Raw genomic sequence first — 60948 nt, forward strand, 5'->3', positions numbered from 1 at the left:
AAATAATCAATAAATAGAGCAGTATGGTTTCTTATCTTGGCAACGATGATGCTGCTGAACCATGTAAACTGACTTTGCTCTCTCTCCCTCAGGGCACAGATCCCTTCTGGCTGCAGGGAAGGAGTGATGCCGGCTCTCCACAGTGCTGGGGGACACAGACAGCCCCTTCCCCCATCCCAAGGTTTCTGCTTCAGCAACCCATAAACCCCCTAAGTAGTCCCTGGGTGAGAAAGTGCTCAATATCCTACCCCAGCTGGGATCACCTTCACCCCCCAGGACAACATCTCCCATGTTCGGATTCACAGAATCTCACAGTCCTAGAATGGTTCAGGTTGGAGGGGACCTCAAAGATCCAACCCCTTGCCATGAGGAGGATCCTTGGGAATTTGGTCTTCCTGTGGCTGAACTGCTGGAAGGGTCTCTGGGAGGAGATCATATCCTGTTCAACCAGTCCACTCTTGCAGCAAAAGGGGTTTTTCCTCCAGCCTGTGTTATTTCTGAGAGAGGATGCAGCTCCAGTGCTGATGGAGTCTCCTGCTGCCAGCAGTGGTCAGGGGCAGCATCGCTCCTTCTCTCCCCTCAGGGCCTAAAGCCAGGCAGGAAGGGCTGGAGCCTGCAGCAGCAGCAGCACCAGCACTGCCAAACAGCACATTTTCAGTGTAGTGAAATGAAGAATGATTCTTCAAGAAACCAAGCATGAAACTCGATTTTTTCCAAGGAAACCATTGAAAGAATCAGCATCTTCCCATGGACTGGTTTTGGCTGCATTAGATCACCGTTTTCCTGGCCATAAAGAGGAGCCCACGCAGAGCCGGAGCTGGCTCTGTCCCTTCAATAAACATCAGCTTCTCTGTGTGTTTCCAGCCTGGCATGTGCAGTGAATACTCCGAGAAAAGCTCATGCCATGCTGATTTCATTCAGTGATAGGGAAAAAAAAACAGAAGCTCTGCAGTCAACATGAAATAAAGATTAATGGCTTTTCAGCTTGATTTCCTCTGTGTGAAACAACCCCCCGTATTGTGATTTGGCTATTTAATGTTTGCTCAGTGTTAGGTGTTAATAGCAACTTCTCCACATGCACAGGTCACTTGCTCACATATTTTGGAGTTTCCCTCATCTCAGCCTTGCGCTGCTCTTGCTTTGCTTAACCACAGAGGAGATCGTAGAATCACAGAGTGGGTTGGGCTGGAAGGGACCTTAAAGGTCATCTATCTGACCTTCATGCCATTAAAATTTCCAGAGATAATCACCTGCCTCCAGGCACCCAGCGTAAAGGGGCAGAGAACTAACCCAGCCCCTGGTGGCAGTGTTTTACCCTTCTCCCCGCATTTCGGAGGTGATGGGGAGGTGGCAATGGAAAGCCAACCAGGGCTCTCCCTGTGGTTTGCTTTGGCATCTGCACTGGGGTTTAATTCGCTTGTGCTTCGCTGGAAAGCTGCTTCATCTTCTGGTGAGTGTCAGTGATTCCACCAAGCCCTTCTGCCTGGGGCTATCCACAAGGTGTAGGATGAGCTCAAGCCCAGGCTGGATGGGGCTCTGAGTACTCTGGTTAGTGGAAGGTGTCTCTGCCCATGGCAGGGCGTTGAAACTGGATGATCTTTAAGGTCCTTTCCAACCCCAACCATTCAGTGATTCCATGATTCTGTGATTCTGTGAGCTGTTGGCTCTGACCTGCCCCATGCATCGTGAAATGGTGGCCATCAGCTTCACATCCCAGCTCCTGGTCAGCATGGATGAAGGAGCTCAGCTGGGTGTGACCACGGCAGGAAGGATCCCACTGAATCCATCACATGGATAAGGGAAATTTAATTACATCCGTAAGACTTCCATCAATGCTGAGCAGCAGCAGGCTGGGTCTCAGGGGAGATTTTTCATTGCATTGAAATCTGACTTTATTAATTACCAGTCTCTGATCTCATTTGAGGGTTAAGTTTATGAAACTGAATCCTTATTTCCCTGATTTCCTTATTCAGCTGGTTTATCACGTCTTGTACAGGGGATGGTTTGGAACTTAGAAACTCCCAAGGTGTTCTACACTTGTGGCACGAGCTGTGCAGAAGCATCGAGGCACGGGGAGGTGGTGGAGATGTGCAGAAATCCTGGTGAAAGACAGGGAAAGAAAACACATCTCAGGAAAACTGAAAATGGGGACGGTTGCCTGCTGTCAAAGGTCTTGCTCCCAAACTATAGTTTATTTGACCCCCCAAAGGGAACTCCCCCTTCCCACATTGGTGGCAGCACCTGGAGTCCCCATCCCACCCAGCCAGGGAACACTGTGGTGGGGGGCTTTAGCAGAGTGACCATCAGCCTTTGGTGCACCCCAGGCTGTTCACTTCCTCATGGGGAAAGCTTCCCATCCTCTGTTTATCCAGGAAGCACCAGACTTGGCTGTAGGCACTGAAGAGAGTGCCTGGTTTTTATCTACACATCAAATCTACTTTTTTTAAGGGAGAAAATAGCCACTGAACAGCTCTTGAAGCTTGGGACTAGTGTCTAATTCCACTCGAAGAGCTGTGTTAGATAACTGCAATATTTTTCTGAGAGAACAATCGAGGCTTGTAATTAAAAGCCATTCAGGCAGCTTTGATCCTTCCCTCTGCATCTTCACTTACCAAACACAAATGCCAACAAGGACTCATGGCAATATTTACTGACACTACTCTTGGCCTTTGCCTTTAAATTAACTCCTCTTCCTTGCTTGCAGTCAAAAGAAGGAGGAGGGAGGGAAATGTGGCAATGTGGCGTGTGGGCTTTCAACAAGGGATTCTTTAGAAAGATTTTTTTTTGAGAGTGCCTGATATCATAGAACCATAGAATCATTACGTTTAGAGAAGCTCAACCAGTCCAAGTATCAACTCAGCCACACCACCACATTAACCGCTAAACCATGTTTTATTTTTGTCTTTTTCTCACGTAAAGATGCTTCTGAGAGGCGGGCCATTAACTCTCAGTGGGGTATTATTTCTCACCCAAAAATCGTGATCAGCCTTAAGGGAGGCAGTGTGAGACTGCCTAAAACCCAGGGGATTAGCGCTCCCCGGGAGAACAAGCCGCAGCACAGCTCGGATGAGGACAATTGATCCAAACAGCCAATATTGCTGCGGCACGAAGACTTAAAAAGCAACAACTGCTTCCGATCCCCCGCCTCAGCTCAGATGCCTGCGTTGAAAGCCTGCAGTGGGAATACGAGCCCTGTATGAACCTAATTCCGGTTCTGGGACGGGAAATGACTCCCAGGGATGATGGAGCAGAGTCCTCCGCGGCCGTGTCCTCGTGGGTGTGACAGAACGAGGAAGGCGATTCCTTCCCGGAGCAGGAACCTGCTGCTGCTGCTGCAGTGGGCAGGAGCTCCTGCTGTGTCCTGGGAGCTGCGTGGCTGCACCGCACCTCTGCACTCATTACCACATCCCGGACTGTCCCAGAAGGAAATTTCCCCGGCTTTTAGGCTGAGCTGACTCCCCTGCTCAGTGCATGGCTGGCTGGGAAGGGGTTAGGACAGGAGAGAGCCCTGTGGGTCCCTAATTCAGCGTCCTGCGACCCTGCAGACCCCAGACGGGATGTTTGCTTTAGGAGGGGATTTATTCAGTGAATCGTTAATGGGGTTTATTTCCCCGCTTACAGTCTTTAAGCTGCAGCTGATGTGGGCTGGTGTGACAAGCCAACCCCAGCAGTGGGAGGAAATTCAAAGGAATGAGCTGGCGTGCGGGGTTTCCCTGGGGGAATCTTGCGCTGGGAGTGGGCAAGCATCTCCTTGGAGGTGTTTTCTGCTCTCCCGGATGGAGCCGAAGCAGCCTGGCCTCGGATGCTGTGCTCCGAGGGTCCGCCCGGGCACGGGCACCCCGCGTTTGCCGGCTCCCCGCAGGAGCAGGGTGCCAGGCTGAGCCGGCTGCGGGAGATGCAGCGATGCTGAGCCGAAAGCAGACAGTGCCGCTCCGCGCCGCCGGGCTGAACCGCACCTCCCCGCCGGGCTGAACCGCCCCGCACCTCCCCGCCGGGCTGAACCGCCCCGCCCCGCCGGGCTGAACCGCCCCGCACCTCCCCGCCGGGCTGAACCGCACCTCCCCGCCGGGCTGAACCGCCCCGCCCCGCCGGGCTGAACCGCCCCGCCCCGCCGGGCTGAACCGCACCGCCCCGCCCCGCCCCGCCGGGCTGAACCGCACCGCCCCGCACCTCCCCGCCGGGCTGAACCGCCCCGCCCCGCCCCGCCGGGCTGAACCGCACTGCCCCGCCGGGCTGAACCGCCCCGCACCGCCCCGCCGGGCTGAACCGCCCCGCACCTCCCCGCCGGGCTGAACCGCACCGCCCCGCCGGGCTGAACCGCCCCGCACCTCCCCGCCGGACTGAACCGCCCCGCCCCGCCCCGCCCCGCCGGGCTGAACCGCCCCGCCCCGCCCCGCCCCGCCGGGCTGAACCGCCCCGCCCCGCCGGACTGAACCGCACCGCCCCGCCGGGCTGAACCGCCCCGCCCCGCCGGGCTGAACCGCACCGCCCCGCCGGACTGAACCGCACCGCCCCGCCGGACTGAACCGCCCCGCCCCGCCGGGCTGAACCGCCCCGCCCCGCCCGACTGAACCGCACCGCCCCGCCGGACTGAACCGCACCGCCCCGCCGGGCTGAACCGCACCGCCCCGCCCCGCCCCGCCGGGCTGAACCGCCCCGCCCCGCCCCGCCGGGCTGAACCGCACCGCCCCGCCGGACTGAACCGCACCGCCCCGCCGGACTGAACCGCACCGCCCCGCCGGGCTGAACCGCCCCGCCCCGCCCCGCCGGGCTGAACCGCACCGCCCCGCCGGGCTGAACCGCCCCGCACCTCCCCGCCGGGCTGAACCGCCCCGCCCCGCCGGACTCGCACCGGCCTCCTCGGGGCTCCGCGGGAGCTGGAGCCCCTCCTGAGCACGGGAGGAGACCTCGGCCTATGCAAATCCGTCTCCCCTTGGAGCCTGGTACCCCACAGGAGGAGCCAGCACTCATGCGTTCCGTGTTTTACATGGAGAGAATCATGTGTGCAGCAGGATGATGCTGAGATGGGGCTGCTCGTGCTCAGAAAGGGAAGGCCCAGGGGATATAAACAATTTCTGTAAGTGTCTGTGGAGGGTTCAGAGAGGAGGGAACCAGACTCTCCTCAGTGATGTCCAGTGATAGGACAGGAGGCACAAACCGAGATGTGGAAAATTCCATTCAAGCATAGGAAAGAAACTCACTGTTAGAGTGGTGAAATACAGGAACAGGTTGTCCCCAGTAGCTGTGGCATTTCCGTCCTTGGAGACATTCAAACCCAACTGGACACGGTGCTGGGAAATTTGCCCTGGATGACCCTGCTTGAGCCATGCTGTGATTCTGTGACTGTCGTGACTTGTGATTTACAGAAAAAGCTCCAACAATGTCACTGTCAGCTCTGAAAGGGGGTGACTCACACTGAAAAGATCCTTTCCATCTAATGTAATGCAGTAGTTTAACCACCTAATAAAATCTATTGCCTTTCCTAGGGCCCCAATGCCAATGAACTGCGATGTTGCAGCTAATTAGGCAGCTTCTGTGAGAGGTGACATAATCTGAGTCAGATTTCTCATGCAGAAAGGTTTTTCCACCTGGAAAGCCCACTGCCAGCAGGTGGCAACCATGCTAAAGCCAAATTCCTGGCGAAGTTTCACCTGGAAGAATGTCTTCTTCTTCATTGTTCTCCCAAAGTTAGCACCTTTAATATGGAGAAGGCAGCACAGTGATCTTGCACCCGCACATCCGTTTTTAGTTTTCTAAAAATTAAATTGCCACCATGAGGTATTGAGGGTTTTCAGTTTTGGCATTGGGGTGCTGAGGGCACTGAATTGCCCCAAGCAGCCTCACCTGGGGTCTCCACCCACACTGTCACCCTCTAAGAGCCCATTTAAACTGAAAACTGCAACCTGGAGTCTCCACTCGCGTTGCCACCCTCTGAGAGCCCATTTAAGCTGAGAACTGCAGCCTCCTCTTCTTTAGTTTTACCTGTTCTGCACTTTGCTGGGGGAATTTCGACAGGTAAGAGCCGAGCTTGGTACCTGGGGACTGGGGAAAAGCTCGAGAGAAATATTTTAGCTCAGACAGCCTTCCCAAAACCAGTAACACATAAACATTGCAGGGCTAAAGGGTGTGAGAATGAGGTTTCCAAGCTTTCGATATGGAGTTTCTGATCTCGAGACTCTCCATTCAAGTCCTGGTTATATCCAAGTATTTCGACTATTTATCTGTGAAAGAGGGAAATTTTATCTGCAGTGCTCACTGGAGTTTTTCTTGTGGCTTACCAAACACCTCAATTTTGTTACAAACCTACTGTGATTTATTTTATAATAGGCAAAATGCAACATATATAGCAAAGAAATGGCACAAGTAGCATAAATTTTCTCTTGTGAAAGAAGGACCAGTCTCTTTTTTCCCCCAGGAGGTTTATTTCATTACTCACTCTTAAATAAATATGTATTTGACACTTAACAGGAACAATTAGTTCAAAATAATTTCTAACACAAATTCCCACAGTTGTCATAGTATTTGTATGGTGTGTTGTTAACTCTATTTTTGAGGCTCAAATCTTCCTTTTGGTCTAAATTTAACAAGTAAGAAAAGAGGAAATTTGCGGTGGGGTGGAAGATGGACATCCTTCAAAATCAAAAGAATGCAAAACACACAGGAACATACATGGACATGAAAATAGTCTCTCTCCCAAATATTCATCTTCTGTCTGTTTTATTGATATTTCATTGAAAATGCTCATTAGCTCTGCTCCATTAAACGATCCTCCCTATTAACACAGTGATGAAGAACTGAGCTTTGCACTCATCTGGAAATTGGTCTCCAGGCTGCCTGTGCTGTACAGCAGATGGCAACAAAGGACCACTCTGCGGCAGAAGTACACCCCTGCAAAGGAAATGTTCTGTCCTTAATAATTCAGAGTGTGCAATTAACAATGAGGGTATGGAAACGCAGCTCTGAGAAGCTGGTAGGAGCAAAGAGGGGAAATACGAGAGTTGCAAGTGGGCAGGACAAACCCTGTGGCTGATGAGGATTATAAACAGGCCACACATTACATGTAAACCAAAGAAAGGACATTGTACATTCATTGGCTGCCCCTCCAGTCTGCAAAGTTGCCCCTGAAAAGCCCTGGGAGGGCAGGGACCTGCCATCCCCAACCCCCTGTTCAAGAAGTTCTGCATTCCAGCAACTTCCGGAAACTTTTCCGAAAACTGTCATCCAGGAAAGCGTACAAGAAAGGATTCAAGCATGAATTGGCATAGCTTAGGCTGGTGATGAAGTAGGATATTCCAATGACCATGGAGGTCTGGGGTAGGTCAGTGGTCAAAGCCACGATGGTGGCCAAGTGGAAGGGAGTCCAACAGAAGAGGAACACGGCCAGGACTATGAAGACCATAATGGTGACTTTCTTCTTGGCTTTGTCCAGGGCTCTGGCATTGGAGTTCAAGTGCATGTTCCTCAGCTTGTAGAGCATCATGGTGTAGAGGATGCAGATGGTGGATACCGGAATGGCAAAGCCAAGGATGAGGGTGTAGATCCTGCTGGCTTTGAACCAAAACCTCTCAGGCTTGGGGAAATTGAGACCACAACTCTTGATCTCCAGGTCGTCGGTATAGACATTGGCAAAGATGATGAAAGGGAGGACTATGATGGTGACCAGCATCCAGATGCACAGGCTGACAATCCTGGCTGCTCGGTACGTGCGATGGGGCATCCTCTTGGACCTGACTGTAGCCAGTACCACCAGGTACCTGTCTATGCTCATCACTGTCAGGAAATAAATGCTGGAGAAGATGTTGTAGTGGTCTATGGACAAGATGACCTTGCAGAGGATTTCCCCAAAGGGCCAGTAGCGGAGGAGGTGCTCGGCAATATTCATGGGCAAGACAAGGGTGAACAAGTCATCGGCTATAGCGAGGTTCAGGATGAACATGTTGGTCACAGTCTTCATCTTGGGGGCCTTGAGGACCACATAGATGACAGCAGTGTTGCCTGTGAGCCCCACAGCACAGATCACAGAGTAGATCACGGGCAGGACAATGTAGAAATCAGCTGCCTGCTCTTGGAGGGTGAAGTTGAACCTCATGCTGTTTTCCAGGTAGCAGCTGTTGCCTGCATTGCTGCAGGAGCTGTTCAGATCATCCCAAAAGGAGCTGTTTCCCATGCCTGTTGATCACAGACCACCCTCAGATGCCACTGAAAGCCTTGCTAGCCCAGAAGTGAGAGCTTTTCTGTTTGGCTGGGTGTTTTTTCCCCTCCTGTGAGAAGCAGCTGTTACCTCATTTAGATGCAGCTTATTTTCAAAGGTGACTTGTGAGGCTGCATAGACCACCTAACTTACCTCTCCGCCCTGTTGGAGAAGTTAGATTTTGGAGTGATGAGGCGGGAAAAATATGTTTGGAAGACATAAGGCTCCATGAACCATGGAAACGAGAATTGTGACTCTCTAAATAAGTCAAGGAGCTCTTCTTTCCGAGAGCATTCCGGTGAGCTTTGGCTTTTCTTTGCTGGGGGAGTTGAGTGGCTCCGGTTCAGCTGTCTGCAGTGAGAGGTCTCCTGGGGCTAGCAGGAACAAGGAGGCAGAAGGGGGAGTTTCGTGCCTGGCTGGCTGTTCACAGCCTTGGAGGACCTGAGGGATGGCTGCTGTTTCACTGGCACAGTGCTTGCTTTCTGTGCCGGAGCAGAAGCGTTCCAGTGGTTAATTAGTGCCTGCCTTTGTGTCGGAGTTCAGGCTCTTCATGGACTGGGATTTCACAAACAATGAAGAAGTTTGTGACACTGCTACTCCCCACTCCCAGGGTCCCCTAGCAAAAGAAGGAGGGGGAAAGATAGTTCAGGGAGTATTTCTGAAACAAAGGGTTAAAGGGATTTATTTCGCAATCAAAGTAGGCTTTTAAGCAAGGGTGGGCTCTGAACTTATTCACTGTGAAGACTATCCCCAGTACAAACAACTGGCAGCACCCCAAACCAGGCAGAGATGGACAGACAAACCTGTAAATCTCAGAAGTTCAGGATTAATCAGGAAAGAGGGAAAAAAGTACCCTGAAAGCAAATCCACTTTAGAGCACAGCAAGAATCATCCCATCTGTAGCATTTGCCACATCCATCACTATTGCCTTTCCCATACTTCCAAGAATTCCTCCACAGGGAATGAACAAACAACTGACCCCTACCCCCACTGTGAAGATCAAAGGTTTGGCAACTGGTCCCCAGGCTCTGCAAAGAGAAGCACCTCTCTTCTCTTGCATTTTGTTGCAATAAAGTGAGTGGGACTGCTGGCGTTGGGGATGGAGGGCTGAAGTGTCCCTTACCTGGGAAGCGGCTCCGCTGCCTCCTCCAGCACCTGCTGCTTGCACTGGTGAGCCTCTTCCCTCTAATCCGAGTTGGAGGAGGGTCTCTGGGTTGCTGACGTACCGGGATTTGCAATCAGATCAACATGATGCTTCTGTGTGTGTGCGCGTTGCATGTCTGAGCAATTAGCACTTGCTCAGACCAGGGAAGGGGGGGGAAACAAAGGTTTTTCTCTCTGCAGGATTACTGAAATAGTAAATACGGTGGATGTTCTCTTCAGGAATGAGGGAGATGTCGAGGGACACAGGCAGCACCCAGGACTGGCTGAATGAGGGATGCATGAAACGGTGGGAAGCGGGGGATTAAATTGCTTCAATAGGGAATAGGGCTGGCTTTAACAAAGGGAGTGGGAGGAGGGTGAGCAACATTACAGCGCGCAAAATAAACAAATAAACAGACGTACCTTGCCAGATCTGCGCTGTTTTTGGCTGCTCTGGGGCAGTTTGGCCGGGTTTCTCCAGCTGGGTCTCTGATCCAGCTTTGGAAATTTAATGAAATCCTTCAGATGTGCATCAGGAGGTGCAGGAGTCCCGTGAAACTTGTCGGAAATGCACCCCAGGTTATAGAGCAAACCCAGCAAGAATGTAGGATCACTTTACCAGCATGTCCCTGGAAAAAGAAGAAAAAGGAAGTCAAGAATCTTTTGACTCTCCTCTAGTGTTTTAAATGTTGCCTGACCTTTGTTTCAAGACAAGGCAAGGGAGAACACAGGCATCCATGAGTGCCTTGCCTGGCTGTGTGCATTTAACCAGGAGGGCCAGCTTGTAGATCTGAGCCATGTAGCCAAGAACTCTGTTTAACTTTGCTCCTTTTTATATCCTTCTGGCAAGATCATTGTGCACCAGTAGCTGGGTGGGAGTAAAACATTTCCCTGCACTTTTTAAGGCCATGGCTATAACTGACTTTTCAGCAGACGGGATTTTTTTATGCCCAATGTACAACTCTTCCAGATATTTTCTGTATATTGGCCAAAATCTAACCAGACATTGGGCTTAAGGAAAATTAAACAGGAGTGGTATTGTCCAGTTATATTGCATAGGAATGATATGGATGACGCTTCTTCAGATGAAACACCCCTGGAGCTTTCCTCTTGCCTGTTTTGGGAAAGCTGGTGCGGTTTACAAGGAGTTGTAAACGAAGCAAGGTATTGATGGATCTGCAGAGGGGAGGCAGTTTCCAGGAACTGCTGTTGTCTTTTTCAAAGAACATGCAGGGAGGCAGAGAAATTTAGGAGAACGTGATGTTACATCTGCTGGTCTGTCACTGTTCCCTGGGACAAATGGATTTGAAAGTAATTTTCATCCACAATCCTTTGAGGCTTTCTGTTTTTCAGCATAAAGTATATCTCTGGTCTCTGGGACAGCTTGAAATCTATCCTTTCTCTTCCCAAACTATATTTTCTTGGAATTGGCATCATGCTGCTGTGGCCAGGGGTCATGTGCTCAGGTGTGTGTGTGTGTTTTAGGGACTGTGGTGAAGGGCTGGCAGCTGAGGGGGGCTGCAGTGCTGATGATGTTCCCTTGTGCTTTGCCCTCTGCCTTGTGCCTTACTCCTCATTATCCATAGTGAACATGCTCTCCGTGCCTTGGTTAGGATGTGCTTGATTAAAATAACCTGTCAGAGATGAGATGGAGATTAATTAAATCTCATTGCCTGGTGTGGGTAGAGGGGCTTTTGCTTCTTATATGCCCCAAACAAATTACTGGCACCTGCTTTCTGAGCTCCTTGCCTGGTTCTCCAATAAAACTTGTTTGCTTTGGGGAGAGCAATTGCCAACAGATCTAAATTCATGTAGGAAATTGCTTTGTAGCAGGAACCATTCTACTGACAGAGAAAATATTTCCTCTGTGAGTCTCTGGGTCCAATCAGGGCCAGAGGCTGTGCACAGAGGAAACAGATCCATGGATATTGGTGTGATGGGGAGTGCTTGGAGGGAAGACTGAGAGAATGTTTTATTCATCTTGTCTTCTCTGGCTGGGCACTCCTTGATTATAAATGTTACAGTGGCACAAAGCCCTGGAAATCAAGCACTGGTTTGAAGATGCTGCTATAAAGCACACGAGCTGTGTCTTCCCTTGGAGCTGCTTGGACCTACTCTTGTGCCAACAGCTCCATCACCAGCACAGTGCAACAGGGACAAAAGTTTTATTCCTGGCAAATCCACACCATGGAGATGGACTTTGCCTCTTGAAGCTCACATTCACACTGTGCAGCTTGGGTCAACTGTGCAAACAAAGAAAAGGCAGCGTTTTAGGGAGGGGGAAATTCCTGGCAATGCTAAATCAGTGGTGCTTTATTGCCTTCACAAAGCTGATGTGCTGCTGCCTCCAGACAAAGGCCATCCACCATTTTGGAGTTATGGACAAAATGTTTTGTTGGGCTCCTGCTGCTGTCAAGGAGTCAAGTTCATCTCAAGGACACAGATATACAATCAATACTCTGTTTACCAAAACAAAATGTTCTTGGCTGGCTGTCTTGCAGTTGCTGGTTATTAAGGTGATTTATCTGTATAAAGCGTTCAGGCTTTTCAAAAGCATTGCAGGTTAATAATACAATCAAGTAGTAGTTTGGGTTGGAAGGGACCTTTAAAGGTCATCTAATCCAACCCCCCTGCAATGAGCAGGGACATCGTCAACTAGATCAGATTGCTCAGAACGGAACCATCCAACCTGACCTTGAATGTTCCCAGGGATGGGACATCTACCACCTCTCTGGGCAACCTGTGGCAGTACCTCACCATTCTCATTGTAAAAAAACCTCTTTCTTATATCGAATTTAAATCTGTCCTTCTTTTGTTTAAAGCCATTCCCCCTTGTCCTATCACAACGGGACCTGCTAAAATATCCAGAACCGATTATGTCAAATGGACTGTAATTGCTTCTGGCAAGGCAAGTGTGCCTGGCTCCTTGTAAGGTAACATTCACTCACAAGCTGGGACACGTCCTCCTGCTTCCCCCCAAAACCTTCCCAGCCATACTGAGCCAGGCTGGCTTAGACAGGTGATGGTGCTCACCTTGTGGGACACCCCAGGGAACCAGGCAAAGGCTGCGGGTGATGATTTTTTCTGAGGGGTGAGTGTAGGGCAAATGTCTCCATCGGTAAACTGGTGAATTGTGGGCGAAGAAAGTGCCTTTGAATGGTGATAATTGTTATGGATCCCGGAGCTGGTGACACATCCTCCCCTCCTGAAAACCGCAGTGAAGGCAAAGGGGTACGGGAAGTGATTTAAGGAAAATCGGAGTAATGAGTCTATAAACGGCCTGTTTTTGTCAGGGAAAGTGCATATTGATAACTGCCCCGTCTGTCTCTGCAGGGGAGCAGCTGACACAAACGCCGTGTTAGCAATTTCCTCAGAGCAGCTGTGATGGGGAATAAAAGCTCTAGCACTGGGAGTTGGTGGCTGGCTGACGGTGTTTGCTCCCTGCAAGCCAGGAAAGAGGTTGGGAGGCTCCTGCAATGGGTCAGTCCTCATTCCCAGCACCTCTTGGAGACCCTGGCTCTTCTACCACACCTCCCCCAGCCCCATGGCACTGGCTAGGGCCACCCAGAGGTGGCACCCAGCCAGGGAGGGCGAGTGGCATTGCAAGAAGCTGCCTGGCTGCCAGCAGGAGCTGTCTGTCAGATGTGTTAATTAAGAGAGCTCTGGTAGAGTACTCGTGGCAGTGGGAGCAAGGACATGGTGCCAGTCTTGCTGCAATTAATAGATATCTGTGAGAATTTAGAGTGCAGACAGAACGCTGCTTTAAACACCCTCATTTCCTCTCCCACCCCGCTCTGGTCTGGCTTTAAGCAGCTTTGTTCCAGAGACAAATTAAAATCTCCTTCCATTCCAGGATGCTTTTATTCTCCAGCATTTTTTCCTGCTTTTCTCCAGGGCTGGAAGTGAGTGGTACTTTGGTTGGTTTGTTGCACTGAGCCAGCTCAGTCTGTTCAAAGCAGAGCCCTTTGGAAGAGGGAGGTTTCTGGAAGTGGACTCTGCCCTTTTTCCATGCTGCTTATTGCCTCTGTGTGGGGCTCAGGGCAGTGGCCTGGGGCTTCCCTTGTGTCAGTGTTGCCATGAGGAGCAGACAAAAACTGTCCCACAGCTCTGACTGTGCCAGAGAGGCTGCTGCCTCACCCTCCTTAACCCTCTGGAAGCAGGAGAAGCTGTATCAATCTATGGATCAGTCTCCTGGACTTGGAACTTTTGTGCTTCCCTATCTCAGACTTCTTCCATCAGCCCATGTGAGTGACAGCTTTTGTGTTACCTGCCTGTGGGACCTGTGCCTGTGAGGAAAAAGCACTGGATGTGATGAGACCTGGAGCTGCAGTACTCTGGGGTACAGCTAATTGCTTCCTTTTGGAGTTCTCCTGACCATGGGTTCTGTTTCCTGATGGTTGCCTTTGTCAGATGTGCACGGAGTGTGTGCAAGCACAGCTGAAGATTAAGACATAAGGAGGAATCCTAGTTTGAAAGGATGGGAGCAAAACCAAAATAGAAGGATGTTTTTTGCCCAAAGTGGGTGTGAGTCGGCAGGTAGGAATCAGCTCTTCCCTGGATCCCTGTCCTTCCTGTGCTGCTGGCAGACGAGGGTGCCCTGCAGTGCTGTGATCCATTGGCATTCCTGGCAGGAATATACATTGTTTAGTTGCTATTAAGCTGGTTGTAACACAGCTGCTAAGGGCCCTTGGTATCTGCCACATCCAAGTGAGACGAGTTGTCACTTTGACTTTTTTAATGCCATCTGAACTGTCACTTCTGAAAGGTCACCCTTTCTGTCATTGCTTGACCTGCTTGGAAAAGCTTTGGGCCTTTACAAACAATAGCACTGCAAGAGGGCTATAATGCATTCTTTGCATTCTTGGAAAAACAGCCCGGAGCCCTTGGGGGTGCTCGCCAGGGAGCAGGCCCTGTGCAATATATTCCAATATCTCTAAGCAACAGCTTAATGTGTTGCCTTGTCTGCTTAAGTAGCAGAGCTCCTCTGGCCTAAAAGCCTCATCAGCAGAGGGCTATGGAGTGCAATTTGCTGCTGAATGAATTTGCTGCTTTATTCACTCTGGTTTCCCCTCCCTCTTGTGTTATGACAGTGAAATGACTTATCTTCACCTTAATATCATGTTTTAGAGAAATGGTCTAATATTTTCTACAATGTTCATTGTAAAAAAAACCCCAAACCAACAAAACAGATTAAATCTGTCTTCTGGCACAACATTTTCCAGTGTAATTCTACAGAGGCAGCACCTTTCTCCACGCTCCTTAGGCCAGCAAACATTGTGGAGTACAAGGTTTGTGATACCATCAATTATTGTAAGGAAAGGAAAAAAGGGAAAAGCAGAAGGCCTGGTTTGAGCTTAGTGAAACTTGATTCTGGCTTTGGACTGTAATCATTTATTACAGCTCTGTTTTGCAATTAATACCAGCCTGACCTACTTAAATAGGCCCTTGTAATTCTTGTGGCCATGTATGTGCTTGTGAAAATTCAGTTCTAAGAGCATGAGCCTTGTTGGTTATGTCAGTGTGATGGTGAAAAATGTAGGTTGGATAATCGAGGTGAATTCGGTAGGGAATGGTGTGCTATAAAACTCATAAAAATAATTTTAAAAGCAAAAGATAAAAGGGAAGGGATTACTGCAAGTTGGGGTTTATGGCTGGTGCTCTCTGCTCATCCACACCCCATGGTCATGGCCATAGTGGGGATGTCTGAGAAAGTGAGGGAGGAATTGGATTCAGTGTGAGCCCCAGAAACAGCCAAAAGAGCAGCAACAGTCAGGAGCACCTGGCTCTTCTCTCTTTAAAATCTAATTTGAGCCCCAAAACAAAAGCCCCAAATTTAATTCCCTGGGGATTGAAGCTGTCAGGTCTTTGACTGGGGCTTTCACAGCATGCTGGGTAAAAAGGTCCCCATCAGACATTCTATTGGTGCAGATGTAATTATAGATAACCACACCATAAAGAAGTTCTGGATGCTTGTGGAGAAGAAGCAGAAAAAGTAGAGAAATAAAATTATACTTCTGTGTTTTCCACATGGAATAATTTCTGAGGTGCAGAACTCGCCAGGCCATGCAGGGCCTCTTGCCAAAGGAAGTGATTTCAGACAAATGCTGACTGAGTGGGAGAAGATGTTTATGTTTGAGGCCTGAGTTATCACTGAAGTTTTTCACTTCTAATACTTGGTAATATCAGTGTCATTTTATCGATAAGGAGCACACTCAGGCTCTGAGACATCTCCATCTCCACCTGCTTCACAACTCCACTTGAAGGCAGAGGAAGATTATTTCCTTGTAAATGACCTGTTTTCACCAAATTCTGCAAACTCTTACTGAGGCTCCTTGCCATGAAGTTGATTTTCTATTTTTTTTTTTTTTTTAATAATAAGGTTTGCTTTCTTCTTCCAAATGTTAAGTCAATTTTTTCCCCGCCTGGGATGTCAGGAAGTGCAGGAGCATATCCTGTGTAGAAACACTCTCCAACTCCATCAATAACCTTTTTGTGCCGCTCAGCGAGTCCTAGAAAACTGCAGAGTAGTTTTGTGTCTCTGCAGGTTACTTGGCAATCAATTCTCCATCTCTGATAAACCCTAATTTACAGGGAGGATGTGACAAACTCCTTCCTCTGCAGTCAGGAGTTGGCAGTGTCCATTCTTTTGTCCATTCTTTTATGGGTTCAGCAGAATAATATCATAGGAACAGAGGTGTTCTGCAGCACTCCTGCTTGGTTTGCTCCTCATTGTGTGGGGCAGACAGCAGCCTTCTACACCCCTACAAAGCACAGGGAATTTTCTGGACTGGGAAGAAAAGCATCCATAAGAGAGGCAGAATATGATGCTGTTGTTACCCATGGTTGGTGTTCCCACCTCTGTTTTCAGTTTTTCCCTTCCTTGCTGCCCTGGGGCACCTGGGTGTTTGTAGTGTTGTTGTCCATATTGAAACTGGTGGAAGAGTTTGTGGACTTATTTCCAGCATGAGAACAAACCCTGTTTTGACGGTTGTATAAGGGAAAAATTATTTCAGGGAGAAAGAGGTGAGAATTTTTTCATGTGGCTGCAGGGAGGGAAAGCAATTGTGGTGTGTTTGGTGGGTTGTTAACATAAAAGAAACAAAAGCAACCCAAACAGTGAGCGAGCATCACTTGAGCTGCACACGGTCAGTAAGGGCTGGATCTCTCCTGCTCCTTCTCCTGCCAGGGGCTGCTTCCCCCTGTCATTTCCCTTTTGATTGCACAGCTGTTTCTTGGAAAACAGTTGGTTTTTGCCAGCTCTCCTGAGCATTCAAGCGAGTCCAGGAGATGTGGGGATGGGCTGATAAGTGGATTTGGATGGTGTTGGCTATTAGGTGTTGCTATGTTTCCTGGTGCTCCTGTTTGTGATGGAGCTATTTTCTTGTCTCCAAAGCCATCCCAGGAATGCTGCTTTTGTGGAAGGCGGAAGAGCTCAAGAGAAAATGCGCTTGAAATTACCCGTTGTGCAGAAATGCAATCATTGCGAATTTTCTGCTAGAAACTGCTTGTGAGCAAATATGGAGCCTGAAGTAGGGATCTGCTCTTGTCCCTTACAACGTCACAAAGCTCTCTGTGCATCTCCAGAGGGTTGTCTCCCCACAGGAACATATCCCTTCAGGAATCTCCTGGCAGGCCAGCGAAGGGGATTTGTCATCACAGCTGCATGCCTGGGAAGAACATCGAGGCAAATTCTCCTTTTCTGGCCAGGAAAGCCAGGGTGTCTGCCTGCTGTATTTCACGAGTAGAAAATCAATTGCTGAGGGATTTCTGCTGGGAGATTTGTGCTTTATGAAATTCATGCTGGGGGCAGAGGAAGACTGGGGAGCTGGAAACGATAGCGCTGTCTTCCTCCCCTCTGCTGCTTTAATTGTTTGTAATGATTTAATAAGCAACACTAAACAGGGAAGCTGATTCTTCCCTGCAGCAAACACAGGCATGTGGCATTTTATTACTTTTATTAGGGCCTGTGTTTGGAATTTCTTTGCTGTATTTCCTTCTTTGCAGGCTTGGTCCAAAGCTTGGAGAAGTCTGTGTGAAAACCGGACTTTGGGCTGTCCGGATTCTGAGTGTTGAGTCAGCACCAAATCCATGCAGCTATATGGGAAGGAAATAACAAGGAGAAATTACATAATTTAAACAAGGAAATGCTCTTGGCTTTGGCCTTTTGTGTGCACAAACACACACCCAGATAGGAAGAGCATATCAGGTACCAACTCCCAGTACTTGCAGAAGAGTGAATGGAAATAACTCCCTGTTTAGGCTGGAAATTAGGAGAAAATTGGTACCCATCAGAAGGGTGTTGAAGTGGAGCAGCTGCCTAGTGGCAACAGACAGAAGGAGAAGTGAAATCCCAATTTAGAGGCTTTTAATGTGGAGCTTTTTGGATATTGGGGGCATTGGAAGTAGATCTTGCCAGTCCCATGGGCGATGCAGGCAGCTTCCCAAGGGGGCATCCCTGCCCCACGCCAGGGACCTGCTGCCCTGGTCCCACAAAGTGATTTGGGTTGTACCTGGTGGCTCAGCAGATCTTGGGGAAATGCCTCAACCTTTTTTGGATTTGAATGACATTTGAGTCAAATCAAGTTTCTCCTCTGAGGGATGGAGTCTTGGGCTCTCTTGGGTTTTACTTGAACGTTTCTTTAATCTGTCCCCCACCCCAAAAACCCCCAGCAGATCCCCTGCTCCTCCCACTCTGTGTCTCCCACAGATATGATCCTCAGAGCTTTTCCCTTGAACTAAAAGAACTGGAAATTGGTTGGGTTTTGTTGCCTCTTGGCAACAAAATTTTCCTCTATTGTGCAGCTCAGAGGGAAAGAAACTTCTCCCTCCCTTCAGTTTGCTGCAACAAAGTGTTTTGTTCCTCTTTTTGAAGAACTGGGAAGAAACACTTATGTTAAAACTGAGGGAGCCAGATTCAATTCCCTTCTCATTTTGAGCAAAACAACCAAGTTATTTATGTTAAAAGTAACTCCAGAATTTTGAAGAGATCTTTTGAGAAAATATTTCCCTTGGTGACTGATTATGAGTGGGTAGGGGAAGAAACTCTTTGCCTTGAGCCACTCAAAGCAGTAATTTCTTCCCAAAGAGTAGATATAATTATATTTTCTGGGTGCAAAAAAAGAAGTAGTAGTGGACCAAAGGAGCTCCAAGCCAATCTCCATTTGCTGTCAATGACAGAATTAAATGCGCAGGGCTCCTATCAGCTCTGCCAGACAAAATGTTCCTTTTGGGTCATTGGAGGTTTTGTCAGAAAGCTTTGTAGCATGAATAGCTCATGGACTTATCTCTGCTGGCTTCAGCCATTCCTGCTGTCCATCATATCTTGCTATTATGAGGCAGCTCTTTTCATTATGTTGTCTTTTAACTCAGATATCTGAGCCTTTTTCTACTTCTAGCCCCAGTTTTCCGCAGGACAAACATTTTCTTATCTGTGAGTGTATTCAGTTGTGGCCACACAAGTGAAGGAAAGGAGCTGGCAGGTGATAATTTATGAAACTTTCTATAATGGGAAAAACTCAGCATTCAATTTCCATCTCCTTAGAAATCTTTATTTTTATTTCTTTTCCTGTCTCTTGTGGTCTTTGTGGCTGGTCTGAGTTTAGTGTTTGGAAATGCAGTTATATGGATCCAAATTCTTTTGAGATAGAATAATTTTGTACATAAACCCAAATAAATTTAACTTTCTAATATTAGGGCAGTCTGACATCCAGTCTTGGTGACCTGGCAGTGGTTAGTGCTTGGCCAGCCGCAGAACACAGAGTTCATCTGATTTAGGTGAAATTTCAGTCATTGGAGACAAAGTAAAATTGCCTTTTATTTGCTCAGCACTAAAAATCCATCTGAAGCTGACTGCCAAGATTTGCTGGAGCTGCTGAGTGATGAGATAAACTCCTGCAATGGCACCATGAAATGGGAGACCAGGAGAGAAATATTAAAAAATGGCATTTCCAACCATTTGCAGGCCCTGATGTTCTGATGTTGGCTTGGTGCTGTCAAAGGGGCAGATTTTGATGGTTTTAGGGGCACTAACCTGGGCAGTGAAACACACCTGAGGCAGCAATTGCATCTCTGATCTCTGCAAATGCCTTTATCTCCCTTCATGCTCCTCAGCACAGCAAGGACTGAGTAAATCTTTGGGAAGGCCCAGTAGTGACAGATTTTGGAGAGATTTGAGTCAAGAGCTAGAAGCAGCAGCAGAAGGGGTTGTAACCTTCATCCTTGTGCTCTCCTGCATGCTCACACAGCCTGAACGAGGCAGGGATTCCATAAAACACCTTCTGTATCTCCTGTGGGAGAAAAACAAGTGGCAAATTCTTTAATTTCTTGGCGTTTCAGGCATGTGTCGTGCAGCTGTGCTGCACCCCCGGGCCAGGCTCTGCCTCTCTTTGCTCTGACTGGTGCTTCCAAGCTGTAAATAAAAAACCACCTCTCTGCCCAGCTTCCACTTTGCTTTAAAAATTCAGCACCACGTCAGCAGCTGAACAGGTCCCGGAGCTGGGGAGAAGGATTGGAGATGCAATTTGCATTGCAGAGTTGTTACAGGGGGAAAATATCGTGCTCCTCCTGTGCCTGGAGCTGCTAATCTTGTGTTCTGAACATTGAAAATCTCTTCAGCTTCTCTCATTATACCTAAGCTTGATTACAGCTTTGATTTCACACCTCTCTCATGCAGGCTTTTCCTCCCTCCTCAGCTGGAATTGTAAGGCCTGAGAAGAGAAATTTTGTTGCGCCTTGGGACAGTTCCCAACATCTATCCCTGCTCCTAATGCTGCTTTTAATTCTATTGGGAATCTGAGCATGAGGGGAGCTGGGGGGACTTTAGTGAGGGGGAAAATAAGGCACAGAGGCCAAAGTGTAAATGCAGAGTCCAGGTTACCACAGTCTCCAGGGTTGTGGGGATTTGGGCCACGCAAACTGATGTTTTTCTCTGTGAAAGGCTGGTTCCCTCTGTGCATCTCCTCCAGAAATTCTTGAGCACCAGGGCTGGTGCTGGAGCTGCAGCCACACAAAAAGTCCCCATGGAGCTGTGTGGGACCCAGTGGGAATCATTTGTTTGCTGCTTTTGATGAAAAGTTGTGACATGAACCTCAGTGTCAGGGAGGTGACACGTTAATGCTGCTGCTGTCAGACAGTGCCCACACACTGTGTCTGGAGACAGCTCAGGAGAAGATGGAGAAATCCAGGATTAAATCCCATGTGCTTCTGAACTCTATCAGAAACTGCTTGGAGTGAAGTCTGTGAAGTGACTTGGGAGGGCTGGACAGAAGGCACAGCTCTGAGACGTGCATGGTACATCAGTGATGTCCTAATAATGGTCTTTGCACAGGGATGAAAAAGTATCAGTTTGCATGGCCTGAATGTCTGGGTCTGGAAATTCTGCGTGTTGCACGAGCTGTGCTGAGCTCATTTGGCTCTGAAATTTCATCTCTGCACCTTAGCCAGGAACATCAGAGTCCTGAAACCATTAATAAAAATCAGTCATAACCCAGAAGCAAATCTCGGCAATACATGTCTGTGGCAGGTGAGGAGACTGAAAGCTTTCATTATGAATTGGGGATTATGAGCACTGACATTTACTGTGCTAGAAAGTCCAAGGGACAAATTTGTGCCAATTAATGTCACGCCTTTAACTACGAGGATCAATTCGTGTTATGCTTGTACCAGAGTCTGGTGACAGAGGGGGTTTCCAAAGGAAGTCTTGGTCCATGGAGGCCTGTGCCCAAAGAAAATGCAAAGAGAACTGAGGTGTGAAAAACAAAGATCCTTTTTTTGCATAAGAGCAGCAACAAAAATGAACTACAGAACATATTTACATTGTAAGAACCTTTGTAACAACAACGATCTGTAGAACGTATTTACAAGAACGTATCTATCAAAAATATGTTAAACGTATTTACAGAAGACAAAAAGAATCCCTAAAACGTATCTACAGAAGGGTGCCGTCTCTGTCCTGGATCTCCATCAGTCCTGGAAGAAAAGCAAGTGACACAGTCATTGCAGTCAGGCCCAGAGGGCTGTTGCATGTGCCCCCAGGCTGGGACACACTGGCACAGCGGGACTCTGCTGCCAGCGCTGAGCCTGGCTGGGGCTGGGGGTCAGGCCCCAGGCACTGGCATGGGGCTTGTGTGAGCCAAAGCAAGTGCAGGACAGGCTGGGGATGGTGCTTGTGCTGCCAGAATGCAGCAGACGGGGCACCGTGTCCCTCAGCGGGGCACCCAGCCCAGCCCCAGCCTGGCAGCAGGGCACCCACTCTGCCTGTGGGGAGCACATGCCTGTCCTACTGCTGGAGTCCCTCTTCAGCCCAGGACCATGTCCTCCTCCTCCTCGTCTTTTCCATCAACATCCATGGCCTCAGTGTACTCTTCCATTTCCACCTCCATCTCTTCCTCCATCTCCTCCTTCACATCCACCTCCATCTCTTCCTCCATCTCCTCCTTCACATCCACCTCCATCTCCTCCTCCATCTCCTCCTTCACATCCACCTCCATCTCTTCCTCCATCTCTTCCTTCACATCCACCTCCATCTCTTCCTCTCCAATCTCTCCTCCCTCCACTTCCATGTCCTCCTCTGTATCAGTCTTTATATCCACCTCCATCTCTTTCTCTTCATCTCTGGAAACCTGCATACGTAGCAAAACCTCTGAGTGGGATCCCTGTCCCACAGCATCCCCACAGAGGCACTTAGGTGGTGTCCATTTCCATGGAATGGCACCTTACCTTCCTCAGGACAAATGTGAGCATCTGGCAGGGATGAACGGCAAAATCCAGGCACAAGAGACCTTTGGGAACTCTTGGGAGTAGCGGAGCAGGGGCCAAGCAGGGTGACAGGTGTGTAGGCACAAGGGCGAATGGTTGTGTTGTCCTCTTTGCTGGATGCTGGGAGCTCCAGTGTGAATGCAGACCATGACATCACAATTCACAGGAGTCCAGGGTCACCGTGGAGTGGACAACGGGGATCATAGAATGATGGAATCCCTGAGTGGTCTGGCTTGGAAGGGACGCTAAAGATCATCTTGTTCCAACTTGAGCAATCTTCTACCAGAGCACGTTGCTCAGAGTCCTGTTCCCACCTGGCCTTGGATGTTCACAGCGATGGGGCATCCACATCCTCTGTGCACAGCCTGGGCCAGTGCCTCAGCACTCTCAGTGTGAAAAAGCAGCTTCCTTAGATCCAACCTAAATCAACCTCCTGCAGTTAAAAGCCATCCCCGCTTCTCCTCTTGCCACTGGCCCTATTGAACACTGTCCCCATCTTTCCTATGGCACCCTTCAAGTCCTGCATGGCCACAGCAAAGCCTCTCCAGGGCCTTCTGTTCTCCAGGCTGAACATTCTCAATCCCACATAGACAGCAGTGACTTAGATCAGCAGAAATCAAAGCTGCAAGGTAGCAAATAGCACCAGGAACTGAGAGAGGGAAGCTTTAGACCCAGCCTTGTCTCGAAATAGACAAAATTAGTAAGAGTGGAGGGGCAGATGGTGGGACACTGGCTCTGTTCTAACTGATGAATATTTTCTTTTTTTCGTCTTCTTTTCTCTCATGCTGACCCAGGTTTTGCTGTTTGAAAGGAAGCTTAGCACAGCATCCACTGTCTTCTCCATTTGTGAAACACCGAGCAGAATCTGAGCAGGCTGATGGTGCAGAGCAAAACCTGCAAATATATTGATAATCTTGAGCCTGGGGGATGCAGTTAAACCCAGTCAAAAGTAATTTCTGGAAAGTTGAACCTGGTTTACATTTTCTTGAGTTTGGCTGTTCAGCTTCACCAGTCATTTATAAAAAAGCAAACAAAAAATCAAACCAAAAAAGACAAAAACTCGAACAAACAAACCCACACAAACCAATCAAACAGATAAAAAACCCCAAATAAAACCAAAAGGAATGAGGAGTTCATAGTAGTTGTGAGGATATCACAGCAGGCGAATGGCTGCTTCCCACAGGATCACCATAAAAAGCCACATGGAACAGCTGCTCCAAAATATACACACCAGGGGAAATAGAAAAAGTGATACATGGCGGCTTTGGGGGTAGCTCCACATTAAGGTGAAGGATGAGCACTCCGTGGTACAGATCCAGCATTCCTCACACTCCAGGCCGCTCTTTGCTCCTGATGAAAGACCCTTGCAGGACTGTGGCCCTTCTCAGTGCAATGTAAATCATTGCCACAGCTCTCAGCTGAGCCACTGGCATTTCCAGAGCGAGATTCAGGCACAATCCTACTGCCTCGGAGCATCTGTGGAAGATCCTGAGCTTCTTCACCCCCAGAAACACAAAGCAGCTCAGGCTTTCCCTGAATTGGGTCTTCAGAGGAGGTTTCCAGTATCTCTGAGGTTTGTTCACCCCTCAGCACGTGTGACTTTATGTACAGTGATGCATTTGGGTTCCTTCCTCACCCCTGTGTGCCAGTGAGAAACCACCCACGTGGATGAAGGATAATGTGTACAGGAAAATTTATTCCTGGATTGTCATTTTGCTTCACTGTCACTTAGTTTAACATGGTCCTTATCTAAGAAGGACTTACAAGAAATGTGTAGGAATTTTGGCTCTGAGAGGAGCAGAAAGCACATTTTCTAAAGCAAATTCCCAGCTGATGCAGCTTCCCTGGAAAAAGTGATTCCCATTCATCTTCCTGGGAAGAATGTGAAGACCCATTCAGAGATCACAGGTCCAGCTGGCCTTTGGCTTTGTGTACCTCATTTCACACGTCCAGTTTCATTAAAAGAGGCTCAAGTTTGCCTTGCAACACAGAAGTGCTGTAGCTATTCCCAGGAGAAAAACAAGAAATGACTGTCCCATGGTGTGGTCACTAGGTTGGTACCTGGGGTAGAAATCCCACCACAGTTGTGGCTCTGTGAGCAAAGAGAGCCAGTGCTTTTTGGGGCTGTAACAGCTGAGAGTGTGGCAGAGCAGTTTTTATATTATTTTTAGAGTCCTGAAAACATTGTTCCCAAAACAATCTTTCTCTCCTGTCTTCTGTCATAAATTGTGGAACAGAGAAAATGGAAAGGAGCAGAGGTTTGTTTAAATTGGCTTTTTTTTTTAGTCTTAAAATAGCATCAGCGTGATGCATGATACTTTAGAAATTGGATTAGTGACACCTATTTCATCCCACCAGAGAGGTGGGATTTAAGACTTCCAACAATAGAAACACCAGATGTGCAAGAGCTCAGTTTTCCACCCCTCACACCCCAGTATCTTGCTGTGCTATTTTAAGCAGCCTCAGCCAGGTATATTAAAATACTGCTCCAAACAACAACAGAATGAAAATGTTCCACCAAATGGGGAAAAATAAGAAAAGTGGGCGGCAGCTCATGTTCATTTTGCAAAGTCAGATGCAAACAATGTTTGCTGGATTCCTTTCCTAGAAAAATGTAGACATTTAATAGAAATCTACCTCTGAGGATGATAAGTTTGATATGGTTTTAGATCTGGGAGGAACAAAACAGGTTCTAGAGAAGCTGTGATTGTCGCAGCCTTGGAAGTGTTCAAGGCCAGGTTGGATGGGGCTTGGAGCAAAGTGGTCTAGTGGAATATGTCCTGAGTGTGGTGAGAGTTGGAACAAGATGAGCTTTAAGGTCCCTTCCAACCCAACACATCCTGTGAGTCCATGAAAAGAAACTTTTGGTTTTCTTGAGGTGTTGCCTTGGCAAGGGGAGGTCACAAATACCTCAGGTAGTTTGAAATGCCCTGAGCAGAACCCAGCTGTGCTTTATCACAGGTGCTGAGGGATTTTCACTTGTATTTTATGGGGGATTTTCACAGGGCAGTGCAAGAGCAGCTGAATGTGTTTGACAGGCAAAGAGGACCAGTGTGGCAGCAGCTTAATTTAACAGAGCTTTTCCTTCTGTGATCCTGTATAACCTGAGGCACTCTGGGGCTCTTGAACCCGGCAGCTGGGCAAGTTAATCATTATAAAAAGTGATAAATTAACCTGCTCCACTCTCCATAGCATGGGTGTGATGAGCATTAGGTAGTTTGGGGAGCATTGCCAAGACGGGAGCTTGTTTTTTGCCAAGGAGAAGGGAGAAAATATTGCTTAGAGTAAATAAAGCAGCTCTGCTTCCCCAGCAAGAGGAAAAGAAGCAATTAAAGATGTGAGTGCTGCATGGAATCATTTGCATGAGGATACATCTTGTCTGCTATGCAGGATAGTTCCCAATAAACCATGCTTTGCCTGACCTTTATTTTTGGATTTCTACCACAGTACAAGAGACAAGATTAAAAATCCCAAAATGCTTTGTGGGCAGGGAATGAAAAGTGGGGAGGCACTTTTTTGTTTTCTTCAGGCTGCCTCTTCCTTTTGTTCCCTTCAGAGATCTCACTTCATTTCTGCTGGTTTTTGGAGCACGTGCTTAGCTCTTTCCAGATCCCCTGGGCTTGTTTTAGCTCTGGGTGTCATGGACACTCTAAATTGTGAGGTTTTTTCCCTCCATCTACCTCTGCTTCTTCAAGTGGTTTACCTTCATTTACCTGTTGGAGTGACGGATTTTTCTCACCTTTTATTACTTAGTGCTTTTTCTGTATTTCCTTCATTCTCTAAAACCAACTTTTCACTTGCCCTGTGGCTGTTAGATGCCAGTTATGGGAGCATTAATTCTTTTTCTACTGCTTGTCTGAGCTTTCACAAGGAGCTGAGAGCTCTCTTGGGTTAAACTTGACTCACTTCATCACCTTCCTTGCTGCTGCCTATGTCCTTGGACACTTAAGGGAATAAAGTCTCGGTGTGGAGATTATAGTTGTGAAATTATGGGTCTTTTTGAGAGACAAGAATGCTGTTCTCAATCTTTTCAAGGATAAACTGACCACCTTGTTTTGGGGACAAGCGGGCTCAGATCAGCACAGAGGTGCCTGTTGCAGGTACTGAGGTTTGGAGGGCTGGCAGCAGCCTCTTGGGCTGCGTTTGTGTGGTGCTGTAAGGTTTGTGTTGGGTCCCTGGAGCAGAGGAAACAGCCCCCCTGTGAGATGCACATCAGGAAATAGGTGTACAAAGGGCCTGAAATGTGACCAGCTCTGGCATAGTTTCCATAGGACAAAATACTTTTACTGGGATTTTGGACAATTTGAGGCTCCTCCTCGTATCCTTTGCCTGATGAACATTCCCCCTTTGCAAGAGAGTGGGGAATCCTGAGCTCACACCATGAAAGTCCCTGATGAATTTTTTTTTTTCTATTTTTCAATGTTTTCATCCCAGCAGGAGTCAGAGAATATATGTGACCTGCCTGTCTTTGACTTTGTGACAGGAACGATGCCATGGGGAAGCTGGAGCATCACGGCTGTCCTTAATTTTCCTTGCACAACTGAGGATGATTTAAAAACCGAGGCACAGCCAAGACCTTTCCTCCTCCTGTGCTCATCAAGCAATCACTGCCTCATCACACCTCGGCTTCGAACACCTCATTTGCATCTGGCTGACCTTGACTCTCCTCCGTGGATGGGAAGATGAAGAGGTGGGAGCGTAGAGGCCCTGTAGAGGCCTGGGATCGGGATTTTATGGGTGAGTTGTGAAATAGTGGCTGGTGCAGGCTGGTCCTGTAGAAACATCGAGAGCTGTGCCAGGGAGGATGAGAGTAAATGGATTAAACACGAGATAAAAAGGGGGAGGGCACCTGGTTAGCTATCACTGACAGAAATGTGGAAAGAAAATACATGTAAAAGATATGTCAGAGATGGTCATTAACTGCATGGCAGGTTCAGGGCTTTTTTAATAATTGGCCATGTAGTGAATACTAGAAATGATTTAAAAAGCTCTTAAGTGACCGAGGGCTTTTTGTGAATGGTTGGGGGAAACAAAGGAATACTGATTCTGGCAGAATTTTTATTCTAATTTAAGCATGATCCTTTTTCTGAGATAACAGTGGCTTTGAGTAAACGGAAATCTCTTTCCATTAGCTCTGGCAGGAGCTGGATAAAGCTCTCATTCAGGTAAACTTTAGTCCAACATATGTCTGTAGAGTAATAAATTTAATGGGAGCCATCAGCCTGATGTATGAGTAAGGATGGTGCTTAGGGCAAGAAGGAAGAGTAAATTAGGAGTGGAAAAATGATGAATTATAGGGGGGAAATTATAATTTATGCCAGTTTAGTGGAAATATTTAACTAAGCTAAGATAGAAGTCTACCTACATTGAAAGCTAAGCTTTATAACAGAATTCTACTAGAGCAAATCTAGTAGTCCTAGGCTCCAGACAGACCTTTAGATACAAGTTTACCTCTGGTTTGAGAAAGCTCAGGGCTTGAGCAGGAATTTATGGCTTTAGTCTTGACCCTTGGGCTGTAAATGTTCCTGTAAAATTAATGCCAAAGTTACAGCTTCCACAAATTTCTAAGAGCTCCAATGGAGAATGGTCCATCTGGACTTTGGGGACAGTTTCTCAGAGCAGAATATTTCAAGTGCTATTAAACTGCATTCAAACTCCCTTTTATTGGGGAGTAAATTTCACACCCCGGTCTATCAGCCTGACATGTTCTTTGAGAAGGGACAAATTTTACAAGCCACTTTAAAAATAATTTCACTGACAGCTTTGCAGCGCTGAGAACGTTAAAACACTGAAATGGCTTTTCACCCTGCAGTAGCCACTAAGTAATTATGATTGCAGGGAGACTAATGAAACCAGCTGTTAACAACCTAATGAGAATTTAAACCAGCCCTCTGCTCCACAGGCATCTCCCTTTTCTGTCCCTGATTATCCTGCACCCAGTGCTTTCCAGACAAGTTTAGTGTTGCTTGATGTTCAGGTAAGGGCTGCCTTATTTTGTAGAAGTGGTGATGCACTTCTCTGAGGTGGTGCTGCCATGCTGGGGTCACATCACAAAGTCCAATTTCTGCAGGAGCTGGGAATCATGGAGAGGTCTGATAGCACAGCATGGGGAAACTGGAGTGGAGGGATTCTGGTTTAGTGTTTCCCTCAGTGGCAGACAGCATTAGTTATCAATAAATCTTTAGTTCAAAGATAAGATGTTTTGCCTCAAATCCTAGGTTGCTTTCAATGCAGCTTTCCCTGGCAGTTAATACATTGTTTTTCTGTTGCTTTGAATAGGCTGTCATTCCAGATGACCTTTAAAGGTCCCTTCCAACCCAAACTAATTCTATAATTCTTTTGCTGCATAATGAATAGTAACATGTATTTTACCCTCATTATGCACAATATTACACAATGTCTGGCCTTTTGGGGTTCTTTCTTCTCCAAGTCCTCGTGACTACGCTCACTCCTATACACTCTTAATTATTTCTGTTGCTTATCAGTGAACATTTTCAGTTCTGCCACCCATGTTTTGAGTAGGTTTTCTGTGGCTCACTGCACCAGACATCAGGTCAGTCCAAAGAAGAGCATTAGGAAGTATCCAGCTGTATTTTCTCTTCCTCCCTCTGCTGTTTTGAGCTCTCTGGCTTTCTGAGCTCCCTCACATGTCTTGATCCTTTTCTGGATAACTAGAGGGATATCAGCATTAAATCCCGTCTCAGCTCTGAGGTCTGGCTTTTGAAGAGCCTCAGTCATCTCCTAATCATCTCATCCTGGCCTTGATGGAAATATTAGGCCTTCATGGATCATTGTTCGACTTTGTGCATTCTGGCACTGCTTTTCAATGAAAGTTTTTGAGTCTTTGAAAGGTTTCCTGGTGTGGGAATGACAATCCTCAATCCTAGCTTGGTGGGGGTTGCAGATGCCTGAGTTGTGAAACCTCCTGAAAAACATTGTTCTTTTTTCCTTGACTTTTCCTGGATCGTTTTCATCAACAGACTACGAGGTTTTGGGATGTCTTTTCAAAGGGAATTTTAATGAATCTCCTGTCTGGTATTTCAAAGGGGAACAGTGGTTTGGTTTCTTTTCACCATCACTTGCTTACAATCCAATTAGCTAACTGCCTTTAATTAACCATAATATATTCCAGGAGAGCAGAATAACAGCGGAACAAAATCAAGCAGTGACAACTCTGTGACTGAACCTGGACTTCCCCTTTCCCAGGTGCAGCCCCGTAACCCTTTGCTGTCCCCTTTGAGCTCTGCCATGCAGTGCTTTGAATTCCTGGGGAAGGAAAAGCTTCCAATCCCTCAGCTCCAGGTTCACACGTGTACAGTCACCTGTAAATCCAGAGGCCAGTGGGTATTTCTGCCTGTGGTTCGTGTGCCTGGGCTTTGCACACAGGAGCTTTGATTTTGAAAGTTTGGCCAGCCTGGCTTCTCAGGGAGGGATCTCTGTGGCTTGAGGGTCCTTGGGCTCTCTCCTCTGTAGGAGGGGCTTGTATCTGTTCTTTCCTCACCTCCTTATCTGCAGATTTCTTGGCAGAGGCTTTTGCAGACAGGACAGCATGGCAGGAATGCTGGAATGAAATAGTTATGTCCAGTGTCTGGCTTTAGGTCATTGATTCATCCCTCAGCTGCTGGGCCTTAAAATTCTTTAAACTCCCCAGCTGATCTCCTGTTACCAGTCTGGGACTGAGAAAACACTGAGCTTCTGGGCCTTTCTTGTGTTAGCAGAACAAACCATTGCACTTCTAAACTGCACATCAGCACTAACCCGAGGCTTTGCCCCACTCATTACAAACATGAGGGGATGGTTGCTTATACTGCTCATCTCTGTCCCTGAAAGAGAGGCATTCAAAGAATGGGGTGCCCCATAGGATTCTGGTTGTGAGCTTTCCTCAAAAATGTGGTTAGATGAGGTGTGTAGGACTCATTTCTTCAGAAGGGCTGGAGAAACCACTGAAGGCTCCCCCTGAAGGGCCTCCTTACCCAGCAGTCTGACACAGATTTGCTTCTGAAGAGCTTTATAATTTGTCCTTATTATGTTCTATATGTGATTTAATGAAAGGCTCTTTCTCTACTGTAATTGAGCTCTTAATCTCATCTGAAAAGCAGAGCACAATCCACTCAGAAATGGTGTTTGAGTAACAGCCTGTTTGTGTTTCCTCTGCCATGATGTTGCTCACGGAGCTGCTCGCTCTTTATTTAAGAGCAGAAAATAAACAGATTTCTTTGAGTCAAAAATACATCAGTGATGCCACACAGAGGAGGTTTGAATAGAAAACTGTCTCACTGCCCAACTGAGAAACCAAGATCTTCCCTGGTTCTGCAAAGAATATGAAGAAGTGAGTGTTCCTTACTGAGCACCTGAGGGTTCGTGCAGGTGATGCTCAGCAAATGGCACATGGAGATGGCAGCTGTCAGCTAAACAATTGGCTCTGGGCGGGTGAGAGTTGGCAGGAGATAAGAGTGGAAAGTCAAAACAACAGGATGCTGAAAAAATTGTAAGAGGAATAATGACTTCAGTGAAAATCCCTCCATCTTAGACCTCCAAAAAGCTTTTTTACAAAAATCCACAAAAATGTCCTGCTTTGATCAGTCTGATCTTCCTAAATAGCATTTTACAATCAGAATTAGGAGTCGAGAGGCACTAAAGAAGGCTTAGCACAGGGTTTTTCATTGTGACCTTAGTACATATTTTTTACTGTGCTGTAGTTTGCGGGGGGGAGCCAAGTCCCAGCTGCAGCCTGGGGAGACCCTGCTGACCTAAACATTCCCCAAACCTACTGTGGGACTGACCAAGCACCAGAATCTGTAGGGGACTGTGTAAAATACCTCACTCTAGAAAACACTTGAAGCTTGATGGTGATCCACAGTTCCCAGTTCAGACCACAGGCAATGCCAGTAGTGACCAGTTTGCTGCCTGCTCTGTGCCGAACTGGTGGTTGTGAGTGGGAGAGCTGTGGGAGGAACAGGCTGATGGCTTTTTGGGGCACACAGAACTTTCCATTTCTACTGATTTGTCCACACTAGAGAGTGGATTTTCCTAGAGAAATACCTGGAGAGTGGGGAGGATGAAGAGAAAATCATTCCCTGCCAGTGGATGCTGTGTTTGTTGCAAACACATGAGTAGCATCTTGTACGAGTCCTAGCTGTCAATCCACAGGGATTCCAGGCTGGGATCAGCTCAGCTCCATAGCTGGGGACAGGTGGGTTCAATCACATCCAGAGACTGGATGAGGAATGTGTCACGTTTTGTCTTGCCATGCACAGCAGATATCCTAATTTAAAGTGGCGCTGTCTTCCCAAATTCCTCTTCTTCCTCTGCCTCCTTCCATGTGAGAAGACCCATCCATTTTGATCCTGTCCCTTCCACCCTTCCCTGCAAAGATCTCCATTACTGGAGTAATTGGCGCTATTGGATCAGCCTTTGATGTGATGAGCAGTGGATTTTTGTAGTCAACATGCCAATTTAAAGTGCCACAAATAAAAGATCAATTCCTTCTTTCCTGGAGGAGAAATTAAGGAAAATTCTTTTCATGTTAAGGACTGAGTGTACAAAGCTAAAGAGGTAGAAGATGGGAATGAGATTGACAAATTTACTCCTCACAGGAGACAATTTAGCAAATTAGAGAGAATATGCTTTCACCTTTGAAGCAGTCAGGTACCAAAATGATGCCACTTGGAGTAGGCAGGGCTGGGATGGGAACGGCTCCCACAGATTTTGACAGATCTGTTCACATAAGAGCCCATTTTCTGGTGCCAGCCCTGGAAGCAGGGCCTGGAGACAGGGCTGGTCAAGGACAATCTCTCTGCCTGATTTTATGGCATGTTTGGCAGAGATTTCCATTCTCTTTGCATCCCTGAGCATGGTGTCCTGGATGAGACCATCCTGCCACACCCTTACTGCCTGTGTGGTGGCACTGAGGTGGCTTTGCAAGAGGCACCCGGGTCTGCGAGGGCCCTGTGCCCTTTCAGCCAGAGCTGTGACAGGTTAGAGGGAATGAATCTAGCGAGTTATTCAGCAGCATCAAAAGCCCTGGGAAAAATAATTAGTGCTGTGGCCACGTAATGTTACACATAAGGTGAAATCAGAGGGTTTCATGCTTTTTGGCAGAGGATCAGGTCCTGCTGCAGAAACTTCCATCTGGAGTGTGGCAGCCCAAGGCGTCAGGGAGAGGGACGAGGTCCCACCTGGCACAGCTTCCTGTCCAAAATCAGCCCAAAACACATTCCCTCCTAATGCAAATGACTTCTTTTTGGTGCTTTCTGCCAGAAACAGGGCAAAAGTTAGGAGGGGAAACACCAGCCCTGAAATGCTGAGGAAGAAGAGCTCTGTTCCACAGGGATGCTGTGGAGGGGGCTGGAGGCAGCGGGTGCCACCCGGCGAGTCCCTTCTGCAACTGCTAACGTGCTCCCGATTATATTTAATTAATTAGCAGCAGGGGGGGAATCTGGAATCAGAGTTGTGCCGCTGGAGTAACAGGAAACAAGATGTTCTCTTGGCGCTGGAGCTGCTCTCAGGTACTCGCGGCTGCGCTCGCCAAGGTAACGGGGCAGTGACTCAGAGGAGCAGGAGCAGCTGGCAGCACCGTGCCGGCTCAACACTCGGATTTGCTGCTCCCAAGCATGGACCTCACATCCCTGCAGCACCTTTCCAGCCAGGAATGGTGTGGAAGAGGGTGGTGAGCCCCCGGGGATGTCATGAGATGAATTTTCCGCACCAGCCGTTTCTCACTGTGTTATTTCCTCCCCTTGTGAGGTGACGTGCTGGGATCCCTTTCAGTGGGGTTTGTTATTAACTAAACATTAAGGGTTTTTTCTCCTTTTTGGCCTTGATTTTGTGACTAGGCAAGAGTGTGTTTTATCGAAAAAATGTGGTCAGTCCTGTCACTTTCTCAGGAGATGCTCAGATACCTGAAGTTAAGCAGGTTGGTATTTCCCAGGTACCTTCAGCTGTAATTACAATGTTGAATACTTTTTTCCTTTTCAGTCTCATGGGAATGATCTATTATTTGATTTCTGATATGTCCTTAGTTTGGTAAATTCCTGCTAGTCCCCTTCATGTCCCTTTGAATACTAAAAAGAGGCTAATGCTAAATACTTGAGAGAATGCAAAAAAGATTTGGGAATATTTAAAAGCCATTGTGTATTGCTACCCTCCCTCAGTTAACGTTCCTTCCTTTTTTGGGGTGATCTTCCCTTCTCCTCCCCCCCCTTTTTTTCTTTTTTTTTTGCTAACTGTGCTGCTGCTATCTCACTGGCAAACTCACAAAGGAACCCCAAGAAATCAGCCTGCCAAGCAGATAAGGAAACAGATGTTGCAGAGCACATATGTTTAATAAATACAGAGAGCTTGGAAAAAAGGATATGGAAAATGGTGGGAGGCTGGTTAGGTGAAAATGAAGGAGATTTGGAATGGGATTACAAAGAGGAAACCCTTTTCTGAAGAGAAAAGGTCTCTAAAAAATATCTTAATTAATTCAGGGCAGTAATAGAGAAGCAATAAGGACTTGCATTAGGTAAATTGGAAGCCCTTACAGTCAGTGGACTCTCTGTACAACTCCCTGCAAAGCTGTGCCTGGTGCATTTAGGCTCTGATTTTCTCATTGTTTTCTGGCCTCTGTCACATGAGGAATAACAGGGAAAAGCTCCAGTCCAGGAAAGCATTTAACAAACTGTGGTAGGTCAGACTTGCAGGGTCTAGCTGGCTGCTGATCCTTGTGGTGGCTTTGCTCCCATGTCTGAGTAATTAAGCTTCTTTCTGGCCTGTTAGAAAAGAGACATTCTTTAATTAAAATGCAGTTAACTCCAGCCTCATTAGCCCGGATCGTATTTCGCTGTTCCCTGGATGGCAGGCAGAGATGGGACTTGTACTTGTTTCATTACAAATGCAAAATGCCACCGGGTGGTCGCTCTCGGGTACAGACAGTGCCTCGCGCTCCAGCGTTTGTCCTCATGGAATGCAAAACCACTCCCCACATCCATCCTAATGACTCCATCGGCCACCCTGCCACCCCAGATGGGGCTGGGTACGAGGGGCAGGGTCTCTCTGTCCACCCTTTGCCCTGGCAGTGCTGATCCCTCGTGGTGATGCCCTGCCCTTCTCCCGGCAGTGTGGAAGGGATGCAGAGCTGGTCTCAGTGAAGCACAGGGCTTGAGGGTTCCTGTGGCATTTCATTGTGTTGATAAAAATTAATGAACCGTGTAGCTCTTGTCTCTCAGTTGCTGAACTGTGGCTGCTTTCTGAAAATGGTGAAGGATGTGGAGCTGCTGGAGCCTGTCCAGAGGAGGCCATGAAGATACTCCCAGGGCTGGAGCAGCTCTGCTCTGGAGACAGGCTGAGAGAGCTGGGACTGTTCAGCTTGGAGAAGAGAATGCTCCAGGGAGACCTTTGGGCTCCTTCCAATGCCTAAAGCTGCTCCAGGAGAGCTGAAGAGGAAGTTTGGTCAAGGGTCTGGAGTGACAGGACAAGTGGCAATGGCTTCATGCTGACAGAGGGCAGGTTTAGATGAGGTATTGGGAAGAAATTCTTCCCTGTGTGGGTGAGGAGGCCCTGGCACAGGCTGCCCAGAGCAGCTGTGGCTGCCCCATCCCTGGAGGTGTTCCAGGCCATTTTGGACAGGGCTTGGAGCAACCTGGGACAGTGGAAGGCAGGGGGGTGGAATGAAGTGGTCATTCAGTTCCTTACTAACCCAAACCATTCTAGGATTCTATGCCTGGGCTGCTGAACCCAGCCAAAATAAGAGCAACATTGCCGAGGTTAAGTGAAAAGGAGGATTAAAACCACCTGTGTTTGTACTTTAAACCCCTTCAAACATCAATTAAGATTGTTCTGATAAAGACCCGGGCAGCACTCAAACAGCTGCTGAACGCTGTTCCCCGGGTGTATCTCTGGGTGAGACCACAAAGGAGCCTTTGTTGTTCTTCAGTCGTGGCTGAAACCTAAATCTCAGCGAGTGCAACTCAGAGGGTGACGTGCTGGCATCTGGGGCCGCAGAGTGGGACTTGTTTTCAAAGAACTGGGAGATGCAGAGGAGAGGTTCCTGAATACGGTAACTCTACCTAGAGCCGGAACTGAGGCATCTGCCTAGGGATTTCATATTCACCGACTGGGAGGGAAATCTAATCAGGACTTGCTAATTTTCATGAAGTCAAACACCTGGGACTCACTTCAGACTCGCATTTTCCTGGAATAATTCAACACAAACACTGTATGTTTATACACAGGCACTTGACTTTTCTGTTGTTTGATGAGACTACAATTTGTCTTCCTTTTGTTCCTGCAATCCTTCCTCTCCTGCGGTTTGCAGTTGAATTACCAACCTCCACCCCAGGACTATTCATCTGTTGTGTTTTGGATATTGTTCTTCAAAGGAAAGCAAACAATGCTTGTTTAAGCCAGCCCACTTCCCAAGCAGATTTTATTGGAACCGGGTCCTGCCTCAAACCGGAATCCAATCTCATCTCCATTGTTGTGTATCTCTATCATTTTTCTCCTTGTCATTGCTTTTCCCTTCCTTATTACTATGCAGTTCTCAGTCTTGAGCAACATCATTCAAAGCTACGCAGAAGTCACATAGTGCTGCTTTTCTATTCATATCTGCTTGTTCCCTAATCCCAACCAGCTCTCTATTGAACATCTGCTTTTACCTGGGCTGACAGTTGTATCTTTTAGCTGTAAATATTGCAAATCAGGGATGCAGAATTTTTCTTACTCTATGAATCTTATTAAGGTCCTTTTCTAATGTGTCATTGAACATCTGAATTCTCCCTTTCTCCCAACAACCTCCAGTGCTGTTTTTGGCTAAGATAAACCAGGTGAGGCTGTTTCGAATCACTCCCTAACTGTTACTCCATCTCATCCAGTGGCTGGAGTAGGATGGCTGGTTGGGCAGGCAGCTTGTGCAGACAACCCACTGCACCTTCACCTGCTGGTGTCCAGCCTCGCCCATGGCAGGCTGGATGCCACATGGGATCCATCCATGGCCATGCCATGTGATCCTCCATGCGCTGGGCATAAAAAGCCCAGCATTCGGGAACCCCAGGTGCTGCAGCAGTGACGTTATTGGGAGAAACACAGAGCTGATGTCTGCACTGGTGTGAGCACCATGCCTGCCTTGCTGAGCTCAGTGCCATGCCTAGTGCTCACCCTGGCTGGGACACTGCAAGAATCTTTTAGCTTGGAAAAGCTCTCTAAGGTCATTGAGTCCCACCATTCCCCCAGCACTGCCAAGCCCACCAGTAAACCATGTCTCAGGTACCACAACCACACTTCCTTTAAATCCCTCCAGAGGTGGTGCCTCCAGTACCCTGGGCAGCTGTGCCAGTGCTGGACAACTCTTTTGGTGAAGAAATTTTCCTAATATCCACTCTAAGCCTCCAGTGGTGCAACTTGAGGCCATTTTCTCTTGTCATGTTGGTTGTTACTTGGGAGAAGAGACTGTGCGCGCACACACACACGGGGACAGATGGGCACGTGGCATGGGAATTCCCTTTGACTCCTCAAGCAGAAACCCATGTGGATGGTCCTTTTTGTTGCACAGCAGGTAAAAACTGAAGCAGTGAGATGTATCTTAACCAGGGAGAAATCTGGGGGCGGGGGGAGAAAGATGCTTTGAAAGGGAATAAAACTTGCTGCCAGGCTTTCCTCTGTGAGGAAGTCCAATTTCTTTCTCTCTTATTTTTTTTTTTTTTCTTTTGGTACTGTGTTATTCCTCCGTGGGCAGGAGACTGCAGGCATTTCAATTCTCTTCAAGTTCTTGTTTCAAAAAGGGCCCAAAATATGTTCTCTTCTAAGAGGCAGTAAACAGCAAGTGCACAATGCAGCTTCTCTAAGCCTCTCTTCTCCTGTCTCAGGGAGAAGGGAATTCTCCAAGCCCTAGAGCCTGACTCACTCGCTGTGTGAGCATGAATTAACCAGGAATGTTCGAGAATTATTCCTGAATAATTCATGAACCTGAATTAATCATGCATTTTCATGAATTATTCATGAATAACTCATGGAAATGCAAGGTTTATTCATGCTCCAAAAAACCCAAGGCTTTTTCTCTTCTCTTCTGCTCTCCCTCCCTGTAAGAAACAGACCTGAAACAAGCTAAGGAAAAAAATAATATATGTATATGGGAAAATAACAGGAATAATAATGCTGAAACAAAACAGGCAGGAAAAAAGAAAGCAAAAGCTCTTTTTTTCTTTGCAGTGGGGACAGCAGGTGGGAGCTTTCCAAGCCAGACAAAGGAGATCTGACAAGGAACTGTGGTGAAGGGACAAGCCCAAGGCAAGGAAGTGTCCGGTCACCTCCTCTCCTGGAGCAGGCAGCTGAGACCTGGAGAGACAGGAGACATCTTGCAAGACTCAACACCTGGAGCAGTGCTAACCAGGCAAGGAGCAGCTCTGTTGCTATCAGGATTGTGATCTCTCTTTTTTTCTCTCTCTGTTTATGTGTTTGTGTAGTTTTGTTGCATTCATAAGGGTAAATGAACAACTGGTTTGGGGAAGGAAGATCAGTGGGTTTTCCTTAAATGTTAAAGGAAAACCCCTCCAGAGAGCTGTTTGGGCTGGGGTTGTTTGCTGTTTGGAATGTAGAGCTCTGTTTCTGGGAGGGAGAGGGCTCAGCTATGCATTTATCCCAGGTTCTGGTCTGTAGCCTTCCCTGTGTATGGGAGAGGGCTGGGGGCAGCTGCCTCTGCAGGGAAGGGGATGGGGGGAAACAGGCACACAGATAATTTGTATGTGGTGCTTCCTGATAAAAATCAATGCCAGAGTGTGTCTCGGTCAGGAGAAAAGGGTTGGGGAAAACCAGGTATGAGACTGTGCCAACAGGGCAGGCTGGCAGGTTTGGGGAGAGTTACGGTTCCTGCAAGGAGCTTTGCTGCAGCTGATGGTGGTGGAGGTGGGGAAGGAGAAAGAGAAAGTTCTCCAGGGTGAACTTGAACCTTCCAAGTGAGAGGAATCGAATCCAGGCATAACTTTAATGGGGGTGTGGAGACAAAACAAGAAACTGGAATAAATTGGGTCCTAGCTGTCTTTCCTGCCAGCTTGTCTCTGCTCCCAAGTCTCCTCTCCCTTCCCCAGCTCCCTCCCATCAGCTTTGGACACTGTGGCCATTCTCCACCTGGTGCCCAGCACATGGGCTCAGCCCTGTCCCCGGAACCTGTCTGCCAAGCCCTGCTCCCAAGCAGAGCAGGAGGGACTGGGGTGATGCTCTGCCAGGGCCCTTAGGAGCTCTGGCAGGTGGCCTCTGCCTGATTTTGTCCCCATCCATGATGTGTTGGTTGAGAGCTGGAAAGAAACCTCTCCTGAGCTCAGCAGTGCTCGGCTCCTCAGCTGCTCGTCTGGCATGGGAGGTTCTGGAAATCACCATCAGCCTGGCACTCCTGTTTCTCCAGTGATTTAAGTCTGCAGCTCCAGGGGCACAAAGAGATATCTCAGTGGGCAGAGCAGCGAGCCAGGACTTAGGATCCAGCTCCTTCCAGCTTTGTTGTTTGACTGCCTTAGATATGTCTGTAACTGGCCTGTGCCTCAGTTCCCCCATGGGTGAAATGAAGCTAATTTGCTGTTCTCCTTATCAAAGCACTTTGATGTTTACTGGGGGAAATAACTGCACAGGCAAAGGAATGATCATTTCCTGGAATACCCCTGGGTCTTTTCCAGTCTCTTCTCTGCACTGCCTCGATATCACACAGACACAGCCCTGCACTGGAGCAAACTGCTGTAGATCCACTGAAGTCATTTGAGCTGTGATGGTTCACGGGGCAGAGGAACCAGCCTGTGTCTGCTCGGTGGCTTGATCAGCATCTGCTCAAAGTGTCCGCTGTGAGCTGGTCCTGCCTGATTCCATGTGAGACCTGGCATGGCTGACACTGCAAATGACACCTGGATACACAGAAGGGAAGGAATGGGAAAGGAGAAATAACTGGTAGAGAAGATGCAGGGCTAAGTGCTTTATTATCTGCAGGTTGTGCTGCCCCAGGTAAAGCACCACTTGTGAACTCCCAGCCATGGGAGAGCCCAAATGCCTGCAGTGACATTCCCATACTGCTCCCTCTGCTCCAGGTGGGCAGCCCTGATGTCGGCCAAGCTCTACGTGCTCATCAGCTGGCCCGACGGCAGCCGGGTCATCAACATCGAGAACATCAAGGAGCCCCGCAAACCCTTCCACCTCTACACGGTGGGGGAGCAGGTCCTGGCCCGCTGCCCCGGCTTCAGTGGGCTGTACTGGGGTGTGGTGGAAGGCATAAGTGGTGAGTGACACCCCCCTGGCCTGGGTTTGCCATTTGGGGCTGCTCAGGAGACCCCTTCCAAGAAGGGGTTCAGTGCTGAAAGATCTTCTCTTCCTACAGAGCATAAAGATATTTTGGAGAAGAAGCTGCTGGAAGACCGACACCTCCTGGAGAAGTTAAGTGAGTGAGGGCTTTTGAGCACTGCACCCACCCTTCTACTTCCATGGGGCTTTTTGGGTGGGAGGATGCTGAGCATGCTGTAGTCCCATCATGAATTTCACATCACTGCAATCAGGGTACAAAGCACTGAGTGGGAGGTGGGAGATCCATGGCACTGATGCCCCACTGCACATCCTGAGTGTCTGCCTTTCTTTCAGAAGAAGAACCGGCTGTCCACAGCATGATGGCAGTCCCACCAAAAAAATCCAGGAAAACCTTCCCAAAATGGACCCCGGGCAATGTACCCAGGAAATACCCCAGTGACAGGACCTATCCCTCAAAGCCACTGCTGAGGGTGGCTGAGGCCAGCCTGCCTCATGACGCTGGCAGCTCCTCCATTCTCAGGGACAGGTGTGTCCTGGGAAGTGTGGCAGGAAGCTCCCACTCGCTGGCAGCTCCTCCCCACCCAGCCAGCGCCTTCACACCTCCATCCACCTTCATCACCATGGCCATGCCGGGGCCAGGGGCTTCCCAGAGTGAAGAGGACAGGGCTGGTCCAGCTGCCAGAGGTAACCTTGGGTTCTGGCTCTGCTGCCTGGTCCCGAGGGACAGGGTGGGATGGGGACTTGCAGAGCAGCCAGAAAACCTCTGCTTTGCTCTGGGGCTGTATGGGCTTTGTCTCAGGGCTACAGTTGTTAGAGATGACATTTCCTGGTCCTTTCCACCTGGGAGATCTCCTCCAGGAGGCCTGCATGTAGTGTATGGTATCTGCTCTGTCAGGCATCAGCTCTGTCTCCTGGGCTAGCAGTTCTCTCCCCACAAACCAAAAGACAATCTGAATGAATGCCTGCCTGAATAACTGAAATTCCCCAAAGCCCTGTGTCTCAATTAGTCAAACCTTATCAGATTTGCCTATTTCCCTGTTTTTCAACCCACTACTACACCCATTAAATGCACTTATGAAAATATGTTAGTGTGTTATTTACCTGCCAACTAACAGCAGCCTCCAGAGACACGCTGGCTCTGCTTGCCTTTCCTCCACCATATCTTTTGTGCTGGGAACAGAAGCCCTTGAGATGCCACCTTTTTCTAATAACAAATCCCCATTGATCATTTCTGGAGAGCCTTTCTGGATCACTCTGTTTATGCAAAGGGAATAATGTCTTGCCATGCAATCTAGCAGGGGTGCTTAGATAATCTGCTCTGGAGACAGAGGGATTCAGCACCTTTTCAACAGCTGATTCTTCAGCTTGTGTCCCACCCCTGCTGCAGATTACGTTGCCCTTCCAATGAAGAGGAAGTCAGATGGCATCTTGTCCCCGTGCCAGCAGCACATCTGTCTGAACAGGTAACACTGAAGTGCAGTGAGGACCCTGAATGTTGCACACCATGTATTTTGATTTCTGTCCACGCTGTTTGCATTCTCTGGCAGTGATTGCTTTGAGTAGGTGCTCATGGAGGTTAAACCCAAAGCACAGAAGTTAATAGGGGTTTGTGTGGGCACATACAGCAGAGAAATGAGCCTGTGCTCTGAAGTCCTGATTCCTTGGGGTGTCAGTGGGAGGTCCCCCATATCTGTGTGCCAGGGGGATGCACAGGAGTTTGTCCACCTGAAGAACCCCCAATCTTCCCTCTCAATCCATTTTATTCTTGCTGCAAATGAAAACAGAATTGACTTTGCGTTGAATTCCAGATAATTCTCCTCAGGAATGAATATGAATATGAGCACGAAGCTGTTTGTGGCTGTTCTGTTTAACTTGTTTCTTCTAGCCTTGAAGAGCGAAAGATTGATGCTTTGCAAGAGACGGATGGCTTCGAGACGGTTCACAAAAATTTCAGTTCTGGTGAGATGGAAAGGTAATTAGCAAAAGAAGGCACTCCTTCCTAACTATGTTTTCCTCCTCACTACAAGAGCGAGCAATGAGATCACAGGTGGGTGACAAAGTGGGGCAATTTTAAACCCCAGAGTTGCTGAGTCTCTTTGTAATCAGAACCAGACGTTTCTGACTGTACGGCTTGGAGTTAGAGATGCAAGACGACTCTAAAACAGTGCAGAAACTAGAAAGCTCTTGCCCATAACAATCAAAACATGGTTGTGTGTTCCTTGTTTTATTGTTCATTACTTTGATGACCAGTATCCAGTGATAAAGTGATGCTAGGGACAGTTTTCTTGCAAAGAAATGGGTGCCAAAAAATTCAAGTTATGGTTTTTGTATTGTCATTTCCCGCAAGTCTGTATTTTAATACCACAAATATGTGTGTCCTGGGACTCGCAGGACAGGCTTTATGGCTTTTGCTACAACTGAGAAGAAAATTGAGCATCAAAGTCTTCATGTATGCACGGCAATGGGGAGCTGAGGGTTAAACTGAATATTCCTGTGCACTGAAAAGTCCAAACCATGCCTTACTTCTCTCCTGCCTTACTTCTCACCCACGAATAGCTGGAAGGGCTGATACTCTGAGAAGTTGTCCTGCCCTGCTTGCAGAAGGCATGGAATCACTGCTTGGGTGGAGGAGTAACATCCACAGTGAGGACATGGGGTCCTCTTGCCTTTACAAGTGCAACTTTAATTTTTTCAGGGTGGAAAAGATGGAGCAGCTGGAGAGGATGGTGTTGGACCTCCAACAGGATGTCCTCTCTCTAAAGAAGAAGGTGCAGAGGCTGGAATCCCTGTCCTTCCAGGAGGAGCCCCACCGGCAGCCGTGCGAGGTGGTGGAGCTCTTCAATGGCTACACCAAGGAGCAGCTCAAAGAGACCATCAGGTTTGACCAGAAAATCAGCACAGCCTGCAAAACCCTGCTCTACAAACTCTTCACCTCTGACTACATCCAGAGCCACTCCATCACAGGGCGCAGGGGCAACACCTTCCGGGAGGCAAAGCCCATGATGGACGAACGCTGCATCAAAATCATCAGGGTGCTGCTGAAGCAGAAGTTTGGGGATCACCTCAGTGACACCGTGATCACGGAGAAGATCCAGAACGTGCAGAAAGCCCTGAGGCAGAAGTTTAAGACAGAATGTCTCTGAGGCATGGGGGATTTGGTGTTTCCTCCTGTCCCTCCTGTTTTCCCTGTGTGCCCCTGAGCAGCCTTCCCAGGAAAGATGAGTTGAGCAGCTGCTGCTCAGTAGATTTCCCCCAGGGAGTCAACCCCAGTGAAACAGCTCAAACCTTTCTCTGCCAAACCTCTGCCTGCATTAATCAAGCAGGAATTTGGCCCAGCTTGGCTTGGTTTTTGCACTCTACAAGCTCCTTCCCATCCAGTCTGTGTGCAAACCTCATTGTGGGTGCATGGAATCACCTCCATGACTCTTTGATGATGTGCTCAAAAGCTCCAGGGCTCTCTTTGAGTCTGAGAATGGGTCAGTAAGGCAGTCCTGTTCCACACTGCAGAAATGTTGGCTCTGGGATAGGGAATAGCTGCAGACAGACTGTGCCACCCAACACGGCTTCTCTCTGCCTGCCTCTGGTTGCCTCCTTCTGCCTGTGGGACAGTATTTACTCTTTCCTCACAGTGAATGTATTTTGTTTCCTGCAGTAACAGAAAGGCAGACTCATTAAAATGACACCTTCAAACATTCAGAGAAGGATCACTTGATTTTTTTCCTCTATTTTAATTTAGCTGTATGGAAGAGTTGTCTTCCCTAACAAAAGCCTGCTGAACAAGAGAAGTGGTCACCCATGGAAGTTACATTAATTTTCCTTTCAAGACCAGATTATTTCCATACAGGAGAAATCCCTCACATTTTCATGACACAAGGGTGAGGATGGAGGATAAAATGTGGCCCAACTTTGCTTCATAGACCATACATATTGTGGATACTCGCTATTATTTAAATATAGTGTTTTCATCCTCGATAAGAAATGCCAAGTACAACCAGACACTTTGCTGAGAAATTATAGAGAAAAGCTAGAAAGACACATCTTTTCCTAAATAATTCAGAGCAGGAGTGTGGGTGGGTTAAAATTGTTCGAAACATTAAAAGAATGAGATGCTGACACCAGTCCACTTAAGAGAAGTGCTGAAAAATACCAAACATTCCATTTTACAGAGGCTTCTCAGACAAGAAATTGGTTTTCTCAGCTTAATTTTTAAATTATTCAGGAAAGGAAATGCCAGTGGTTTTGCATTAATCAAAACATTAGGTTTAATTTAGATGTTTTGTTGTGTTTTCAAGTATTTTATTTATTCACAGTTACATGAGAAATAATAATGCAAAATAAATGTACTGGAGAAACAAGCAGCTGTTTTGAAAGGGAAAAAAAGAGAAAGGTGTTATTTTCAGAATTTTCCTCCATTTTCTGGCTTTTTTTTAAGGTAATCCATTAACGTAGGGTTAACACTGTGATGCATTTTGGTTTTGGATGGAGATAGGCTTGCCACTGTTTCTGGCACTACTTTCGTCAGCTATCTCTAACAGTCATGTTGAATTGCTATAGGTAATAACTAAAGCCATTCCTTCTGTTTTCCCAGAGCAAATGCTTTTCCAAACTATGATGCAAACACATTGGTGATGATTTCTCCTTTGTAGGGACCTTGGCTTGAGCAGCAGCCAGTGCAGGTCTTCTGTGGTCACTTAGATCCAAGAGCACAGCTGGTCCTGGAAAAGACACTGAAACTGAGCAGAACTGCCCCAAAACCCCCTCAGTGCAAAAATACACTTTGAAATACAACAGCCCTGCCACAAGGCCTTAGGTTGGAATCACTGCTCAGGGAAAGGCCCCAGGTAGCGCTTTTGGTGTTGACTTATCAAAGAGAAGATTGAGAAGGCGCAACCAGCCTTATCCTGCAGAACCTTAAAGCTCATCTCATTCCACTCCCTGCCATGGGCAGGGACACCTTCCACTATCCCAGGTTGCTCCAAGCCCCATCCAACCTGGCCTTGAACACTTCCAGGGATGGGGCAGCCCCAGCTTCTCTGGGTACCCTGTGCCAGTGTCTCTCTCTCAATCTTCCCTCCCGAAGTTCATCAGATCCCTCACCAAGCTGCAGCCTTGAAAGCCAGCTCATGAATGTTATTTAGTGAAATAAGTGCTGCTGCCATCCTCCCCCGCTGAGCCCCCTCTGACGAGCTGCAGATCATTACTGTGAGTGAAGAGAGAAAAAAGACCCAGGGAATGGACTTGCTGCAGGGTGCCATGGCTCCCAAAATGCGCCGGCTCTAATCAGCTCCCCTGGAAGCAGATGAGCTGGGTGACCTTTCTGCTTGAAAAGCCCTTTGGTGGCTCCCTCAGAGGTACCTTCCCAGCCTAACACGCTTGCTGGTATTCAGGAGTGCTCCTGGTAAGTGGGCTGATGGATGCTCTGTGGCTCTGTGCACAGCACAGCCGCAGCACTAACGAGCCGGCGCTCAAATGGGCCCTTCTCGGCTGTAAAAGTTGTCCTCAGATACTCTCAAAGGCTTTGATATGTCAGAGAAGGTTGAAGAAAGGCAATGCAGGCGGCTTTTCGTCAAACTTCATTTTTTAAAGTATTTGTGAGCCGGAGGCAGTGTTTGCAGGCTAATTGGGAGCACCGGCAGCCGCCGGCCATCAAACGTCAGCGCGCGGATGCCGATGCACTCACCTCCCTGAACTCTCCAGCTCTGGCTAATCAGCCTCGAGAGGGACGATCACACAGCACCGGGATGTGGCATTCCCTAGGGGATGCAGAGGTCAGGGCAGATAGACGAGGAGGAGGGTTTGTGCCAGAACCACTTCACTCGGGGATGTTCAAAGCCGGTGTCTCTCTCTAAGCGGTGAAGGGCAGCTCCATTGAATGGAATTAACCTCCCACTTTAAATGAATTACCGGGAAAAACTGAACAGCTCTTGCTGTTGAGATTAATTACTCTGCTGAATCTGCAGCATCTTGTTAAAAACGATGCTACTCCTGCTCAGCCTCTGGGCTCTCTGGGTGCAGGAGGGTGTGGACAGCAAAAATAAAGGACAAAGCTCAGGGGGGTCTCCAAGGAGGTTTTGCATTTGGTTCAAAAGCAAGAGAAATGGTGCGTGTCAACCTTTGCAAATGCAGGACAGGAATGGAACATCCAGTCCTCTCTCCCTCGAGGAGGAGCTGGAGCAGCAGGGCTGACCTCGGGTTTGATTCAGCCAGGGTGTGCAGCAACTGAGCAGGGACCTCACAAGGCTCTGGGGCTCCCCAGCACCCCAAAACACCACAATGGGGCCCTGCCACACCCCCCACCACCTGGTTCCACCTCTGTTGTTGCCTTAGGAAGCGGCTGGAAGCCACATGTTGCTGACTGGCAGCAATACACAGGTTTTCAGGGAAAGATGGGAACCTTCCCAGCCTGCTCTGGATCAACATTTACATTTTCAGCTGGGCCAACACGAGGCTTCTGAAATTTCATAAAAATCATAGAATTATTTGAGTTGGAAGGGACCATCAAAGGTCTTCTAGTTTCAACCCCCTGGAATGAGCAGGGACACCATCAACTAGATCAGGTTCTTTAAATCCCAATCCAAGCTTGCCTTGGCTGTTTCCAGGCTGTTTCTGTGCCTCACCAGATGCTCTGGGCAGCCTGTGCCAGAGTTTTTTTAAAAAAATTCCCGTTGCAGAGGTGCTGCTGGCAGGATGATTTCATGTGCGAAAAAAACCAGCCCAAACAAGACGGAGATTCTTTGGTGTTTAATCCCATTTATTTCAAATTAATTTCCCTGACCCTGCCAGGGGAGTTCCATGTCCAGTACAGGCAGATTTTAATTTTCCCATTACGTGGCCTGTAGGAAACACTCACTGCTGAGTGTGTCAATGGCTGCACTGTGTGCATCCCTCAGAAACCTTAACACATTCACTTAATGACATGCAGACTGTGAGTATCAGATAAAGGAATAACATTAAAATGGATCTGAATCCCTCTCTGGGTTTTAATCAAGGCTTACAAAGCCTGACTGCCTTTGCATGGGCCCCAGACAGCCATCACTGACTCTGCCTGGTGTTCTGATCTGTTTGGATGCACTTGGAAAAGTCTTCTGTGCAGGAGGAGTGGTGCAGTGGTCTTTGGTTTGAGATCCTCCATCAGGCAGCTGCAGGAACAGGGGTGTGGCACAGGGAGAGCTCAGCTGGGAGATGAAAGAAATACCAGAAGGACAAGGCTTGGCCTGTATGAGCTTGGAGTTGTGTGTCATCTCTTACTGGCACCCCACACACAAATACTCTGTGTCACAAGAAGATTTTTTTTTCATTCTGGTAGGTCTTTGTCTTATTTGGTTTCAAAAAGCCAGTAAAAATAAAGCAACCCACATAGAGTGTGGTCCCGTGTGTGTAGTTTGTTTTTTTTTTTTTTGCACTTCTGGACTATGTTTTTATAAAAGTAAGTTTTTATATCATTTTACTTTCTTCTTGAAATCATACCTGCATTATTTTTTTGAGAGTGCATGCCCAAGCCTGGTAGGTGTGCAAATACATCAGATTTTATGCTTTAAGCAGTCTTTTATGTCTCTGCCTCAGTCACATATTCATTACACTTCACTTTTAGCAGTATTTTTCTGTCTGCAGTACATGATTACATTATTCCAACTCATATCTCTCCATCTCTCCCACCTTTTCAGGGCTGAATGGAACTGGGGAGATCATTATTAAAACACAGAAAGCACAGAAATAAAATTAACCAGAGCACCAGTTCTCTGTGTGCTGAATACACTGAGGAAATAAAAGAGGCCTTCCACTTCTAATAAAATCTGGATGTGAATTGCCTCATAAAAGCTTGGATGAATTATATTCAGAGGCCAAAGAGAGAGAAGAGAGAGATCTTGGAGCCCTCCAACAGCAGGATGCTCTCCCTGCCTTGGTGTGCATCCCAAGGAAAATGCCATGAAAGCTTTGGAAACAGGTGAGATGTTCTGCTCGGAGGATGAGCTTCAGGCCTTGATGAGACACTTGAGCCACAGGGCCACAGTTTGTTAAAGTCCTTCTCAGTGAAATATTAGTCCCACTGACGTGCTGGAGCTCTTCCTGCTGCATCCTGAGGTCTCAATCTTCACTTTGGTTCTTGCCCAAGTTGCTGGATGGTGGAGAAAGGACCCTGCAGAGATGTGGTGGATTCTAAACCCTGTTCTTGCCCCACTCTGATCTCCCTGGGTCCCAGGAAAGTTTTAGGGTATGGGCATGGCTTCTCAGCTTCTTCATCTCTGAGGTGGAAGATGAAGGCTGGTGAGGAACATGCCCCTTGTCACCAGCACGCTCCTGCTGTCCCAGGACATCACTGTTCTCAGGAGATGCAGTTTGGTGACGTGCTCACTTTTAAGGATATGTTTGATTGGGTGGGCTCTTTTGTTTGGCACAGGGATTCAGCAGAAGCCAAGGGGACTGTGCCTGACTCAGTAATGGAGAGATTAACAGCCCAGAAAGCCAGGACTGCAGAGTGCTCATTGATTGTTTCTCTTAAATATAAGCAGAGCAGCCCAGAGTGTCAGGCATGTGAGGGGAGAGGAGACTGCAGAACTGATGTACTCCCGCTAATGAATAATCGTTAAACTCCAAAGGAGTTTATTATTATTGCCACTAATTCTGGTGGTACTGTGCCCACAGACAAGGAAGGTGGAGAAAGATTGCGGCAGCCTGTTAACCCACTGCTTTCGGGGTGCCATGCTCCCCTTCCTGCTCCCCCCTTAGCCTTGGCCGCTCCCTCAGGCTCTCCCTATTGGCTCCTGTACCCCAACCCCGCCCAGGGACCGCCCCATAGCCTCTGACAAAACCCCCCGCGCCCGGACCACCAGGTCTCTCTGCCTCTGAGGGTCGCTGGCTCAAGATGTGATTAAAGTCATCTCTTACCCTCATGGGAGACCCTTCTCTCCTCCTCTGTCATCACTGGGTGTAACGCTGATGGCTGACCGGAGCAGATCGCGGGGCTGTCGGAAATGGGCTGTGGGATGCACGGGTCGCATTGCCCTGGGTAACCCCGCAGAGCTCGCAGGGAGCTACAGCCTGCTAAGCAAAATCTAGCGGCTACAACAAAAGATGAGTTCATGACCTACATATTACAGGCTAGATTTTGTCCTGGTAATATGAGAAAATTGATCATTTCTTAAGTGAGAGGACTGATGAAATCACTGACTTCAGAAGAGGAAAATCATTGCTTTTATGTGCTCAACAAGCTCACAGGGATGGTGCTGGAGAAGGTTCAAATCCCTCTTTTGGATCTCCTAAGGTCAGGAGTTAGTCTGCCCTCAGTTTCCCAGAGGCAGGAGGGAAGCAGGAAACACCATCCAGCATTCACACCTTCACTTATGTTAGGATTTCTCCTCCATGCTAACCTGAGTCTGCCTGAGGTTTTACTTACCCTGAATTCAGAATAAATTGCCAGAAGTCAAGGAAAGCCATAGGAAGATCCCTCCAGCCACAACAGGGATGGACCCAAGTCAGAGGTTTAATGTTGTTCCTTGAAGTGGTTTGGATCAAGAGTAGAATACTGTCATGATGTGGGAACCCCGCTCTTCTTCACACACCCCAAATGACTTGAGCACGTTCCTTTGTACCTCTGAGCCAGAGGACTCCTTCCTCTCCTGGAAACTAAAAAATGAAAGTAGCTACAGACCACCCACAAAAAAAATGTCTGTTGTAGTTTGTGCAGACCAAAAGGGACATGCCAACTGCTCTCTGCCTTTTGGGTCTTTGAGCAGTGTTTTTCCCAGCTCTCTTTACAGCTGAACCAGGAAGAAGTTGGGTTGCTTTCTGCAGAATTGCTGCCTTCCCATGTGGAGATGTTTCTGTATTTCTTAGCTCGGAATGGAAGGTGCAAATATGAATATATTCATGGTCCTTCCATGAGCTCTTTAGGGTGAAAAACAGAATCAGTCACTTTAATGGGTTGTCTTGGCAGAGGAGTTTTACACCCTACTGTAGTCCTGTCATTAATTAAATTAATTCCTTTTTATATAATACCCAGAGCTGGTTTAGCCAATGCTCTGAGGAGTGGGCTAGGAATGTTTATTTGTGGGAGGGAAAGTAATTCCTGAGAAAGCCAGGAGCAGACCTACTTTCTGGTTAATAATTTGAAAGTTGGAACTGTCATCCCCATATTTTTTCCTAAAATTGCTGCAGACTCTGACCCACTTTCTTGTGCTTGCACAGCTTGGAGGGCTGCATTTACCAGGTCACTCGAGAGCCACCAAAGCAAACCAGGGAAATGTGGGCATTTCCTAAGAACTGAGAGAGGGTAGGGACCTATCAGCACTGTTCTTCAGGAAAAATAACCCACTAACCCTGCCTGCCCTGGCAAAACTGTCTCATAAATCTGGAGTAATCTTTGATGACAAATGGCCTGGAAAGTGGGAAAGGAGAAAGCTCACGTTCTCTTGTGGGAGGAAAGATGAGTTAATTCTCATGATTAGGAGAGACAGCAAGTGAAGACACTTCCAGCTGCATGGACATTGTCTTGACATTGCCTGTTAAATGCCTAATGATGACAGTTAGTATGAATTAGCTACAGAATATGTTTTATTGTGTTTTGTGGTCCCCAGGGCAGACATGCCAGAGATATTTAAAGAGAATAAAAACAGAGAAGGGGAGGCCTCCATAAAGGCTCATTTTGAATGTGTAATGTCTGGTTATTAATGGTGTTGAACAGTCAAAAAGCCACACGTGGCTCCCATATAGTACATGTTAAGCTTCAGCAGGTTCTGTCTTTATAAATAAAAGCATGGAAAAGTGGATGGATCCCAAAATGACAGGCAGAAACGTACGTGAACACGGGAATTGTTTTTTTTTTCACTTTCCAGGCTGAAAACTGGGATAACATTTTTGGTAATCTGCTGAACTGGCAGCTATTCCCATCCCTTTCCCAGGATGCCAAGGCAGGGTCCAATTTTCATTGCTGAAGTCAGTGTGAGTTTTTCTCAATACCTTTGGCCATCAGAAATTCAGATACAAGAAAAAAATAAAAGTCATCAGAATTCAGCAGGATCCAATCTTCCATCCCTGGATTTCAATTTGACAACAACAACAACAATCCATAGAAAAAATGCAAATTTGGTTTTTGCTGCAGACAGGAAGGAGAGAGGGTGCTGAGAGCATTGTTTGATCGCTTTAAAGCCTTTCCTGCAGAAGCTGAAATGGTGAAATTCTGCTTGAAATGGGCTGGGTGCTTTTACAGGTAGAGAGATGAGATGAGTAAATCTTCTTCAGCTTGGAGCAGCCTCCCCCAGACCTTTATGTTTGTCCACTCAAATACAAAGACAAGATTTTTCTTTGTGGCTTATCTGTGGATTCACCCTGAGTGCTTCTGGTTCAGCCATCCAGTTCAGGGAAAGGAGAACCAAACAGGTTCCAGCTCTTTCCCCCCATCCAGCCTTCCTGTCCTGTGATGTTAATGCTTCATGAGGTTTTTTCACAGGCTATTTCTGCTCAAAATCTCTTTGGTGCATTGGGGTTCTTATTTTGTGGGTATATCAAGAGCTTTCTGCAAAGCAGAGGAATGAAGACAAATGAAGTGTTGTGACTACAAATCCCATAATGATCTGACCTTTAATTGTCTCAGGATCAACTTTTGAAGAGTAGTCCCTCACCAGGCACATTGGGGATGCACAGCAATACTTTGTGCCTCTCCTCCATAACTCACACTTCCAAAAGGCAACACTCTCCATCCAAACTGAGGAGTTGTTGGGAACTGGACAAAGCTTTTTCTTTTCCTGGTTAAATCTATAAAAGGTAAGAATGATGAGCTTATTACCTGGGGTGAAATTAATTGTGAAGTGAGGCTGGGATAGCTCTGTGGCTCCATCCCTGTAACCTCCTCATTGCCACTGTGAGTGCGTTGGGCTCTGAGTAGGGGAGGGATCACTGGGATTTGAGTAAACAATATTTCTCTGGGATTGGTGGTATCTGAGACATTAAGGCAGTCAGGACAAATGGGAAGGACTCTCCTATGTACCAAGTATTTATCTGAGTCTGTGGCAGAGCAAGCCTCTCTCCCCAAGGCTCTAGTAAAGTCTTGCAAGCAGCAGTATGAACCCCATCACATGTGGCAGGGAGCTGCTGGATGGAGCCTGGGCAGGAGGAGATAATTTCTGAAAGGAAGGGAAGGGACATAATTTCTGAAACCCTCTTGCCTCTCAGTACAAAACCAGCAAGTCCTCCATGCACCCCCTCATTGATTTTTAAGGTCCCTTCCAACATTCCATGATTGGACCTGCAGCACCAGTTTGTCCATATATAACTATGGATACTGGGATTTCCTTCCCAGAACCTTTGTCTTCTTTCACTTCAAGCCCCCAGTTCTTCTAGTCCCATGAGGGGCTTGAAATAGGAGTGGCTGCAAAAGTGCTGCTCCACAGCCAGATTCAAACCCATCGGGGCAGGTGGTGTCCTGTCAAAGCAGAGAGAAACCTGACAGTGGCACAGAGTGCTGCGTTTTTTCCTTCTCATTTTGGCACTGAGAAAATGCTTTTGGCCTCTTCTCTCCCACGAGGGGCTGGATGCAGGTGTTCAACAGCGCTGTGAACATGACACAAGAGCCATCGAATCCGTGGGCGAGGTGTAATAACTTCACTGTCCATGTCCCTTTGGAAAGGTGCTTTAAGGCAGCTGTATCCCCAGCTCGCAGAGGCACTGGCAAGGGATTTCTGGACTCAACACTGTATCATTTCTGAAGAGGTAACAGCCCTGGATATTAAAGAGCCTCTAAGGGAACGGGAGCAGCTGCGCCATGTTTTTGTAGACCGAAGGTGCAGCTCTGGCAGCACTAAATCTGGAACATCAACAAGCAGATTAAATAAGATGGTTTAGCTCTTAGAGCCAGCCTCAGGCTTGCCACTGAAATTGGTGATGAGAGGCTGTAATTGAAAGGAAGTCTGACATTTCTACATCTCAGAAGGATTGGAAGCAGTGGGTGATGGTGTGCAGGTGTGGGTGGTGGGTGCATCTCAACCCCACAATCAACCACTTCACCTCTCTTGTAAGCATCCACAGATCATCTTGGTCAGCCTTACCTTAGGAATTAGCACTTGCTGGCATCAAAACCTAGAGTAAGATTATTAATTACTTATTACATCTACTTTCCTTTCCTTTGCCCTTTTGTCTGTGTGGAGAAGGATGAGTGTGTGTCTGGTTTGGGGTTTTGATCACAATTTTTTTACTATCTCATGCAAAGCATCCTTACAGCCTGCAGGTGACCAGATTTTTCAGCCCACACTTGGAGAAGTGGGGCTCTGAAGTGTCTCTCCCCCATCATCACCTACCAGATTTGAAGCCTGGCCTGGGTAAGCACCACCTCAGGTTCAGTTCAGCTTCTGAATATTAAAATATTATACCCAGGTTTAGGCGTTTCTTCAGGAAAAGGGCAGCACAACAGCAGTGCTCTCCCTTTCCATCTACCCAGCACAGAATGGATTTTGCTCAAGGTGTCAGCTTCTATTTCTCAGAAACTATTTTACTTCTTTCCTCGCTGGACATAAATGCATCTGTTCTCTTTTGTTATTCAGAAAAGAAATGAGGAAACAAACCCCTCACTTATTCTCCCTGCTCAGCTTTGATAAAACTATAGCTCAGAAAACTCTACATATTAATAGTGTGAATCACTTAAGTGAGGTACATTATGTTTTCAATTTCCATGATGCTTTTAGTGTAGGCAACTTATCAGGGGCTGCCTTTTAATCTGTTGTAGCAATCTTGAACATTAAACCCAGGTTATTTCATAAAGGGATGTATTCCTTTCACTGGGGAGGTTAATATCACCCGTGATTATATTTGACATTTGGGCCTGGCATATTATTTTTTATACCATGTCTGAGCCTAACTACCCACTCCTCTCATGAGCAGGATTTGAAGTGGGTACATTTCAAATCTCTGCACACATCCATGAGTGCCATCCTAACAACCTCATCACTGGAAATAAGAAAAGACAATTTAATGAACAAAACGGAGAGGGTGAGATCAGTAAATGAAATTTTCTCTGGTGGGTAAGCAAGCAAAGAGTAAGTGTTGTTGTTGTGCATTCCTGCTGAGGAAATCATGGAAGGGGAGAGGGTGCCGTGCTCCTTGGAGGAACATCTCCAGAGCATCCTCCCTGGAAATATCCCTGAACAAACACTGCTGAGGTGCAGCTAATGTGCAGCCAGGCCTCCCAGCCTCTTGCAGAGATTCCTTTCATAATACAACCCGCAGCATGGCTTAGGGGTCTCCTCTCACCAAGAAACAGGGATGCATTTGGAGAGACAGGTCCAGAGGCTGATGCCTCAGGCTGAGAATGCTTCATGTCCTGTAAAGCCAACGAATGCTGGCTGCTGTCAGTGCAGGGCTGCTTGAGTGTGAGCCTAAAGGGACCCTTCAGAGCTGCAGGTGGTAAAACTAATCCTGAATTTCGGTGCTGGCCTGGTGAAGATGTCAATTCTCTGTTAAGGGAAGTGCCTTTTGTTTAGCAGCCAAGGGAGCCCATGGTTCATCCTGTCTCAATGTGAATTGATTGCCAACTGCAGCTGTTCACTCTCTGAGCCTCACTGGCTCCCATTTGTCTTTGGTAGGAACAGGAGATTGAAGGTGAAGCTCTGGATGCTGCTCTTGGATACGAATAACTTGGGGAACTTACTGCCACCAGCAATACCTAGAGCTGAGCAAGTTCTTAAGGAAACCAGGGCCTTTCTACTTAAAATGTGAGTTCCTGGATGCTATTTCTCTCATTAGCCAGCTGTTTGCAGTGTGTTGGAACCAGCAAGGCCTTGATGTGGCCTTTGAGTTTTTGGTTTTGTTAAGTCACTGTCCTATTTTAGGCTTTGTTTGTTCAACCTTAGAGCCTTGGTTATGTCCAAATGAGCCCTGGCAACAGAGCAGTGGACTGAAAGGGAAGAAAGGGACCTGAGAAGATGACAGTCCAGGAGAGAGAAAGAGTAAGTGGAATTAAATTCCCACCAATTTCTGAGGCACAAAAATACATTAGAGGATTTCATGGAGGATTCAAACAACTGGGCTTGAAAAAACTCCCTTCCCAAAATTCCGTGTCATCAAACGTCATTTCCACAGTCCCATCCTTTGATTTATTTTCAAAGGTAGCTGATAATGCTCCCATAAGTTCTTCTGCCTTTTTCTTTTATCTGATCCTGACACGGAGACTGCAGTGGAGAGAAGACCCTAAACGGTGAGAGCAGCAGCTGTACCCTTTGTTTCCTGCAGTGCAGGGAATTTGAGACAAAAGGGACTCTATAGGACTACAAGAGCAAACCTAAGCTGCCAGCAGAAGAAAGAATAACCAGATTCCAGGCTCTCTGAGCACTGCTTGGGTGAAGACACCAATCTATGGGGTCAGAGCCCGCTTCCCGTTGGTTCCTAACACAGCCCAGTGCTCCCTGGGGACTGCTGGGTATCACAGGGTCTCCTGAAGTGGAAACTCCACTTGACAAATCTAAGTACAGCTTGGCAAAATGTCACTGAAATGAAGCCATTTGGAATAATCACAAATCTCCCTGAACTTAACAGGGCTGGGATTTCAGAATGAAATCCCCCAATTGCTCTTACGTATTAAGACAGTCCCAATCATGGAAAATGGGTGGGTGAGAGGGCATCAGGATGTCACAGGAATCTGCTCCTCCATGCACCTGTGTCTGATCTATCATTTCCCTTCCTGTTCCCACAAATCTCACAGAATTGGAGGCTCGACTGCTCCCCACACAATTGGCTCCAGTGTCCTTATCCCTGGGGAAGCCTTCCCAATATCTGACTCCCCCCTGCTGTGGGTTAGGGAAGTTCCAGACGTGAGTTCAGGGTACAGGTGACCTTGCCTGTCTTTTGAGGAGTGATCAAGTGGAATATTTTTGTTTTATAAGACACAGCTTGGGGCAAGCTGATGGCTTTTTATGCATCAGCCCCAAATTTTTAAACCCACCTGTTTTCACCTGTGGCACAGCACAGCTTAAACAGAGCTGCTCATGGCAAAGCCCAGAACTGGTCAGGGGAAGGTCCCTTGGGAAATGCACCTCTGGACCCCCTGTCCCCTCCCCCTTGTTCCCAAACTCACGTGCTCTGCATTCAGACCCAGTTCCAATCAGAACTCCTGTACTTATATCCTGGGTATTTTACAACTGCAATTTTGTTTAACATTGCCCCTGAAGATCTCTGTAGTGTTTTGCAGAGCTCCAAGTACAAGAGCTCCTTGAACCTTTCCCCTAAGTATTCCTGCTGCTGTCAGGAAAGAATATTAGAAGAGTGTGGTCCTGCCTTCCCCTCTCTCATTTGGAGGCTGTGATTCATGTTTTACAGCATCCTGCTCCCATTACCCAGCTCTGCTTTCTGGGGGTTTGTTCTGTAGCATCTCACACAGCAGCAGGGCTAATGAGTTTTTATCTCCCATGGGTTTGTATCCTTTATCTCACATCCGTTCTCTTTTATTTCAGTAACCCTGATCCTGTATCCTGTCCCTTGGCCATCCTGTCCAGATGAGACAGGGCAGAGGGAGGGATGTTTTCCAGCTGCATGGATGCAGTTGGGTCCACCAGCATGGGCTGACTGGCCAGAAACACATTGCCAGCAGAAAATGCAATTTTTGGCTGTTTCATTTACTTTACTCAGGGCATACTTTTCACAGAAGTTCAATTTCAGACCCTTCCTGCCTTTCTCCTACCCACCCTTCCTCTCATAAGTGCTTTTAAACATTGGTAATGAACTGAAGATGAGAAGCAGCCAGCTCAGCCAGCACAGTTGCAGAATCCTCTTCTCCTTTAGAAACCAGGATAAAAATCCAGCTGCAAGGACTTTGTAAATGCAGGGAGAGGGTTCTACAAACAATTCCTACCAGGGAATGCTTGTGAATGCCATTTGATAAGAGCTTGTCAGCATAGTGGGGTGGAACAGCTGAACTTGTTAATGGAAATGCCTTTTCTATCACCATTCAACTATTTTGCAAGGCAGGATTGTTTCAAACAAAATTGTTTTTGTAAAAAAGAAAAGATTTCTCTACTATCACATCTAATTGTGGTATTAGGGAGCAAAATGTCATTTTGAATGAACTTTTTGGAAGGGAACTGGTTATTTATAGCCATACTTTGTAAAAATTGGTCAGAGCAATTGTTTGAATTGAAGAGAAGCTCATTAATTTTTTCTTTCCCTTTTTCTGCCAGGGCAAACAGCTGCTCTTGGTCTGTGCCCAGCGTGGAGCTTTCTGCAGACCAGCAGTGCCACTGCACCAGTGTCAGGCTACAACAAAAAGGTGACAAAAACATCATCTGGGAGACCATTATTTCATTTCAAACTTTTTTGGTTAGAGGAGGAGACTTTCGAGGTGAGGGTGAATTAGGAGCATCCAAGTGCCAGCGACTTCCCTGGGTTTGAGTGCTTGAGCTCAGGGCTGGGGTTTCCAGCTAAGGTGTCCATCACAGGAGTGCTCCTGGTGGCACTGGGAAGCCCTGCCATGGTCCATCCCTCCTGCAGTAAGGATGAGCTCTGTTCCCCCTGGATTGCTGGCAGAGCTCCTCCTTCTCCTCGGGCATCCTGCCCCCCTCCAGCTGCTGCTCTCAAAGCAGGTCTCTGGTGAGCTTTGCCTTTGCCTGAGTTCCTGAGAGGCTGAGCTCTTCTTGTCCGAGCTTTCCAAGGAGATAAGTGCTGGCACAGGCCCTGCATTGCTAATTAGCACACAGCAAACGAGCTGGCATCCCCTGCAACAGGCACTGGTGATGCACTAACGCTGGCTGGTTTTACATGGTGATAACTGGGATCAGAGTGGGGATAACTGGGATCAATTTTACTGCACGTCTCTCCTTGTGAAACCTGCCTGGCATGGAGGGGGCATAGTGATGAAGCAGGACATCACCACCTCACCTTTGCTTCTGGATGGTGCATCCCAAGCTCATTTCCAGGCCAAGACTGTAGAATACTTCCCCATGGATGTGTAACGGGAACAGACACTTCCAGGCTGTGATGTGGGCTCAGCTCATCCTAAGCTGCCCCCAAAACCATCCCAAAGTCCTGAGAGCTTTCACCCCTACCAGATTTGTTCTGCAGCTCAGCTGTTGGGGCTGGAAAGTGTTTGGCATCATGTCCTCAACTCACCTTGCAGCACAAGGGAAGCCGAAAAGTCTGGTTAAAATATGAGGGAGGAGGATGGTCCTGACAGTTCAATTAATGCGGGGATTGGGACATAAAAATCCAGCAGGAAATGTTATGTACATTTGTAAAATGGTACTTGCTAGGTAGGAAAAAAATGTAATGATGGTGCTTTATTTGAGAATTAATACAAGCCCATTTCACTGCCCAGGGAGAGCCAAGGGGAGCGTGTGGCTCCGTGCTTAGATCTTCACACCAGCTTCTACTTTCAACTGTTCAAACCCAGCACCACTTTAAACTTTTTGTGCAAATAAGAGTGAAAACAACACTAAGCCCTTCATCTTGAAGTACAGAAACATCATTCTTCTTTGTAAGTCATCATAAATTACAGCTGCAAAAGCAAACACTGCTCCACCTGTGTGCCCAGTAAATCAAACTAAGCTCCTATAAAATGCAATGCTCTCCTCATGGACACAAAGTCCTTGCTGAAAATCCCAAGGATAACATGAACTGACCAAAGAAGTGAAGGACTGTAATCTTGGATTTTGAAATCCCCTGAATTGCAGCCCTGCCACTGCTCAGAGCCACCTGCTCCCTCTTCCCACTAATGAAGCCCAGGCAATTTAGCTCCAGCCTCCAATTTTGCTCTTCATTATTTGCTGGCTACTCAGAGCTGCTCCACTTGGGAAAATTGCTGTTTCCATGTGCCAGCCTGGCCCTGATGTGCTTTTCTCCAACTGCTTGGCTGTTGCACGTGCATGGCTGCATCCAGGTGCAAACAACTGGGAAACCTGTGCTGCAAAAATGCAGCTGCTTCCCTTTGCCTCCCTCTCTCCTGGCAGTTTGGGTGTTCTTTGGGAAAAGCTCTCTCTCGGGGCTGTGCTGAGGAAGGCGGGCTTGGTGCCCCAGTGGGATAAGGTGAGAGCTGGGGTTGGGTGTGGTGAAACAGGCAAAGCCTGGGCTGGGCTTTCCCTATGGGAGGAAAGTTGTGAGCAAACCACAGCTCAGGCTTTGTCTTCCAGAATCTGGCAGTGCTGACAAACCTGCTGAGGTGTGGGAAGCCAGTGGGCAGATGGTGATTCCCAAGGGAGTCTCATTGTCCTGGTTCAGGAAACTTAATTACCAGCGGTGCCAGCTTTGGTTTACACGAGGAAACATTTTCTGTATCAGACAAATCCAGGCAGGAGATCCCATGGAGGCATCACACCCAGCGAGAAGGGCAGATGGCATTTTATAACTCTTGCAGTGTCCTCAATCCCACCAAGCCCTAGGAAGGAATAGGAGCAACAAAACTTTCTCTGTGTTCAGCAAGGAGATGTTTTTAGAGCAAGCTGGAAATGGGACCTCCTGGCACGTCAATATTTGACTGGGGGTGATGTGGGGGTGGTAGCGATTGTGTTGTGGCTTTGATATATTGTCACTTCAAAGCACCAAACTCCCCAAATAGTTCAGGATCTGCACAGATGTTGGCAGGTGATGATAAATCCATGCAGACATGGGAAAACCCAGTCTTTGGGGAGAGCTTCAAAGCCGAAGCTGAGAATATTGCAAATGTTATGAAATATTTCAAAGTCTGTCAAGTGGGAGCTGTGCTTTTAGATTAGGTAAGAAATGTGTGGGCTAATTTTTTGAGACTCTCCAGCATTTACTGTGGATTATGGATTCTCTTTTAATCTTTAAATGGCTGCACTTTTCTTTTAGTTTTCAAAAAAGGAAAAAAGCCTCAAAGAAACCTGACAAAAGTGTTTCTCCATACACTCAGTTTGAAGACAATTCCCAGATGACTGCAGTTAGTGAATTATACAGAGCCTTTTGCTAAGAAAAAATGGGCAAATAGGCCAAATGGGTTCCCAGCTTGGAACCTGCACCACTCCTGGCACAGGGAAGGAAACGGCATCAGGAGACAGCTGCAGGGGGACCACAGCCTGCTCACTGCTCCTCCTCCCATCACCTCCTGTTTTGCTTCTCTTGCTTATCCATCTTCATCTTTCCAGCTCAGTGTTTTCCCAGCAACACAGACCTGAGAGAGGAGACTGGACCTTCTTGGCTGCTGCATTTCAGCAGAGCATCTCCCTTCCTTACACAATCCTAGAAGTGTTTGCGTTGGAAGGGACATAAAGATCATTTAGTTCCAACTTCGTCTGCGGCTTGCCCACCTTCCAGCCGTGTCCACCTTCACCGGCAGAAATCCCAGGTGCCGCGTTTCTTCCCGTGATTCGCACCTGTTAACGCTGCTTTTTTAAACTGCCTCTGCCCTCCAGTCAGATGCAGCACCCGCCTAATTTTAATCCCATGAGTCAGCGCCGATTTTTGACAGGGAAATATTTATTGCCAGCTAGCCGGTCTGGGAGCTCTCTCCACACACCCCAAGCGCTCCAGCTCCATTAGTGGTGTCAGTGTAAACAGACGAGCAGCTTCGGGCTTGCAGGGACGGACTTCTAGCAGCGTGCGTCACCGCAGCCAACAGCTCTGCTCATTAAAACAAAGTGAAGGACCGGCTGCTAATGGAGTGCCAAGTGGCTTTTTTTCTCCTCCTTTTCCTTTCTCTATACAGAGAAAAAAAAATAGAGTGAGCTTCTTGAATCTCCTCATTGTAAGCCAATGCGTTAGTCTATCAAAACCCTGTCAAAACCAAGAGGAAGGAATTATAATTTTGATGTTCAATTGCATGATTTCTTTGTCCCTTTGAGTCAAAGCATTGTTTTAAATTATTTCAGCCATCAAAGCTTGTTCAGCAGAGATTAAAATTCAAAATGAGTTTAAGAAAAGATAAAGAACCATTTGGCTTGTTTTAATTCCTGTTGTCTTTGTGGGAGTTAGTGTGAATAAAATAGAAAATTACATTTGGGTATGAGTGGTTCTGGGGAGCAGAAAACTCTAATTTGAGCCTAAAAATCAACGTGTACTTATGTAGGCACGGTAATTTTTTTTCAGGAATTCTTTATTTCAGATATATAAGGAATCCAAGACATTACAGAAATGACAAAAAAGAGAAATATCTTGCTTTATAGCAGCTCTAGACCTGTGGAGGAAGATATTGCTTTTCTTGAAGGCAATTTGCAGTGTGGGAACTTTGGTCTGTGCGTTAGGTTGCAAACCTGGTATTGCCGGTACCTGCTGTACATTCAGACATCCAAAGGTGATAAGCAGGGGTCACTGAGCAGGAGCGAATAAAAAAGCTGTTTTGGGATTTCATTTTGCAATAATTGTCAAATTTCTTTTCGGTTAGAATAAAGCATTTCTCACAGCAGTGAGTCTCGCGCTTTTCCCAAGCATTTCTCACAGCAGTGAGTCTCGCGCTTTTCCCACGTTTCCAAAATGAGTTCATGAGCCTCCAGTAAGGGAAACAGTGTGGATCACTAAAACATAATGTCTGCTGCTGAGCCTCCGTGGCAGAGCTCGCTCCCAGGCTGTGAGGTGCACAGACATTCCAGAACCACATCCCCCCCATGGCTGGTGCCAAGCAGAGAGATAATGAGGCTCAGCCTTGCTGCTTGCCCTGCCTGCTGCTTGGAGAGGTGCAGCGA

At 47.5% G+C, this 60948-nt stretch overlaps 2 protein-coding genes across 7 annotated transcripts; one reads left to right on the forward strand and one right to left on the reverse strand.

The window, feature by feature from the left end:
- Positions 1–6402: 6402 nt before the first annotated feature.
- Positions 6403–9622, reverse strand: NPBWR2 (neuropeptides B and W receptor 2). The gene is made up of 2 exons (XM_032127384.1): positions 9315–9622; positions 6403–8807 (listed from the first exon to the last, which is right to left on the reverse strand). The coding sequence occupies exon 2, from the start codon at positions 8165–8167 to the stop codon at positions 7169–7171; it is 999 nt and encodes a 332-aa protein (XP_031983275.1). The 5' UTR covers positions 8168–8807; positions 9315–9622; the 3' UTR covers positions 6403–7168.
- A 16936-nt stretch (positions 9623–26558) lies between these two features.
- On the forward strand, positions 26559–43039 carry LOC116452655. Of its 6 annotated transcripts, XM_032127298.1 has the most exons (9): positions 26559–26780; positions 27993–28067; positions 37277–37457; positions 39035–39320; positions 39420–39479; positions 39677–40027; positions 40731–40806; positions 41229–41315; positions 42039–43039. In XM_032127298.1, exons 4-9 carry the CDS (start codon positions 39092–39094, stop codon positions 42484–42486), a joined length of 1251 nt encoding a protein of 416 aa, XP_031983189.1. In that variant the 5' UTR covers positions 26559–26780; positions 27993–28067; positions 37277–37457; positions 39035–39091; the 3' UTR covers positions 42487–43039. The 6 variants fall into 6 exon arrangements, with proteins under 6 accessions (XP_031983189.1, XP_031983188.1, XP_031983187.1 ...); XM_032127297.1 differs by lacking the exon at positions 27993–28067; XM_032127296.1 differs by lacking the exons at positions 26559–26780; positions 27993–28067 and adding an exon at positions 36515–37148.
- Positions 43040–60948: the final 17909 nt, after the last annotated feature.

The sequence above is a fragment of the Corvus moneduloides genome, chromosome 17, assembly GCF_009650955.1.
Source record: "Corvus moneduloides isolate bCorMon1 chromosome 17, bCorMon1.pri, whole genome shotgun sequence".
NCBI classification, from domain to species: Eukaryota; Metazoa; Chordata; class Aves; order Passeriformes; family Corvidae; genus Corvus; species Corvus moneduloides.

Coding starts and splice junctions, on each gene's coding strand:
- NPBWR2 (XM_032127384.1), bottom strand. CDS start 8,167: ATGGGAAACAGCTCCTTTTGGGATGATCTGAACAGCTCCTGCAGCAAT.
- LOC116452655 (XM_032127298.1), top strand. CDS start 39,092: ATGCCTGCAGTGACATTCCCATACTGCTCCCTCTGCTCCAGGTGGGCA. Junction 39,480..39,676: donor ACACCTCCTGGAGAAGTTAA/GTGAGTGAGGGC, acceptor CCTTTCTTTCAG/AAGAAGAACCGGCTGTCCAC. Junction 41,316..42,038: donor AGTTCTGGTGAGATGGAAAG/GTAATTAGCAAA, acceptor TAATTTTTTCAG/GGTGGAAAAGATGGAGCAGC.